We start from the raw sequence: 72,089 nt of genomic DNA, 5'->3' as shown, positions 1-72,089 counted from the left end.
TATGCCAGTAAAACATATCCAAATGCTGTGCAGGCTCTGCAGAGCCAGCGAGTGACAGAGCCTGTGGATGACTGTCTTCATCTCATTAGATCTGACTGCCTCAGGCAGGTGCACAGAAGCCCCTATGGTTTTTACACTGAGTGTCTGCACAAGGACATATTTTTTGTTTGTTTGTTTGTTTCTGAGGATATTTGCTGAGTAGCTCTTCTCTACAGGAAGTTTCATCTGCTTCATGAGAAGGAAGAAATAAGCTTTCCTGAGTGCTAGACCTCGAACACAGGGACATCACTATTTTTTGACACTGCTGTACATACTGGGTGCCCTCATGTTTACAGCAAGTGAAAACCTCCATTCAGGACATCTCAGCTATATAATGCCAAAGGAAATCTTAACTGGAATGAGAATGATAGCAACTGTCTCCTGCAGTAGACCGGAAATGCATGACTTTTCATTGTAAATTAGACCAGTGATTTATTTGCCTCTTTATCACAGCCTGGAGGACACTATTTCTATTATGTGCTCATAACTGTATCTTCATTACTCTTAGCATAGCCAATGTGCAGGGAGCTGAGGCTCTTCATCCCCCACTCTTCAGCATTTTTTTTGCGTTCATCCTTCTCTTTCCCCTATAAACACTGAGCAACAACTTTGGTTTCCTTTTTTTCATGTTATCAAGGCTTTTTTGGCTCTATCCCATGTCTAATATTCTGGATTCAGCAGTCTTCTGCACATCTCTTTTTAAATATCTTATTGCACTTTTATAATAATTTGCTCCCCCTGTTTCACTCTTGTGCCCTGTCTTTTCTTATTGTGAGGCTTGTAATTATTAAGATATTATTAAGGCTGTTGTCAAAACCTTAAAGAAGGAATGCAAGAACTGCCCCTGACATATATGAATAACTCCGGGATGTTTTAGAAGGTGTACATGGATTTTCTGATACATAAGACAGTTTTCTAAAAAAAGCAAAAAATGTAGTTGCAGCTCGAAACCATGACAATTTCTCTTAACTTTGAAATACTCACGGCAAGATATTACTTTCAATATACAGATGTTGTTATTCAGTAGAGGGCACTCTTGTGTGCACAGAGTTTATATGGTACAGTACAGTCAGTCAAGATCTTAAAAGCATCAGCTGGATTTAATATCTTACAGGTTTATAACGGTGTTATGTGGATCTGTTTCCTTCGAATTTCTTTCTTGATGTACAACTCTATTGTGTCACTGAAAAGCTAACTCCTCATTTTTGGGTCTTGTGAAGGCAGGGGATAGAATAACCCCTCAGTCACTTCAAGTGGTGAATGCTTTCACCATAAGAACATATGCCTCGGTGTGCGCGGGAAATACACATCGCCGGCAATTGGGAAAAGGTAAAAGGTGAAGAACAAACACCCCTTTGCCTTTCAAGTTTTGCCCACAGCATTCGAGGAGTGAGTGAAAAGGCTATAAAATTGCCTCTTGGAGACACAGGACGCGGCTGCGGATGCTCCGTCCTCGCCAGCGAATTCCCATTGGGGCGGCGACCGCGGCCGCTCCGGCCCCGCTCCAGCCGCCCTCTGCTGTCACGGGAAGAGCCCTCTTCTTCCTTCAGGGAATGAGTGCTGCCGCCGAGAGCTGTGTACTTTTGGTTCGGCGAGCCTCTAAGGTTTTTCTTCTTCTTTCTAAATAATTGAAGAGTTTTAAGAATCATAGGTTAGGCAAAAAAAAAAAAAAAAAGATTAAGTGCTTATATGGTGTTTCATTAATAGGTGAAGTTCCTTTTGTGGAAGATGCCGGTATAATAGAAGTAAATAGCCGTGAATATTCTATGAATGCGTCGGTCGATAACACGAAGTGACCCCCAATGCTGAAGGCAGGGAGGGCTGGAGCGGCAGCCCGGGCGCGGAGGCGCACAGGGCAGGTCGCCCCCAGCAGCAGGCGGGGAGAGGCGGGTACCGAGGGTGCCGGGAGCCCCGCCGGGATCCCCGCCGGGAGCCCCGCCGCGTCCGGTGCCGCCTGCGGAGCGCTGCCGGCCCGGGGGGAGCGGGGCACGGGCCGCACCTGGCTGGGCCTGTGTGCGGCGTGCGGCCGTCCCCGCTAGGAACGGGAGCAGGTTTAGGGCAGGTTTAGATTCGGGCAGGGCTGTGGCCTCTCCTGCCCTCCGTAACTGCAGGAGCAGGTGGTGAGCTGAAGGAAGATACAGCGAGAATGGTATTGTATGGGAGAGAAGCCAGGGAAAAGAGGAAACGGCCTCAAGTTGTGCCAGGGGAGGTTTAGACTAGAGATTAGGAAAGACTTCTTCACAGAAAGGGTTGGCAGGCATTGCAACAGGCTTTCCAGAGGAGTAGTGGAATCACCATCCCTGGAGGTGTTTAAAAGATGCGTAGATGTGGCTCTTCTGGACTTGGTTTAGTGGTAGACTTGGCCGTGCTGGATTAACAGTTGGACTGAATGATCTTAAAGGTCTTTTCCAACCTAAATGATCCTATATGTGAATGATGGGAGTTACTGCCAATGCCATCGTGCCAGGGTGTGCTCTGAAGTTTAGTGTATAGGCACCTTCCTCTAGGTATGTAAAGCTGAGTTAGGTCTGTGTCCAAGTCCTTGACTCACAAGGACCATAATATGTTTCCTCCTTTTTGCCCATGTACTTCTTACCCAAAAGAAACCTGGAGGTCACTGAAGTGCCTGCTGACCTGTTGATCATCATGCCCTGGCTTACTGGCAATAAAGGGCGTATTTGAACTCCTCCAGTGTGTAGCCAGCTAGACAAGGTGAGGACAGAGTTTAGGATCTTTGTGTCTAAGATGCAAAAGCCAGACTGGGTACATATTGGCCATCGCTCCAGCAAGGAAATCTGAGCAATGCAGGGACAGAAGCAACCTACCATCAAATTTGAGCCCTCTGCTCCTCAGTGTTGTGACATTGCACTATAAATGGAGGCAGTCCACAACGAGGGGTTCCCAAGCTCTTCCTGACAGATTAGTCATGTTTAAATTGCTTTCAAAGTTATAATGGGTCATTGAGTTCCTCTTTTCTCCTATATTCTGGCCATAGTGCTATCCACCACCCTCACAGAGTTATGCCTTCTGTGAACTAACCTGAAAACTTTGACCGGTTTTCATCTGGAGAAAAACCAGAACAGTTGGTTTGCCTTAGTTTAGCTGGTAGCTAACTAGTACCTCTGCACTGGAGATACAAATGTTTCAAATAAAGAAGGGAGTGCAAAAATGATTAAAGTGTCCTTAATATCCTTATTATCATCAAATGCATGAAATGAGCACAGCCTCCAGCATTGATTTAACTGGAGTTCCCTGAGCAGCCCACGTCCACTCTGGAAATCAACTCGTTGCTCTTTCTAGTTGTCCCTCACTTTTAAGCCTGCCTTTTTTATCTATACCTATAAGGACCTTAATTTTCAGTTCTACTGGAGCTTGGTTTCCATAAGTGAAACCCAACTTTTCTAGCTAATATTTTACAAGGTACCCAAGCAAGGTACCCAAGCAAATAGTTTGATAATAAAGAGATTACAAAAATCAGAATATGAACCCAAACTTCATGTCTTCATCAGTACTTTTCATAATATTTTCCTTTCTGAAGCTGTGAATAAGAAAGGGGAAGTAATCCTTTTAGCCAAGACCACATTTACTAAAGCTGTTTCGGAAATGGGAACTGCTCACTCCTAACCTCCATAGCATTTCTGAGGATAATATCCTGTAAAGCATAAAAATCTTTCACTCTGTATTGATCTCCATGGGGAGTAAGTGATGTGAGGCAGATTTTACCAGAAGAAGACCATTTACCTAAAACACTAATTTGAACATTTATAGCTAATTCAACAGTCATAGGGAAGACATCTGGTGTTTCAATTGCCTGCTGTACTCAACTTAGAATCTATTGTTTCTAGCTTGCCCAATCAGTACAAATTTATTAGCTGTTAGTACTTGATAGTCTATGAAGTGAAGAAAGAAGGAATAATCCAACATATCAACACCATTGTGATATTTTGGCATTATACATAGTTATAGTATATATGTAATTTTTAAAATGAGTTTAAACTTGGACATAAATTAGCTATATCCTTCCTGTCTGCTTTGTGATGCATATTACATATTCAAATATTTGAACTGAGAGGTTGGAATTCCTTCACCCCACTTTTAAACAATTGAATGGATGTCTCAGAATAGGAAATCCATCCAAAATTCATCATCTGCTGGTAGAAATAAATTGCTGCTATCAGAAACCAATCAGGCAATCAGGCAATGAAATGAGTAGCTTGTGTCTGTCTGCCACCTCACCTCCAGATAACCAAAATTAAATGAGATGGATTACTTACTTACTGCTGCAGGATCATTCAGGTGAGCAAATACAATTTGGCTTAAAAAAGCAAGTGATGCATGGTTAGATCTGCAGTTCAAAGTGTGCCACAATTCTGTATAATGTACTTTGAATTTAAATGAGCATCATCAGGAATATTCCTTCTGCTATTTAAACTCTGGAGAGCACTTCTATGATAGTTGGTAATGAAAAAGAAGGTGTTCATGTGCAAGCAAAGCAAACAGCATCATGTTATTAAGAAGTGAAATTTAGGAAAGACTACAATAGGTTGGCTAACATTGTTTATTCTGTGGGGTTTTTTTGAGGAAATGTGGGACATCTAGAAATAAATGCTGTAGAAACATTTAAACTTTTATTCATTAAACCTGTTTCACCTTGTTTGGTTAAAAAAAAAGAAACCAAAACAAAACCAAAAAACCCCAACCAACTCCCTCTATATTTTGTCCACTTTTGGTCCAGTCAGAGAATTTTACTGACAGGGAAGACAGCTTTGCTGCCTTTTGAAGTATTGTGAAGCAATATTTTTCAGAGGAATCACCCTTGTTTCCAAACACAAGCAACTATTTTACCTGTCCTATTTGTGCTAAGAATGGTGGCAACCAACTTCAGACAGACTTTTCCTTTTTCTAAGTCACCTACTCCTTCCTTAGTTTCTTTTTCTCAGGATGGGAAAAGTAGACTGTGGACCAGCAGTAAACTAGGTATTTATCAGACTAGTAGGAACTCTTTTTGCTTAAATGGAAATATAACTAATGAATTAGCTATTTTTTACAGAATATTTCTGTCAAGCATTACACTGTTTGGAGATACAGTGTTATCCAACACCCTTCTGATATGTTTCTCAAAATGACTGCAAACTCCTGATTTTTTCCTGCCCATATTTATGTGGAAGCAAGAGCTCACTGGTATCACAGATGTGGTCTCCATCACATTCCAGAGTACATTGGGAGCTGCTGAATTAAACAGGACTTTCCAGATGGTTGTCACTGGCCAAGGCTTATCTAATTCAAAAGTGACTGGGACAAATTAATGACTATTTGAATGTAATTTGAATAATGCTAAAATAGTTTACTTGCTTAATTGTTTGTTTTATGGCAGAATACATTTTTAAAACCAAGGGAAATGCTAGGAGTCTTTTGGTTTTTTGGACTAGAGTCTCTTGTGGGGAGATTGTCACTGTGGTGCACCTAAGACCCAGACATTCTGTGAAGAATAAGCCATGAAGTGGACATCACCTTTTCCTGATCTGTAGGAGATATCCAGGTGTGAGGAGCAGTGTTACCTCTCATGTACCTGGTAGCCCCACCTCCAGTGAGTAGGGAAAGGTGGGAGGCAGCCCTCTGTTGTTTGATGTGACATACATGAGAGGTATCTTTTCTAACACCTGGGGAATTCTGTGCAATTGCACAGGCTAGGTAAACACGGGAAATGTGACTGTGTGCTGGCATTTGTGAATGGTGACAAAATACCATTGGTGTGGGGCAGGAGGAGTTACCTGGTCAGGCTTGAGCTCTCCATTAGCCTCCACTGTGGTCTGGGTCTCAGCATACTTCAGGAGGGGCCTGAATCCTCTGATCCTATGCTGAGAGATTTTTCAGGAGAGGATAGAGGCATAAACAGTTCTGTGTCTTTTTGTGGATTTCCATGTCACTCCTTCCTTTAGATACCTGTCTGTAAAACAGAACTAGTAATTTATTCTGCCAACATCTACTCAGGATAAGTCCTCGTTCTGCCAAATTGTTGGCTCTTTCTACCAAAACTCTGACTTGTGTCAGTAATTCTTTACTGTCCTTTGCTTAAAGGCATATTTCAGGGAAAAAAATAAAAATGTTCTCCCATACCTGAGAGTTTGCATATTGATTTGGCACAGGTGCTAAAAATGTTTTTCCATTTAGTTTTCTATTTTGTTGCTTTTCATTGCTCTTGTTGTGACTTACAGTTTTAGGAAAACTAGTTAGTTCTTTCTGACTCTGACAGTCTGACATAAATATATCTGGAGACAATTATTCCTTATAAGAAAGAGTCTTTGAAGTATTTGTCTCCTGTAAATGGGCTTCATTTAATAGCCAGGAGAGTTTGAAAAGGGGTTTTCTCGTTTTTGTAATCAGTAGAGTATAATTTGATTGTTAGATTTTAGTAACATTTAGGTGCCAGCCAGCAAAGCTGGTGAGAAAGTGCAGTAGAAGAGCCAAGTGGAGGCAGAGTGTGCTGGATCTTTGTGCTGTAGCTGTGGTTAATACCACAAGCAGAGCTTTACCCTTGTAGGGTCACCCAGGCAGAAGGCAGCAGCAAGGCTGAGAATCTGTGAGAACCTAACACTGTCCTTGTTCCTATAGTCACCTGAACAAGGTTTCACCCCTGAAACCACAGTATTACCAGACACTGCTGCTGATACACATTTGATTAAACATAAAGGACAAAACCAGAAGTTCCCTGTTCTTTATTCTTTCTTGGTACCTTTGGAAACTCTGAGTCTCAGCCAGACAAAGGAAAAACCTTCAGTTTTTACAGCTAATTTTGATCTTTGGCCAAAGCAGCTAATATATTTTATGAGAAAGCTTAAGGTAAAGAAGGTTCCAAGGCATGTCAGGCTATTTATTGCAGACATATTTTAAGTGTTGTTAACAGCTTCCATGTTGAATCAGAAAAAAGTTATAGACATGTTTGTTTAATCCCCTTTTCCAAATGTAAAAAATTAATAAAATATTATTTTGGAAGATTTACTCGTCTAAGGAATAACAATGTGTAAGCAGGAAATCCTGTCTTTCCTCTATGGCCTTCCTGCTTGCTCCTTCTGCCATGTCAGTAGGCAAGCATTCCTTACATCTCATTTTCTTCAAGTAACCTAAGTTCCTCTTTTTACTTTCTCTGTCAGTGAGCTAGAGCACTAGGATGACTTCAACTGTGTTGCAATTTAAAGCAAACTGTTTTTCAATCCCATTTGAAGGTCTGATTTTTCATTTTCAATCCCATTTGAAGGTCTGATTTTTCATTTTAGAGGAAATAAGGATGATACAAAAGCTTCGAAGAAGATTCCCAGCCAATGAACTGTCTCTGAGATAATTTTAAAGTTGTACATGAAAAATACTGAGGATTATTCTCTAAGAAGAAAGCAGACAAACCAGAAGCAAAAAGCTGGGAACATAAAAACACTAGGACAAAAAGAAGGCTTGTGCACTTAAGAGTTAAATAGGTACAACCTCTCTCTTGCACGCAATGCTAGTTAATGCTAAATGCTTCTTTCTCATATTTCCTCAGAAAGAGGACATTTGCTATTAATAGTACAAGAGAAACATAATGCTGCAAGCGTAGTATTATCAAATTCTTTTAATAGCAGTCTTCTGCACTTTCCTTTTAGATATTTTATGAGGTTATATTGATAAGTATCTGAATGCACCTATGTTGCAATAGTATTGAAGGAGTTATTTTAAAGATATTTTGCATTTTGTGGAATACAAACCACTAAAACTAATCACTGTCATTAACATCACTAGACATGATGCCATCTCCAAGATGGAAATACACCTTTGATTTACAAAGTCCATGTGATGAGAATTTATTCCAACAATGCATCAGTTGCCATTATGTGTGGTTGAAGTACTTTAAGTTTTCCATTGTGAGAAGTGTGCCATGACTCCTAAATTGTGGAGGTTGTTCCTTATGTAGGAATTCTGATGGTTGTCTCTGCTGATATATAACACACTTGTTTCTTATATAAAAGAAGTGGTATTTATTTTTCTGAATCTTACTTTAGTTATTGCAGTGGCTTCTGATTTTTGTGTAAAAGTGTGTGCCTTCTTTGGAAAGAAAATTGTAAAAATGCAAATGGAAGGAAAGAGAAGAATATATACACTTGCATCTACATGAAATTTGTACTTCATTTAATTAAAAAGTCACTGTAAAATCTTTGCAAAACATGAAATCAGCTAATATGAAATTATATATATTAAAGAATTATGTATAAACCCCACCATTTTACTGGGTGGTAAACACGTCTGTATACAGCAAGCACAGTCCTATGTAGCATGGCTTAAATATAGAAGGGAAACAATTTTCTTCTAATTTCCATTCCCCCATGAGCCCACAGCATGCATTCTCATCTCCTGTTCTTGAAGGCATGGTTAGAATCATGGGTCTTCTTTTAATTTATGTGAGGACTCTCAGATTTGTCAGTTTAGCAGTCAAGGCACTGCTATTCCTTCAGATTCCAGGGAAATATAAGCTCTAGATAATGAAGGCCTTTAGATAACAAACTAGACATCAGGTCTAGCCTGATTTCCTACTTTTAATTTATTTGCTGTCAGACTCTAAGTAGCTTTCAAAGACCTTTTCAGAACTATCACACTCTGGCTTCTTTTCCTGTTCTGGAGGAGTATCTAATTCCTTGTTTCCTGTTGCGTCCTAGCATATCATCCCAGACAGACAGGCAACACGACGGACTCTTGAGTCAGCTCTACTCAGCCCATTCTATTGCAGAAAAAAAAAAAGTATCTTTATGTGTGTAAATGTAAGAGAAGAATATATAAATTTGCATCTGCATGAAATTTGTATTTCATTTAACTATAGGAAACAGAAAAAAAAAGGTGAGAAAAGAAGCATTAACCCATGTTTTTAAAAAGATGATTTTAGTATAGTTCTTAAAGGTTAGTATGACTATGCTAGAGAAATTGTATGACTCAGCTAGAGAAATTTCAAGGAACTTAAATCTTTTGTGTAAGCTATTTTTGGATGCACATAAACTAGCAGCTACAACCATATAATTCATATTTATGCCTCTCTTTCATAGATATGTACTTTGCTTTATATATATATATGTGTGTGTATATATATATATGTTCTTCAACATTAAAGTAAAATCCATTGTATCATTCTTCATAAGATACTTGATTCTTGTTTAAAAACTCAGGAGTGTATTATAATTGAGCTGAAAATTATATTAGGTCTTTTCTGCTAAAGTGAAAATCAGAGGGGTTTAGAACCAGACCTAGAACATGAATTTTAAATATACTTATCTGGTGATAAAGTGTCCTGAAAACTGAGCCTTAGCAAGGCACATCCGACTTGGCTGAGTATATAGTCAAAAGGAAGAGTAAAATTTAAAAAGAACCCTAACTAATATAGGGAGATGCCTGGAACTATAGGTAACACTGACAGCATCTGAAGAACTACAGAGCTCTTAGTGTCTTAGAACATGAAAGGGTTTCACAAGACCTGCATAGTTATTAATTACCATTTAAAATGGATTAGATAATGAAAAATATTGAAATTTTACTTCTGGATGTTTTGTCTGTGTGTCAACATCTCTGCTGTTTGTTCTGGTGTCGTCATTGCTGCTACTTTGTAAATACTTTTTCTTAAGTAAAGAGTAAATAATTGAAGCATAAGATAATTATTGAGCAATTTCTTTATATGGAACAGATGATTTGCCTGTACTTCAAAAAATTTATTTGCAGAACCATAAATGCATAATTAAAAATGCAACAATAACAGTGAAAAGATAACCTTCAGTGAAGACCTTTAAAGATTTGTGGGTCTTTTGACTAAACAGTTGAGAAATGGAAGAATAAAACAATAATTTCTGTCCTCACATCATCTTTTTGTCTCTCGTGAGTGAAAAACAGAGACAATACATGTACATATATCTTATGCCACTTACACTCTTTTTGTGCTTCCTAGATTACAAATGCAGATATCGAAACAGCAAATGTGTTGTGTAGGAAAATTTTATGAAGAATTCCTGTTAATCATAGCCCATGGCTTGGTGGGGTGGCAAGCAATGCTGCAAGTGAAGAACTGCTACAATGGTGCAGTGTAAAAAATACCATCCAAGATTTCTGAGTTTTGTCTCCACTGGATAGGAGATCTGCCCTGCTACCTGGGGAATTCAGTTGACCCAAAATATTTATCTACATCATATAAACCCATAGCTATGAGCTACCTAGGCTCCCTTTAATGACAATGGAACAGAGAAAGCACTCCTAGGTATGACTCATCTAACCAGACAGCAGTAAGAAATCAGATGAATGGTGACTTAAATGGCACCAAAAATGCATATTGGAAATATTAATGTTTCATTTGTTAACCACATTTTGGAGAAAGAAGCAATGGAGAAAGCAGTAGAGCAACTGTTAAAATGCCACTTCCACCAACACAATGCATTTGATCAATGAACACCTGGGAAGCACGGAGTTTATGAAAATGTTGAGCAATGCCTTGTGACTCTTTAAATCATTGCTGCCTCAGGCAGTGCTGCCATCTGAGATTAGTTAATGAATTGGATGGCTACCTGATCATTTATTTGGCTTCAGCAACCTTTCTGTGCAATGGTAAAAGGCAATTAGGTCTGTATTAATTATTTTTTAAATTAAACTGTCATTCTTTATTAGCAGTCTGTAGCATCGTGAAGAATCTGAAGCACTGAACAGAGACATTGTATTGACTGAAGAAAGAAACTAGAAAAATCCATAATAGTAATCAGTGTAGAATTTTGATCTGTTAATGATTGGGGTCTTTGGATTGATTCAGGCCTTTCTTCCTCATGAAATTATATGAAATATTGGAAATCATCAGACAATACAGAAAGTAATAACATTTCTCTGGGTGTAAAAGTAAAGAGATGAAAATCTATTTCTAGTTAATATGAAAAAGTGTATAAGCATGACGCCTGCTTTTCTCAGGACTTGTAACAATGAAAAACAGGGACAGTACATTATACACACTTTATGCAACTTTCACTATTTTTTGTGTTTTCCAGGGTACAAATAGGGTCAAAGACAAAAGTAGTGACAGAGAAACAGGGAATTTCCTGGCTTCCAGCACCAAGTCTATCCCTCCACAGTTTTTCCATTACTTGTGGGAACTGTGGAATAAATGTCTTTCTAGAGAGAGGCTAAGAAGATAAAAGTTACTAATGAAAAAGACTTCAAATATTGCAGGATTTGGAAATGTTTTTTACTCTTAGTATATAAAACCAGTCTCAAATTAGCTTGAGTGTTATTAGACTGTCTATTTATTAAAGCCATCCTTCTAAAATAATTTCCTTTATTTCTCCCACTCTAGACAATTTTGCAGTAGATTCTCTAATTTCAGAATTACTGTTGGATAAAATATGAGAATAAGGAGACACTGGGAACTCCTAAGATCTAGTAAGCAAAATGCCTCTAGCTTATGTTTCAACACTATGTAAAATTAATAGAAATCCTCTCTCCACACCAAATAGCATATTCAAACACTTACATGTGCTGCTCTGTGGTTGTTGTGCAAATGCTTCTGTAACCTTCGTGCAGGCTGGAATGGAACGTGCAGCTGATGGAAAAGAATTGTCCTTATCTAGTATTCTAAGACCTTTAACTGGATTTCCTGCTAGCACCAGTGTCTTGATGGCATGGAAAGGAAACCTTGCACACAAAGGTCTTTGGACTGACCCCTGTGTTATGCTGTCCTTCCTTTGGTCTTCTCTTTGACTGTGCTAGACATTTACTTTCTCAGATTGGTTTCACTCTTAAAAATTGGGACCCAGAGAAATTAATTAGATAACTTAAAATAATGTGTTCTGTAGGCTGACATTTACAGAGGGTGATCAGGCCTTCAGAAAGACTGAGGTTGTTCTGAGAATGTTTTAAAATTAAATGGGATAATGCCAATTCAGGTGATTAAACAGAACAAGCTATCAGAATTTCTGGGTATGTCCAGTTGTTTCTGTGATATGCTGCAAGTTGTATCTCAGTGTTGTTACATGCTTAAGTATAGCAGCAAAGAATTTGAGCATATATGAGAAACTGCAGTGATGACTTATGGGGCCATGTACCGAATTTGATTGGCTGGAAACATTTATCTCTCAAGTAAAAGAGGAACTAAAAAATGTAGGAGAACATATGTAATATATCTCCATCTCCATACAATGGCTATTTTCTGTAGAGCCATGTATTTCAGATGGTTATCCCGATTTGGCTATGATAGCACATACACCCAGAAATAACTGCAGATATTTTGGGTCTGATCCTGGAAGGCTGCTGCATAATGATCACAGGGTTGGAAGAGACCCACAAGAATCATCAAAGTCCAGCTCCTGGCCTTGCACAGGACAGCCCCAAGAATCACGATGCTCGTGGTGTATTGTACATTTTTATAATATATATGACATTCTCTGCTTTTTGCAGATGCTTTAAAAATGGTCTTCCTCCAGAAGGAGCTTTGATGCAAGACAGGAACTAAGTTGCACTGAGCCATCCAGCCACTGGGCTTAATGGGACAAGGTGCTACTGTAATCCTCTCCCTCTCTTATCCATGCTCTGGGCATTAAGGAGTCACATGGTGCCATGTCCCAACAAAACCACCTGAGTACTCACTTAGTTGCTCAGGGACAGTCACAGAGTGGCACTAAAATATCCAAATGATTACAGAAATTGATGAGAAATCAAAGTTGCATATGGTTGCTCTAAGGTTTATTTAAGATTTTTGTTAGATTACAAGGTGACCCAACATAATTCAAATGTTTCTTTCTCAAAATGCTTATAATTTGATGGTGAATAATGTTCTTCATAAGAAATCCAGAACTACAAGTTCCTCTATAAGAAAAAAATTCTCTGAAGAGATGTGCTGTACCAATGGGCATAAAACAAGAGCAAGACACTGTATTTTATCTGACATCACAGATTATTTCACTGTTGATGCAGCAACACAGGTCTCTTCATCAGTTTCTCAGAGAATGAGGAGTACTCCCAAAGGAGAAAAAAAATGAAGATAAACTGCCTTCCAGTCTCATTTGCAGCTTCAGTAGTAACAGAATTTCTCCTGTTAAAACGATTTTGCATAAAGGAATTACAAATAAAATGAAAGCCTCAAAGAAGGAGAGGGCATGTTTCTCAGGAGTTGTTGATAACTGAGATACTTCTTTCAAAATATGAAAGATAATTTTATATTAGAAAAACAGGAACAGCATCCGATTGCATCTTCTGAGCTTTAATAGGAAGGTCCTGGCTTAGAGTTTTAGAATTATATTACAGGACCTATCACACTTCTGTTCTGTACAAAAAAGAGAAACAAAAAACCCCCAACCAACCCCAAAACTCAAAATTATTTTCCATGTATTTTCACAGAGAAGAACGAGTTACTGATTTCTAGGTCTCATAAGAAGATCTAACAGATCACTGTGAGACTTAGAAAGTATAAGCTTTACAAATTCCTTCTTGAGAAAAGCAGATTAGCCTGAAAAAAATAGAACCAAAGAGTGCCCTTGGCTGAGGTTGCAGCAATACAGAGTAAGTTTTTGCAGTATGGCTGTGTAGCATAGGTGAAATATAGCTTGCAAAATAGAACATTATTTCCTTTACATTATTCTTAATCTATTCATGTCCTGTCTATATAATTGGTAAACTTACAACTGCAGATGTAGGTAGTAAGGTTCATATACTTTAGTTCAAGAAACTGAAAATAAGAAAAAGATCCTGAAAAGAGAGTCCTTACAATGTGCTCTTTGGTTGCAGACATTTAATCCTGAAACCTCAGATAATAACGTCACTAACAGGTGTGAGTTTCATTTTACAAATAATTTAAAAAATATATTTTTCACCTCCTGAGCCCTGTTCTTAAGCTCTGCAACACCAGTAATGACATTACATATGAAGATATTCAGGCCCACAATACATTCACAAATATAATGTCACGCCAGTTTGCATTGTCTCCTGTAATCATACTTAAAAATGATCATAGATCTAGAGCCAAATTGCAACATTCATGTGGAATAAGGGAATCCCAATACCCAACATATTTGCTTGCAATTGAGAAAAAGACCATTTTTCACAATTTAGAGCAATTTAGACTTTGTTCCTGTCTCATTAGTAGGAAGAAAATAATTTTTCAATTACTCATCACCTAGAGAGTTTTTAAAAATATAAATCAATAAACCTTGCTTTTCAAAGAGGCAAACTCAAGATAGCTTTCTCATTCTCTCAGCTAAAATTCTCCCTGTAGTATCTACAGGTACATGAAAGAATTTACTGAATGCTCGCATACTTTGGAAACACTGGTGTTAAAAAAATAGTTTTTCATTGGAGTGTGCATTCTTATGAGCGTTTATAGCTGGAAGGGAGCTTGTAAGTATGGGTTTACTTAAGTACAATTGAAATATTGTGGCAAATATGGGCAATAGATGACTACAAAGCCTAGTTTCTAAAAATCCACTCTAATTTCTTAGAGTGGATTTTTAGAAACTAGGCTTTGTAGATTCACTACTACCGCATTTTATTTGTTTATTTTTTAAGTTAAGCAAATTACGAACATTTTATGCTAGCATTTCCTGAAAATTTACATGAGGATTGATTTTTATCAATTAAGTACTTTTGTGCAACTAATCCCTGAATTTCTGCTCTTGAGGAGGTTTATTGTTCTTTATTATCTCTAGGTTGTAGTTTCATTTGAAGACAGTTGAAGGACTTGTCTCCAAACATAAGAAGAGATTTTGCTCAAGAGCCAGCCCATAATTATACAAGAATACATGAGGTATTCCTCTTGTCTGTATTCCTTTTCCCATGATTTACACCAGAATTATGTTCCACACTGACAAACAGGCTACCTCATTGAAGTTTCAGTCTGAAAGCAATACAGTCCATGCCAAGTTGTTACTTAGTCACTTAACATAATACCTATGTAATTTTAAATTTCAGTGATTTTTCAAAGGTTACTCGGAAAATTACCAAACATAAAGACATAAAAGACAGTTATGAAGAGTTAAATTGCATGTTGACCAATGTCAAATATTATACAAGAAATAAATTGTCTGTCAAAGAATAAACATGAATTAAACTTATTTTTTACTGAAAATATTCAATTCCATGGCACTTGCAGTCTTCAGAATATTTTTGTTTCAATCCTTTTCCTTCTGACCAAAGGCTTTATCCATGCTCTCAGGGAACTTGATGCATGATTCGAAGCATAGTATTGTTTTTCTAGGAACGAAACTGATGAGACAAACACGGAGTTAGGTTTGGTTTTTTTAGAAAAATGTACTCTATAAATAAAGAAATCGTAAATTCATTGTATTTGCTCAGTAATTCTAATGTCTGGCAATAACACATTTGGTGTTTCCCCCATGTTACAAGTGGGGGAAATGAATGACAGGCCAAGCCATTTTGCAAAAGCCCAGCCAGCAGTGGAGGCAGTGACTGGAAGCAGACAGTTCTAGCCCAGGCATTACTCCCAGTGTACCATATCGTGAAAATTCTTGAAATTTCTATACTCAACTGTAGCTTAAGACATATATTAGAGACAGAAGGGACCAGAGGAATGCTATTTACCTACACTATTCAAAAATTAAAACCACCGTTTCTTCAAAGTTGGGTACCTATAACTGGATTGACTGCAGGAATATTAACTAAAGGGCTGCTTTTACTAAACATTTCTGCTGATTTTACAGGCATATGGCAAAGGAAAGAAGGCAATGCTAGAAGACAAGTCACATGCTTACGTTTTAAGACCCAATAAGCGTAAAGTTGGAGGCATGATTAGATAAAACTTTTCCTTTTTAATTGCATTCAAGATCTTGCTGGCTACATACTCTGGATCGTAAACAGGAAGCAAAAGAGGTTTTCTGTGAAACAAGAAAAAATTGTTATGGAATTATAAAACTTTGCTTTTGAGATGTATTCTAACACATATGTAATTAACTAACTAACTAACTTTCCCCTCAAATACCCTTGAAAAGGAATATCCAAATCTCTTTGTTCTTGCTATCATCAGAATAAATTGAAAACATTTTGATGATGTTTTGAATCTTAATGGCTTTAGAGCAAGCAGAGTATAATGAAGTTAATGCCCACAATGATTGCAGCATTTGAAAACTTCCAAGCTTAGCCATACTATATTCTCTTCTATGCATAAAGTTCTGCCTTCTGCACACCTCCTCTTTCTCCACTGTGGATGCTGAGGTGACAGCTAAGTGGATCAGAACCAAGTCTGTCTCCAGCCAGGAGAACGGCTGTGCTCTGCATAACATATGCTCCTGCAGGATGATGAATGGTGGAAGCAGGAGCAGAGCACTGAAAAACCAACGTCACTGCTACCGTGCTACTACACCGGTTAATTCAGTGCTTGCAGCCTCTCCAATTACTGCACCCATAGTCTCCCACCAGATACTATCACCACAGCTATTCCCTCGCAGAGAAGTGCAGTACCTGCTAATACAGATCATGGGGCACAGTTAATAATGACAGGTCATGGGTATCCTGACAGCCATAACTGTAATCACACTGCCAAAATTACTTGGGGCAGAGAACATCAGCAGTGTCCATTCTACTGATGAATAAGGCTACCTTTAACCCTTAAATACTGCTGTGCATCCCAAACCATTCCTTGACTGTGAGGTTATTACAGTCCCTGTTGCCCGTCAGTTATTAACTGTATGCAAGACTTGCATTTCTTTAGATCAAAAGACAGTTTTATGTGCCAATAGGGCAAAAACACTGAATTGAAAATCAAATCAACCAGCTAGAGACTGAAAATGGTATATCTTGTGAGTAGTGATTATTTTTTACATACGAAATAGTACGCAATCTGTTTCACTTACGCGCTTTGGAAACCTTTACTTAATTTAGTGTTAATAAAATAAGGGCAAATGATTGTGGTTTTAATGCCATGTTTTCCTGCATGATACAGTTCTGAATTAATGCCTTCCATCATTCCAATGATTGCATACTTGGTTGCAGCATAATCTGAAAAATGAATAAAGAAGAAATATTCAAAATCTCAAAAGCACCACAGTAAATGCTATATACAAAATTTAACTCTTTGTAATAATATTTAATCCATTATATTATTTAGTTCTATAATTAGCAGCCTTCTAATTAGTATTTTAAGCATATTGGTGATGCTAACTCTGAAGGTTAATGACTCTTCCTGTTGTTGATGCACAGTTGTCTAAGGATAAGATTAATCCTTTCCAGAGCAGTTTTTTTCAGTGCACTATAGAGTGATATAGGAAGATGAACTTATTCAACCTTTTATGTGCATTTCCAGATACTCATATAGGAAACAGACATTCTTTCAGTTAGAATGTCTTCACCTTTCAATATCACAGGTTACATTTCAGAAGGAACTGTTTCTAGTGGTAAAATATACCCTACTTATAAATACTGCTTTAGCCTATTACTTGTGATTTACCCTGCAACTTTTTTTTTTTTTTCCCCAGGAAGATGGAATCTGGTAGAATTTTATTTTTGATGAATGTACGGAACTCCATCCTTGGCAATAATCAAAACTTGCCCTCACACAACCCTGTGAAACCTGATCTAAGTTGGGCCTGCTTTTATTTGGATATGTGGACCAAATGACCTTCAGAGATTGCTTCCAACAAAATTATTCTACAATTTTAAAACTGTAAGAAACTAATATAGTGATTTACATGTGGTTTCCTAAAGTTTTTTCAAATCGTTGTGTAAATAGTTGTTAGATACAGTGAAATCCAATTTTGCTAAAAGAGTGACTTCAAAGACTGGCATCAGAGATAGTTTGCTATTCTTCAGGAATTCACCCCCAGTGAATGATGGAAACACACAGCCTAAAAATAAATAGCTAAGGTGTAAAAGGTTAAAACATGGATGCTCAGATCCACTCCCATAAGTCTTACAGTTATATGATGAAACCTGAACGTAACCTATATTGTCAATACCAAATATGACCCAATGATAACAAGTGGCAAATGAACACTACAGTAACACCATCAATCAGAAGAAGAAACAAGAGACACTTATTACACTGAAGTTCAGATTCTTAAAGAGTGTCCTCAGCGATACAATCAACATGTAAGACAGGATTGAGGAAAGACTGAGCAGCAGACCCAGGCTGATGGAATAGGCAGGACTATAACAGACTGCTCTCCTGAGGGAAACAGATGAGGATATTGAGCTTTTAAATAGCTTAAAGCTTTATTTCAATTAATTTTATTGAAAATTCTGCCAAAATGCCTTCTGGACCTGAAAATAATTTTCCAGCTAAATATATAGTTCCAGATATAATCCATGTCTCGGGACTCCAAAGACAACCTGGCATGAGAAAGAGTTAGACAACCTGTATGCAGAGCTTCTTCCCACTGCACACATACGAGCTGTATTGTCCTTATTCTGCCAAGATAAGACAGCCTGTAATCAGACAGTAAAATCTGCAGTGAGCTCCTGGTGCCGCTTGGGCAACGTGACTCTGTCACACTTGTTGGTACAGCATCACCTTTGGCATCCACAGGTTCTCGTCAGCATAGGCTGCTTAAGCCAAACATTTATTAGGTCTCAGAGAAAAATCATTTTTATGTAGATCTAATTTGTAATGGCAGTTGACAATACTAACCTGTCAGTCTGTAGAGTCCCAGTAATCCGCTTGCACTGGCTGTGCTAACCAGGTGCCCACGGTTACAGGCCATCATGGCTGGAAGAAAAGCCTTGCAAGTCTAAAAGAATACACATATATTAAAAAAAAAACCTTTATAAATAGACATGCCAAAAAAGTTGCATTTCAAAATTAGGCTTTCTGAGGCTTCATTATACAAGAAGTCCAATTGACCTTTTATCTCTGTAACAATTTTTAAATGATAGACAACATTTCCTTGAATGACTGCCCTCTATTTGATGATCTAACAGCATTAAAATTGTCTTATTAAAAGCAGCAAACTTTCTATTTTCTCTGCCTCCTGGTTACTCACGATTTGAGTCTATTTGAGACTATTGCCAAAGGTTTGGTACACAAGAGGGAGCTAGAAGTCAACACATCAAGGGAAGTTCAGCTGCCTGTGGACCCTTTTTTTTTTTACAAACTGAACTTCCAGACAACTCCAGCATCCCAGACACCACTGTGGGTGACACTAACTAAGGAGAACACTAGTGTTTTATGAAGGGTTAGATAAAAAAAAGAGACAAACAATAACAATTTTTTTTTCAATAGCTGAGATGTCCTATTTGACTCCAAATGTGAGTACCTAGTATATCACTATCCTCCTGCCCAGTGTTTCTTCAGACCTGTCAGGGGGAACATCTCTCTCAGTTCATTTGCCTGAAATATTTGGAAGAATGATGCAGTGTGGCTGAGGAATGCTTAGAGGACATAGAGGCGACCTCATCACTCTCTTCAACTACCTGAAGGGAGGTTATATTCAGGTGGGGGTTGGTCTCTTCTCCCAGGCAACCAACAATAGGACAAGGGGACATGGGCTCAAGCTCTGCCAGGGGAGGTTTAGGTTAGATGTTAGGAAGAAATTCTTTACAGAGAGGGTTATCAGGCATTGGAACAGCCTACCCAGAGAGGTGGTGGATTCATCATCCCTGGAGGTTTTTAAAAAGAGATTGGACGTGGCCCTTAGTGCCATGATATAATAATTGGAGTTGGATCAGGGGTTGGACTTGATGATCTTGGAAGTCTTTTCCAACCCAATCTATTCTATGATTCTATGACTCTTACTTGCAAGGATTTTCCATGGAGAACCGCCTTTTAACAAGGGAGTTGCAATGCTATATTGTTCCCTGATGCAAGCTGTTCACTCAGGCATATCAATAAAAAATGCAAGAGGGGGCAAGAGTAACACTCCCTCACAACAAAAGCTCCTAAAGGTCAAATGAGAGCCCAAATAACAACAAATTCCTTCAGAGGTAAGAAAATAAAGATGATACTTACTATCCACACTACTTTTCTATATACTTTAATCAGGTCGTGACTAGGAATGAAAGCACAGCCTGAAGACTGACACCAACATGTGCAGCAAAAAATGATTGGAAGAGAATGATTTAGGTTGGAAAAGAACTGAGTCCAGCTGTAAAGCTAACACTGCAAGTCCACCACTAAGTCATGGTTGTGTCTCCCTGAATGCTCCAAGTCCCTTAGACAAAGACTTCTAATGCCAGCAAACAGAGAAGACACATGCCATCATGTCAGCGCTAACTTCAACCACAGCTGTTACAGGTAGAGCACATTTCATGGTACAGTTGCACAAACTTTTGATTTACCAGAGTGCTCAGGCAGGTTTGTGTTAATACTACTGAAACATAATGGGGAGACTGTCAATTTGGTGTGTTTCCAATTACAGGATGATTATGAAAACATATTCTCCCCCAGTCGAGGCCCTTCACATCCCTATTCCAAATTGGGGTTTTGAGGTAGACACCACCATGGTGATTTTCACACCAAAACACTTGACTCTACCTTTTGGTCACCCAGAAAAAAAAAAAACCAAAACAAACCACAAAACTTTACCCAAACTTGAGAGAAGAAGTTGGTTCTGAAGGTCTTTTCAAAATCTGCATCTGAAAGGTCACAGAACTTCTTCCCAATCAGTATGCCAGCATTATTGATTAGAATAGTAACATCCCCAACTTCTTTTTTAACCTGAATAAAAAAACCATAAAGTTTTAGAAGGTATCCTTGCCTCTTGTGCTTTATTTATGAAAATGTTTAATTGATATACCTACTGAAAACATAAGTAGTTAAGAACTGTTATATTGCTTCAGATCAAAGGTCCATCTGAGCCTCCTAGCCCTTGTCTCATGGTGAAAAGCAATAAAAAAAGGACGAGGGCTCTAAGGTCTCCAGTGTACTTAACTTTTCACATGCTGCAACTTCAGAGCTTCCTGAGAGACATGAGGTATCAGTATCTTTGTATTTAATATATCCCAGTGATTCTCCACCCCATCTCACTCCCTGATTTGTTCTAATAGCTCCCTGAACTCCAGAATACTTTTGGCTTCCACAGGAATATAAGGCAATAAGTTACAAAGCTTTAGTGTGCACCGTGAGTGTGCTTTAGCTGCAATCGGAACATTTCTTGTCCCATGTTTTTGGTATTGTGAGAGACTGCATTCCTCAGACAAGCCTGTTTAACCCCTTTTCTATATAATTTCTCCTAAACTGGAAAGAATTCAGCGCAGATTCCTGGGGATACCAATCCTCTGAGTAAAAAGGACATACCATGATATAGATAGATAACCTCACTTGGAAAGGTGGCCAAAATCACTGTTAGCTCAATTTATTATAAAAAGATTTTGGTTTATTATAAAAAGATTTTGTCCCAAGATTTGGATTTATATCAAAGCAGATGGCCAAGATTTATTCATAGTATTAAGAATCAGTCTCACTGCAGAGATTCCTGTGCTAGAGGTGAGTGGTTATCCAGTGTCTCAAAAATTATAGTATGAATACAAAAGCATAAAAATCCCATACATGCTGCTGTCTGGCAATTTGGAAACAGGTACTTCAATCTGATACCCCAACATCTGACCTTCCTGTGGCTCTCTCAGGGAACCTTAGCATTCAGTGAAGACTTGCTTGATAGTCCTTCAGCTGTGTCAGGTTTAATGCTTGTCATAGAAAAACAGGGTTCAGATGTTACCACCATTCCACCTGCACAAACGAATGCAAATCTAGACACTACTGAGTATGGCAGGAATACTCAATTCTTCCTTCATGGGATGTATCTGGGCTTTCTTCCCACTCATATCTTTTAACTGCTATGCCAGTCCATATCATGATCCTCTTTTTCTTCACTTGACAACATAGTTTCACCAGTGTCAGTATTTTATTTAATCTGGTTTCATTTGACCTGTTTACTCACTGCTACAGAACACCTGTGAAGCTTGGCTTCCATTTGCAAAAAGTCAAGCTAACTATTCTACATTACATATTTTGTCAGGTGTCTATTAATTCCTCTCTTTATTATGATTTCTACCAATTTTCTCTAAGACAAGATCATAGTTTGTGGCCTCTCAAGTGCACTTTAAAACTGGAATATTTGCTACTCTTTGTTTCTGATAACCTGTTATAGCAAAACACACCCCCCACATTTCCAGCCCATCAGATCCATATCTGATTTCCTTCAAAATTCCCGGGTGGACACTGCCTGATCCTGAAAATTAGTTGCTGTTCACTTCACCAGTTTATTTCAAAGACCTCTTCTTTAGGGACTTTGGTCGTTTGATTTGCTTCCCAGAAAGAAAGCTTTCATTATTGGAAAATATCTAGTTTTTTCTGCAGTGAGTATATCAAATAAAAACAATCTTTAATTTAACTTTTTTGCTATTGCTTTATCTTCTGGGTCCAAGCTCAAGACTTCTCATATTACCAATCAAAAAAGTTGCAGGTATTTCCAAGAGTAGAGGAGGCCTCTAGATGAAAGACTCTTGAACTAAGAAAATTTCTGGCTTCATCATGACAGTTCAATACATGCAAATATCTATGAAGATGTTGATATTGTTAACAATAATTTAACACCTTAACAGCAATTTCTGAATTTTAAACAGCTCTTCAAACTTTTATTGGTAGGCCAGTCTGCTCCCTGCAGTATAGTGTTTGCTGATATGGGCACAGCAAATTCTGCAGGCTGGAGCCCTGTGGCTCATTTGGTTAACGTGTTTGGAGATTGAAAATTACTAGAGGGCACAGAACAAACCTTTTGAGACTGTGTTAAACTAAGAGCAAACAAATAATTAAAAAATGTTCAGCGTGGACATTTAAGTCCAACAAAGAAATTAACTGCATAAGCCTAAATTAGACCTTTTGATGCATGTCTTTGCAAGAAGAAGATAGCCTTTATGGGAACTGGGGTTTAATGCCAATTTAAAATGTTATCTTTTAAAGAGATTTGATCTTGGCAAATTCTAAGGTAAGTTTTTATTTTTACTTGCAAAAAATAAGATTTGAGAAGAACTGGGTTTTTTATAGTATCATTTCAAATAAAGATCAAATGTCATATATGAAGTACTGACCACAGATTGCTCAGACAAAGTTTTCATCTTGCTTGGAAGGGATAACAGATACGAAGATTGCTGAAATTACTGTAATTGCTACTCCAAAATTGTTGCAGTCATTATCAATGTCTCACACAGGTGTCAGGATCACATCATCTGTACTAAGTCATTGGCAAAGATAATCCTCCTTGAACACTGCATATTGTGTCAGCACAGGACAGACCACTCAACAACTTGCTCATCTGTGTTTACATGCTATTACGGTACAATAAATACACCACTGCCCAAGTAATACTATGGTACCACCTGTGGTTCTTCACATTTAGGACGAATGGCCCTAAGCAGAATTTTTTCTGTGCACAGTCAGCACAGTGTCTGTGTCCCTAATGGTGCTAACAAGGGTGGGTAAAACAATACCTTATTGACTGCAAATGTGAGAATTGCAGTTTCAGATACTTACAGATCCTGAATCCAACTTACCTTTTAGAAGCACTTTGCATTGGGAACATTTCTTGAGGGAAAAAAATGTTTCAAACGTTCATAGCCATGCTCAGAAGGAATTAATTTGTTTTGGTTAAAATTAAAAGCAACAACCACAAAACAAAGCCCCCCCCCCCCAGTTTTCATAGAAAATTAATGTTACATTTCAAGGCTATTCTGAAACAATCTATCAACATTCACATGTCATGAAATATTTTAGCTAATTTCTCTGATATATGCCTTCAGACACTGAACAGTGTATGTTCTCATATAACAGAAGAAGAATTTATCCTTGGATAAAAGGGCAGAATGACTAACTGGATTATAAGTGAGGCTATACTGGGAAATATTTTCAGGCAGTTTAAGGACAAGTAAAAAGTAACAATGTGAATGTCCAATTTCTAGACTCTGACAATAATAAAAATAAAAAAAAGTTTAAAGAATGTAGGTCAGCCCAGCAAAAGAGTTTAAGTTAAAATGGAGCTCTTTTCTACCTTACTTCCCAGCTATATTGACCAAAAAATAAAGTGAAGCTAAATCATCATTTTGAGTGGAGACCCTGAGGACATTTCTGAAAACATCATACCCTCAAAGAACTACAGTTTTCTATACAAATGGGCAAAGGAAAGAACTCCCCTCTTACAACATATACTGTTTTTTTTCTTTTTTTTCTTTTTTTTTTTAATTCTTTCTTGATATCTTGAAGAAATTTCAAAGCCTAAACAAATATATGGAGATAACCTCTGCTGCATGTTTTACCATATTCTTAATATAAAAGAAGTTACTGTCTCACAATGAAGACTAAAAATGGATAAATCTAAACAGAACCTCTTAAATCCAGTTACTTTATTAAGAACATAGTTTAAGGTCCATCCAGAAGTGACTTGTTGAAAAGACAAAGTCATTGCCCTACATGATTTCTTATCTTTAGTGAATAGTAACAGTTTCTAAAAAGAAAAAAAAAAAGAAAAAGAAAAAGAAAAATAATCCGTAGCATATACTATTAAAAAGAAGCAAGAAAAATCAGAAGTAAGAAGCCAAATCTTACCTTGTCTGCCTTTTCATAGACATCCTCTCTACTGCTGCAGTCACAATGATAGACAAACACCCGGTTAGCTCCATTTTCTTGGGCTAATCTGCATGTTTCTTTGTTACCTTTGTCATCGATGTCCCAAAGAACCAAAGTCACTCCTAAAGGAGCAAATTTTAAGGCAATCTGCCTTCCAATCCCATTTGCAGAACCAGTAATAAGAACTATTTCACCAGCAAAAGATTTTTTGCGTAGAGGACATATACAGATGAGATTCTCAATAAATAAATAAATGAAAAATTTCAGGTACTGTAGTAACTTCTGGATGCATCTCAAGTTGAACATGATTTCTCAGGTACAAGCACCACTCTTCTGTAATTCAAATCCAGAAATAAAATACATTACGACACTGAGATATCGACTAAAAAAAGAGGTTGACCTTCAAACAGCCATTTCTTTTGCATTGTTCTTTTGTGCAAGTACAAAATACATTATTAAAGATTTGCTTTGTGAAATATACCGGATCCTTACTACAAGAATTAAAGCAAATATCTTCTGCTAGATCTTATGGACCTTCTGTTTCGTCCTGGGGTCCTCAGCTTCCATTTCCTTTTTTGAGAAGATTTACTCACATACATTTTAAACAGGTATGTTGAGTCAATAGCTACAGAGCACTTTGTTTTCACAACAAGGTGATGTCAGCTGAACAAAAAAGTACTGAACACACTAGTGTTGTATCAACCTTAGAGAAGGAAGGTGTCCTCCTTAGCAGGAAACGTTACCTGTTTCGGGAGGCAGGCAATCGGAACGTTCCCACACTGTGTGTATTTTCCAGTGCCGTACAGCCAAAATCACACCACGTATTCCCATTTGTGAGCAAATTGCCAGTCACAGGCAAAAGCCTAGCAGTTAGGAGCCTTGATTTTCACCCTACATTAGACCTCACCACTTCCTTTAAGGTGTTTGGGGCGGGAAGAGCGAGGCTCAGGAGAAGGAGCGCCCGTCACCGACCCGCCGGGCCCGTCCCGCCGCCGGGCTGTGTCCCGGGGGAGAGGCTCCAATCTCCCCGCGGCTGCGGCCCCCTCTCCCCTTCCCCACTAGCCCCGGCCCTGCCCCAGCGGGGCTGAGCGTCCCTCACTCCGCCCGCTCCACACTCCCGCCGGGCCCCCGCGCTCACCGCCGGCTCCTGCCTGTCCCGCACTGTCCGCCCGCCGCGGACCACGGCTGGTAGTACCCTGCCCGGCCCGGCCCGGCCCGCCCCCAAGGTTGGGCTCCGTGCGGGGGCGGAGGCGGCCCGAGGAGGTGCGGGGTGCGGGGTGCGAGGCCGGGGCTGGGGCAGGCGGCGCTTCCCGGCTGGGCGGGTGCGGGATGCCGGATGCCGGCGGGGCCGCCCGGCTCTGCGGCAGAGGGTACCAAGCCTTGTCGAGGGCATCTATCGGGAGGCAGCTGCCGCTACCAGGTCGACACATCCCGCTGCTGCCGCCACATCGGCGGCCCTCCCACGCCTGGCCGGCCCGACCATCGGAAAGGCACCGCAGGCTCCATCCCGCTTGGAGAACCACCTGGCCAAGGGCTTGGATAGCAAAGGATCTCTCCTCCCCCTGCTGCTACTTCGTAGCAGTTACAAAGTTAAAAACTTCTTACTTTACATCATAAATTACTGTTCACCGACTTGCTGGGATGGGAGCAAAAAGGGAGAAGCTGATCATAAACGTGTCTCCCTAAAACAGTGAAAGCCCACTATCATCATTGTTTCTTGTGGGTCCTCGGTTTTCCATACATGCCTTATCCAACTTTAAAACCACAGTTCTGCACCACTGAAGCATCACTGGTTTTTCCCGAAGTTTGAATAGAAAGCCACACTCCTACCTAGGTCCTCAAGAATGTTCTTTTCCTGTGGTGTTATCTGCTTGTCTCGATCACCTTGACATCTTCCACCCTCTTTACATAAAAAGGCAATAAAGAGAGCACTACTTTATTTGCAGTACTTTGAATTTTGCATAAGTGATACTGAAAGTCTTTTTTATCAGCAAGTCATAGAGGGAAATTATTTGAAAAAAGTCACAGTGTGCTCTGATCCACATAATTCAGATTAGACTTCATGGGGATTCACGGGGTATTTTTCAGTTAAGCTGAAATGAAATTATAGTTCACATAATTTGATGTAATTTACACCAAGAAATATGATGGAAAATTCCAGGTTGTCAGTGTGAATAGTTGTATGGAAGGGATGTGCTTTCATACACAATTAACTGTTGAATATTCTATTTAGGTGCCAGAAAAAGGGGAAGCTGAAATACACTCACTGAGGCTGAAGGCAGATCTAAAAGCCTCAGTGACCTGTGGTTCCAAACAAGGCACCAAGAAATGCAAAATAGGTGGGTAAGGTAACTCCAAGTGTCTCACTGTAATCGGTAATTACATGGCAAAATCAGCAGACTGTGGTGAGAGGAAGCTGAAATGATTCAGCAATGAATTCCTGGTTATGAAACAAACCAGAGGAGATGCTTGTTTATTATTATGACACTTCAAGGTGAACAGCATTGGTGAGGAACAGTGTTGCAACCAGAACTTTGCAAGCTGTAAGTTAACAGGAGGAGCCTGTTTCCAAAGCACGTGGTTATGCAAGTATGAGAACACGTCACTTCCCTGCTCTTATGCTGAACTGACCTAAGAAGCACCTAGCTATCATTCTATATGTAGTGAAAATGACAATGATGATTAAAAATTTGTATACCTAGATTAGAGGCTTTGGTGTAGTAGCGGAGTATTACAGTTTATTGCTAGCTTTAGGTAAAGAGTGGATGTGGTAAGTGACAAGGGACTTGGGGGACACACAGTGATTTCGGATAAGTTACATTCTGCTCACTAATAGCTAGATTTGATGACGCCTTTAGAGACTTGTTTAGCATTTGGAGATTAAATATCTGTGTGGATTTTTGTCTTAGTTTTGTCTCAGTGTTTCATAACACTGAATTTTGTTGTCAAACAGAAACTTATTTTCCTGGCTGATGTATGCACCACAACTTGTCTCTAGCCCCAAACTTATCTTTCTCCACAATTAACTTCAAATTTGTACCAGAAGCTCCATTTCCAAATGATATTAAAAGCACAGAAATGAAATTTTCCACAATGTTTGACTGCACTGGAAAAAAAAGAAGCCATGAGTGGTATTTTTATTATTGACCTTCCAGTAACAAACCTTCATGTCTGGCATTTGTTTTAATCATAACAAAGCTATTAAACATACGACACAGAGCAAATGCACAAATAAATAAATTTAGGTACACCCCTAACAAGGTCAAGAACACAACCACACAACCGAGAATACCTAAAGATGACAGTAAACCAGCATCTTTATGCACCACTGAACATTTTGTATATACTCCATGTTACGAGAACTTAAGAGAAGTCATAGGAGGCTGTCATGGTTTAAGCCCAGAGAGCAACCAAGCCCCACGCAGCCACCCTCTCACTCCCCCACCAGTGGGATCAGGGAGAGAATTGAGAGTGTGAAAACTAGAAAACTCATGGATTGAAATAAAGACAGTTTAATAGGTAAAGCAAAAGCTGTGCACACAAGCAAAGCAAAACAAGGAATTAATTCATTGCTTCCCATGGGCAGGCAGGTGTTCAGCCATCTCCAGGAGAGCAGAGCCCTATCACACATAACAGTTACTTGGGAAGACAAATGCCATAATTCCAAACATACCCTCTTCTTCCTTCCCCCCCCACTTTATATACTGAGCATGATGTCATATGGTATGGAATACCCCTTTGGTCGGGTGGGGGCAGCTGTCCTGGCTGTGTCTTCTCCCAGTTTCCCATGCACCCCCAGCCTCCTCACCAGTGTGGCAGTATGAAAAGCAGAAAAGGCCTTGGCTCTGTGTAAGCACTACTCAGCAATAATAAAAACAATAAAAACATCTCTATATGTAATCACTGTGTTCAGCACAAATCCAGAACAGAACTCCGTACTAGCCACTGTGATGAAAATTAACTCTACCTCAGGCAGAACCAGCACAGAGGCATATCAAATTAAGCCTATCAAGTCTATTACAATAAATCACCATCCTTTATTTCTGCGCATAAGAATCGGTTAAACACATATGCTAAAATCTATCCATGTAGAGAGGGATTTGGCTGAGGTTTTCTCATGGTATAAATCCTCTGGCACACTTACAATTTTCAAGGTGACAGAGTATTTCCATAAGTATATGCTTGTTGTGATACATGGAATTATCAAAACTGCTACAGGCCTTGCATAGTAAATGTAAGTATAACTAATTTTATTGGCCTTTTGATTGGTAGTAAAGATTAGAGTTAGATAATTACCTCCTATTCTCAAGCCATCTGGACCTTTTGAATATTTCTGGTGGATTACACATTGACCAATATCTTTTGGTTGCTGAGAATGTGAAGATATTTACTTGCAAGGTGCTGAGGTGAATGATATTGAAAATCATCTTCACTGCTGAGCCGCAATAGGTGATTTAAATGTATGTTATTAATTACTAGTAATTGCTATATCCCACAGCTTTTTATAAATAGTTATTAAGTATTTATCAATATATTAATAAGACATTTGTGTACTCATCATCATCATCAACATCATGGCTGGGCTTCACGAATGAAGATTTGGGAAGGGTTCTACCCACGTTTGTTACAAGCGCGTTGGTGGCTAAAAAGGCCAATACGAGACAGGCATGTCCGGTTGCAAAAGGCACAGCAGAAAGACTCCTTAGGTGGTATATTCTGCAAGGCACGATTCTTTCTGCGTTGCCTTTTCTCCTCGAGGGTGATCCTGCGTGCTTTCTCAAAAGCATCAGCAGCGTTATAGATGGTGTGTCTCCAGACCTCCCGATTGGAGGCCAGAGTAGACCAGTTATGTTGATCAATATGGCCAGTTATGTTGATCAATATGAGATGTTGTTTCAGGGAGTCCTTGTATCTTCTCTTCGGGGCTCCTCTCATGTGGCAGCCGGTGGCAAGTTCACCATACAGCAAGATCTTAGGGAGGCGGTGGTCTTTCATCCTTGAGACGTGCCCTGCCCAGCGCAGCTGAGTTCTCAGCAACATGGGCTCAATACTTGTCATTGCTGCTTGTTCTAGAACAGATGTATTGGTCACATAATCTGACCAGTGAATGTTTAAGATTGTATGGAGACAGTGTTGATGGAAACGTTCTAGGAGTCGCAGGAGGTGGCGGTAGATGACCCATGATTCGGATCCATATAAAAGAGTAGACAGCACAGTGGCTCTGTAAACACCAATCTTTGTACTTTTCTTCAAGTGTTTATTTCACCAAACTCTTTTATGAAGCTTTCCGAAGGCACTGTATGCCTTTGCTAACCTGTTGTCTATCTCTCCGTCAGTCTTAGCATCCGAGGAGATGGTAATTACCTAGGTAGGTAATTAAACTGCTGGACTGATTTGAGCTCTGATTCACCAATGGTGATATGGGGATGATGGAAGACTTCCTGAGGTACCGGTTGATAGAGAACTTCTGTCTTCTTTAAGCTGACTTCCAGCCCAAAGAGCTCAGCAGCATCTGCAAAGCAGGATGTTAAACGCTGCAGAGCTGCTTCTGTGTGGGCAACAAGGGCGGCGTCATCAGCATAAAGCAGCTCCCGGACAAGATGGTCTTAGTGTGGGCCTTCAGTCACCTTAGGTTGAAAAGGCTTCCATCAGTACGGTATCGAATGTAGATACCGTCCTGATCATCGAGGTCTGCTGTGGCCCTTTGGAGCGTCATGCTAAAAAAGACTGTGAATAGAGTTGGTGCAAGAACACAGCCTTGTTTCACACCATTAGTTATTAGAAAGGGCTCAGAAAGAGCATTGCCATATTTGACTTGGCCGTGCTGATCCTCACGGAGTGAGATGATGATTTTAAGGAACTTGGGGGGACAACCTAAGTGTTCCAAAATCTACCATAAACCTTTTCTGCTCATAGCATCAAAAGCCTTGGTGAGGTCAACAAAGGTTACATAGAGACCTTTGTTCTGTTCCCTACACTTCTCTTGCAGTTGTCTGAGAACAAATACCATGTCTGTGGTGCTCCTGTTGGCTCTGAAACCACACTGACTTTCAGGTAGAATTTCTTCAGCTATAGTGGGTATTAGTCTGTTCAAGAGTATTCTTGCCAGGATTTTGCCAGCAATGGAGAGCAGAGTAATACCACAGTAATGTGAGCAATCTGATTTAATTCCTTTCTTCTTATACAAAGTGATGATGACCCGGAAGCCTCCGTGCATCCGCGGCTGGCCCCCGGGCACGTCCGCGGTGGGAGAAAGGAGACGAGGAGCCTCGCCGGCGGGTACTGAGCCCTCGTGGGATAAGAGAGGGGAGCTTTGGAGCACAGAGGTTTTGTACTATCAGCATGTAAAACTACCATCAAAAAGAAAAATATGGACTTAGTAGAATGAGATTACTTTATGAAATGCTTGATGAATAAATATTTTACTGGGCAACTGAATGACTTTTGTTTGTATTTTAAAACTTAATATAAGCCATTCACAGGCTGCAAACAGATGTGACAAAAAATGCTTTGATAAATACAGACAAATTAAGTGATATTTTAACATTTTCTGACAAAACTAATTTCTGCAGACTCTAACAGTTATTTAGATCTCTGTTGAATTTGTGGAAGAATTTTATTTGTCATTCAAAATGGTTTGATATCGTATCATTTCTGACAATTAACGTAGTTGTGCAGATCATGAGGCAATTTGCATTTATATATTTGGAGAAACAAAACATAAAAAACCCCACAAGTATACCTAATTCCTCAAAAAGTGAACTGTTTAGCACTGATAAGGACTGGTGAGGAAAAGCAGCTCTCTGCAGGTCACTAGGTCTGTTAAGTTAGTGAATTGATATTATTAAAATAAAATGTCCAGGTTTATAAAGACCCAAACAAGAAGCATATAGCCTGTCTGTGATAGTGAATTTAGTCATGTGATTTAATTTTAAGAGTAATCCAATATAGTACACAAGATTAAAAGTGGGAATCCCTTATTACACAGCATATGCGACATCCTTAACTCTCTAGACTTAATAATTTTAACTGTCAGAAGGTCAGGAAAAGCTCCTATTGTTTTCTAAATGTGTCAAAACACACTTCTGACCTGTAGAAGTCAAAGGCATCAGGCTGAAATCTCACCAGACAGCTATGATTTATGTTAAATGAAATCAAAGTAGTATTTTTATTAATTCACCAGAAGGAAATAAAATCCTCAGTGCAAACTTAATGTATCCCTTGGATCTGTGCATATTCTTTCTAAAAGCTTTGGCCAAAACTCAGAACTACAACAGAGCACCCAAAGGCAATGCACTCTGCAGTGAACCCGTCATCCTACCTCAAGATGAAGTTCATCAGTGATACAAGGGAAGTGCTTGTATGCATTATAAATGAAGAAAAAAAGGAGTTTCAGCTCACAAAACTTGGATCTTGTGTCCTGAATCAAAGCATGAGTTTCTTGCTTTCCAAGGAATAGCAGGGAGCAGGGAGGACCTCTTTTCCTGTTTTTGTTTTTGTTTTTTTCCTTCTAATTGGTTCAATATACTTCATCACACAGTCAGCCAAACTAATTTAATCTCCATTGAACTGAAAATTAGGAGTTGCTGTATCAGATAGCTGTTGTAATACTGCTGGGGCATAATCCTGGAAATAACTATAGGCCATTTTGGCTATAGGAGGGTTTGTACTTCTCACAGGCATTTGAGAAAGAATTCTAGTACTGTAAAGAAAATCCTTAGCTATTGAACTTAAGCCATTCTATAGAAACATCCTGCAGAGACATTTCAGCTCAGATCCCTACAGCTGTGTAGATGTGTAGGGATCCCTCTGCAGGCCTGTGCGTGCCACATCTATCTTCAAAGGTGTTGCTTATCTGCATCCACATCTAACCCTGCAGGTGCTTAGTGTTCTGCCACTTTGTAATTACAATGTCAGTCAAAGGGCAACTCTACCCCGTGACTGAGAAGGCACTTGGACTATGTGCCTCGCCAGCACCACCTTTGTATCCCTTGCTAGCTGGTGGTATCCAGGTGTGGTGTCTGTGAGAGTCATACCTGGTGTAGGGGCACCAATGCTTGTTTGCTACTTCATTCCAATTAAAACACACAGCCGATGGTACCATTCCTTAGGAAGAGGGCACAAAACACGGAGCCTGTCATTTTTGTGCCTAAAGACACTTAAGAATTTAAGCTGCAGAACCTCACATCCCTGGAAATGGGTGTCATTTGGGAAAAGCTGCTGCTGACTGTGTTCTTCGAGGAAAAAAAATGATACCTTGGAGACGATTTTAGGTAAATGAGTAGAGGACAAAACTATAAAGTTTTCTCTTGCATGTAGAAAACTGGCTTTGCTTCCCAGGTTGAAATATCACATTCCCCAAAAGAAGCCAGGAAAGAGAATGATGTCTTCTGTAAGTTAGTCAGACATACAAAGTCTTTTCGTATGTAGTCTGACCAGTTCTTCCTGTCAAATGGTATTCCCTGCCTCCCAATTAATTGAAAGGCTGAAATTATTTATGACTCAGGAAGTATATTTTCTTTTATCTCTTTAACCCTTTTCAGCCTGAATGACAAGCAATTGGGCTAATTTACTAGGAGGGATTCTTTATTTGCAGGTAGGCATAATGGCACTTGAATGCACTCATAAATAATTTACATTTTTTCTTGTATATTGAAAAAATGAGCACTTATTTAAGTGGTGGTACTGCTGAGGACTACAGAAATGGATTACCCAATCTTTTTTAGCCTGACTAAGCAGTGTCACTGTGCTGCTGAAGAGCCTAATAGTGATGGGGCTGTAATAGCAGTGGTGGGGAGCCTAATAGTAAGTGGAAGAAAAGATGGTATTCCTGCTCAGGAAGGATCTCTTTTCTGAGAACACTTTCTGAGATCACAGACTGGGTTGGATTAGGGACTCTGAAATGCAACAGTACAGAGCAGAAGGGAAAGGGGATAGGGTGATGGAAGTCCGGGCACATAGGCTGACAACCTGCTGTTTTATAGTAGCTGGAGCTTTCTCAAGGTGTGACTCAGTGCTTCTACTGAATAATCAAATAGTCTGAAAATCACCAAACAGAGAATAATTATGCCAGGAAAAACTGCCATCAGGACTCCAGAACAGCTGGAGTATACCAGCAGTGCCAGCAAAACACAGAAGACCTCAAAGCTGTACAAGAATTGGAGGGGAAGGTGTCTTCAGTAGTGAGTGATGTTATTCAGAAAAGGATCTCCTCTAAGAATTTACCTTTACCTAATGCTATGCCTATTTATTTTGTCTCATGTTAAGGTCAGTTAGTGATTTAATTACTCTTTTCATTAAGATACTGAGAAACTGAATGACAATGGTATTCATATTTACATAAAGAAGGTAGAGCAGATGCTGCCATGTTTTTGGTCAGACTTCACCAGTGACCTTAGCCTTTCAAGGGTCCGCAAGGACTGGTGCTGGGACAGTGAAGTTAGGAAATTTAAAAGGCTTTTGCGGGCACCACATGTTCTGAATGGTCATGATGTTGTGAGCAGATTCATTTATGCAGTTATGGTGAAACTCCTTGAGTCCAAGGGATCTCAAGAATTCAAAGGGAGAAGCTATTACTTCTGATCCTCTTAATCCGGTCTGAGAACCTCGTTTCAGAATTTTTGTCTCAGTTACTGCAGAGAAACTCAGTATGATGGATACTCAGGAGTAAAGCACCTCTCCTATCTTGGGTCTGCTGATCCACAGCTTGGTAAGCAAAGTTTAAGCATGCACAGGCTTCCATAGAAGTTCTTTGCTTTAACTGGTTTCCACTGGTTCTGCTCAGATGGAAGCTGACAGCTTTTTATTTTCTGGCTGATGGGCAAAGAATGACTTTGCCACATTAACCGTTTCATTTGCTGTCCTAGCATGACAGCTATGCTGTATTAACAAAAAAATAAAATAAAAAAGGTATTTTTCTGCGTAATACTTTTCTAGATGGAGAAATGTGATGCAGTTGAAATTTCAGCCCTATTTCCTGCCCTCGTCAGATAGTTGTTGAGGAGATGAAGATGGAAGTGTAGAAAAATGTGAAAGTCCTACTGTAAAACCCTTTCATACTGCAGGTCATGATTGAAAAATGCCAGTGTATATGTTCCAAGAGAGGCTTATGTGGCTTGTCTGCCTCAACTGCTTTTATGAGAGAAAATCACCTATTATTTGTGCTGCTGCTGCCATTGTCTCCTCTCATGAGAGGGGAAAAAAAGCGTTACCTGAATAAGTGTTTTAGAATATTTTCCAGGGCATTAAGTCCAAGAATTAAGATGCAGATTCCCATAGGAGCTGTTTTCATTACTCAGAGTCTTGTAATTTTATATGGATTGGAATCGAGATGAGCTCGTATCAGACGTATGCACACAGATCTCAGTGCACTTGGAGTGCAAGTCAGTACATACATTTAAACTTAGTAGGAAAGTACAGGATTGGTAGGATCTTTTGCAAGTGGTCACATGGGCTGGAGAAGACTGTGTTGATAAAGAGTAGTGCCAGAATTTCAAAAGACAAAAGTCTTGTATGCCCCTACAGACTTGGATAGCTATGAAGAGGTTTAGCATTCGTAATCTGTGTGTAAGGATATGCCAGCCTTCTCCTTGAGGAAGGAGTGCAGTGCAGCGCAGTGCTTTTAACAAAGCTTTTAGCAGAGTGTAAAAGCACATCTTTTAGATGTGTTTTTGTGATGACTATTCAACTTTGAAAGATTTCATTCCATGGTTTCAGCAAGGATTACAGTAAATGCTCAATTTAGGTAGTCACAATCTAATTAAGCAAATTCAGTCTAAATCCCTGCTGGGCCAGTAAAGATTTGTCTGTCAAATACCTCTAAGCATTTTCATTTTCTATAGCAACAGTTAATTGGATATGCAACTGTCAGTTTAAATGCTTTAAATGAGGCTGATGGGATTAGTAATTGAATGCTTAGATTAATGATTTACAGCTGACTTTTCTGCCCTGTTCCTTGCTCACAGGTATGTTCATGATAGCTCCCTATCCTTATCAGGTGGGTGACAGATTGGTCTATGACTGCCATATAGTTATGATGGTATGAAATACAGTTATGATACAGGTTTGATGTAACCAGTGCATTCTGACACGTAGAACTACTTTTAATACTATAGGGAGCAAGAGATTATGATCAAAGTGTTAAAAGCAAAAAGTCTAAAAATAGCCACCTAATCTCCACAGTTAGGACTTGGAACTGGAAGTCTCTGTCATTCTCCAAGTAAATGCATAAATGTCTTTTATGGTTTGAGTTGGAAAGCAAACCTCAGTGTGGTGGGTGGTGAAATTATACCCAAAGCTGTGAGTTGAGGCTGATGAAGGGATTTCTATGAGAGGTGGCAGGCAGGACTGCAAAGGGCGCGGAAGAGATGAAGTCTGTGCACTGTCAAAGTGTCTGCTATTGGAGAAAGAGACCAGACTGCAAAGTTTAGTCAGGTAGAGGGATCTCATTGGTGATGCTTGCATCACTCATCTTGTTGGGAACTGAAGAGAGGAATGAAAGTTTTAAGTCTCTGGTAGGGACGTGGTTATTCTGTTCTCTGTGTAACATTTTAGATCCCACTTCAATGCTTTAAAAGACCAAAAATACAGTATGCTCCTTGGGGTGTCATGAGTTTCAGGGCCAGCTAACCTGTACCAGGAATTTTTTCGTTCTCAGAGCAACCTAGGGTCAGATGACTTTAATGTTCATTTGCCTTTTAAGTTGCAAATTCTAGGATGCTCCTGTTGGTATAAAAAGGAATTTTGCTGTTTCTGGCCAGCTGAGCTCTGTAGTGCTTGAAGAAGAAAGCTGTAAGGAAAACTTTCTGAGGCACTGAGATATAAACATAAATTACAGAGCTGTGTTACGAATTTGTCATTTTTTGCCTTATAGGCCTCCAAAACTACCTTTAATGACAGAGAGGCCCTTATATACCACAAACCGAAAATTTAGGTTCTTGTTAATTAAGTTCCCTCCAGAATTAAAATGAACCAGTGCATATTTAGAGTCTGTGTTGAGCACACTATAATAATACTTATTTCAGTATATTAAATTAGAACATGTTTCTGTTCTTCTAAAGGTTCTATCTTGGGAAACATTATCTGAAATAGCTAACAACATTAGATGTTATAATTACTTATATTTATGATATAGTTATAAACAATTATAAAGTAAATTATTGTAATTATTTAAAAATAATTACAAAATAATGATTGTAATAATAATTTTGTAGTCATTTATATTTATTAGATATCATACTATGTATTAATTTACCAGAAAAAAAAACCAAACAGGAAATTCAAAGTTATACTCTGCATATTTTAGCTCCTAGAATATGCCAAGTTAATCTGAAATGTGGGAATGGATTTATGACCTTTCCTCATTATCTCAAGATTTAAGGTCAGGTTTCCAGGCAGAGCTTCAGCTGCAAGCAGTTTGGTATTCAAAAATCATTGCTTTCATCAGCTTCTCTCTCCCTCATGATCTGCTCTTGTATGTGAACTCCATTTAGTGCAAGAACTTCTTTTTTATTTTTTTTTGTTCCCTCCTGTAATTAGTTCCTATTAAAAAGTCCAACTCATCCTTGTCTAACCTCCATTAGACTATCTTTTTCTTTCTTTCATTCCTAATGCAGAGGCCCTAATCTCTTTGACCAGTCAAAATCCTTCCAGCATTTATTGTTCATATTAATTTTTTTTAATACCTACTCAGTATTCAGACCAATGATGCTATATTTGATCATATTCTGGAACAATGAGAAAAGCCAGGGAAAGGAAATGTAGAATCTTTTTTTGGTCTCAGGATGATATTTCTTCCTTCAGAATACTCTTGCAATTAGTTTTCTTTCTAGACATCAGGCTTTCCTCCTTTCTGCTCTTATTTATACAAAGCAATACAGCTATTTCAATAATCGTCTGATAAAGTGATAGTTCTAGGAATGAATAGTAAGAGGAAAATTAGGGGAGCCTTTCAGAACTAAGACCAAGAGGGGAGATGCCCTTTTTCATCTCCCAGCCCAGCAGACCTTATCTTCAACCTTAGTTTTGATTAGTGATTCAGAAAATCTTGGTTGATTCACTGGCATGTATTTAGTTGATTTAATTTGAATTGTTAATTACTGAAAATGTGAGAACACTTTAGTGTTAAAGAGTGTCTGAATGATAGCATAACTGAAAGTCATAAAATAAGAAGTTCCACATCAACAGAAGAAATTAGATCTTATTCTAATTTCACATCTTTTAAATTATAATTATTAAAGCAAGAAAGTGTCTGACTGGAGATATTTTCAATTATAATGGAAGGAATGAGGAGTATTCGGCTTTGCTATTTCATTCAGAGAACCAAAGTCACATCCCCCTTTGCCACCTACCTGTTCAACCCTGGAACAGACTTAACTCCTTCACTTTGGTTGCCCTTACTCCTGTTTTGGGTTGCGTGCATATATCCCAGTTAGATGTTTATAACAAGTACTTTCCTTTTTGCTATATAAAGTCACAGAATCACAGAATCAATTAGGTTGGAGAAGATCTCTAAGATTCAGTTCAGCCTATGACTGGACACCACCACGTCAACTAGACCATGACACTAAGTGCCACGTACAGTTTTTCCTCAAACACCTCCAGAGATGGTGACTCCACCACCATCCTGGGCAGTCCATTCCAATGTCTAATCACCCTGTCTGTGAAGAAATCCTTCCTAATGTCCAACCTGAACTTCCCCTGGTGCAGCTTAACACTTTGTCCTCTTGTCCTGTCACTAGTTGCCTAGGGGAAGAGGCCAACTCCCACCTGGTTACAAACTCCTTTCAGGTAGTTCTAGAGAGCAAAAAGGTCACCCTGAGCCTCCTCCCCTCCAGGCCAAATAACCCCAGCTCCCTCAGCCGCTTATCACAAGACTTGTGCTCCAGACCCTTCACCAGCTTTGTTGCCCTTCTCCAGACTTGCTCAAGTATCTCAACGTCCTTCCTGAATTGAGGGGCCCAGAACTGGACACAGCACTTGAGGTGTGGCCTCACCAGTGCTGAGTTCAGGGCGATAATCACTTCCCCAGTCCTGCTGGACATGCTATTTCTGAGTCAAGCCATGGTGCCATTGGCTTTCTTAGCCACCTGGGCACACTGCTGGCTCATGTTCAGCCGCTGTCAACCAGTACCTCCAGGTCCTTTTCTGCTGGGTAGTCTTCCAGCCACTCTTCCCCCCAACCTGTAGCGCTGCATGGGGTTATTGTGGCCAAAGTGCAGGACTCAGCACTTGGCCCTGTTGACCGTCATACTGTTGGTCTCGTCCCTTCTATCCAGCCTGTCTAGATCCTCCAGAGCTTTCCTACCCTCCAGCAGATCGACACTCCCACTCAACGTGGTGTCCATGAATTAGCTAACAGTAGACTCAATGCCCTCATCAATAAAGATATTAATCAGGACTGGTGGACAGTACTTGTGAGTGGACACCACCTGGATGCAGCACTATTCACCACCACTCTCTGGGCCCAGCTATCCAGTCAGTTTTTAATCCAGCAAGGAGTGCACCTCTCCAAGCCATAGGCTTCCAGCTTCTCTAAGAGTATGCCATGGAAGACGGTGTCAAAGGTGTCAAGTTGAAATAAATTCAAAGGTTTAATAGATCAAAACACTTCATTCTTCAATACACATACTAGGTCTCTAGAACTTTGAAAGTTTTATTCCTTGTTATATTATCAAGATTTTGTTAACTAATAACTGGCTAACCCTTTGCATCATCATGTACATAAATGCTTGGTTTAGTTTGAAGGCTGGCAAGGGCATCTCTTTGGCTAAATTAGAGGTAAGCAAGTTTTTAGGGAAAAGAAGTGAATAAATTTGGAAGTGAAAGATTAAGGATGTAATTTTAGTTCTATAGTGTATGTTTGAAGCAAATGTGTTGGTGATGCCTACATCCCATGCATGGGTTTGTGCTCCAGGGCAGGCTCAGTGTGCACAGCCTAAGGTTCTTGTGGATGAAACCACTCAGGTGATGTGTTTCAGAAGCCTGACTGATGTTCTCCAGCCACTATAGGCAGGTGCAGTGGAGAAAAGAATGGGAAGAAGACTTTTCCTGTGGCTGGTGGCATCTTGAAGAACTCTATAGGAAGGTGATAGGAAGGTGATAGGGAACACAGCTGATTCCTGAAAACACCATGGATCTTCTATAGGCACCTGTAGAAGGTGCCCTCTTTTTTATCACAGGAAAAAGAATGCCTTACAGCTTACTAAGTCTTCACTGCGATTTTGGCCACTTCAGACCATCTATATTACTCTCTAAGGGCTGGGCCTAAAATCATCACAACTAATTGTATGTGATGAACCTTTTAAGTGCATATTGAAAGACATTTTAATTTTTAAAAGTCCTGAGTACCTAGATGATCCTGCTGACCTGAAATTAAAGAAGAGTCAGATCATTAATTTGCCTTTTATGTAAATAGGTAGTACTGTGTAAACTGAAATACAGATACTGAATGCAGAGTCATAGATGGTTTTAGGCAGAGACGGTGGTCAAGGTAATTTTTATGATGTTAATTTAGGTGAGAAGTAACCAGTAACTAGTAGTAGTAGGTGAGGGAAAAGTGCTCACAAACTAGGTTCTAGAGGGGACAATCAGAATTCTGGAACGAAGTGTACACCAGATGGGATCTGGCCTTTGATATAAGTGCCATCTGTGTAAATGCCAAAGGATCTACAGTATTAGTGTTGGGGTTTTCTGTTTGTTCTCAGATTTACTTATACTTCCTTTGTTTGAAACAGAAAAGACTGACCAGCAGTTTCTTATATTTCGGTAGTGCTGAAGTGACTTATAGCAGCTGACAAATCAAATACAAAGCTGTGCCATGGCAAACCATTCATCAGGTGCCCTGCAAAATTAGGATTTTGAAGGGTTTTTTATGCAGTTTTGGGTCATGTTTATTTTGCACAAACCATCTTACCACTTTTAAATTAGTGTTTATTAATTTAAGGCCAAGTGTACAATCCTATATTGGATGTATAAAAAAGGTGTAACTAATCAAACATATTGTGTTGGGCACTGGAGAAATGTTTTTAGTGCTTAAAGTCAAACACACTTGTGATTTGCTTTTTTTTTCATGTGAACTGGCTGAACGCTATGAACTATAAATTTAGGCTTTAAATATTTATTCTATTAACTGATTAAAATATAAGCAGCTAGAGCAAATACAGTTATATTTGCTTTAGAGTTGTTTATTTTTCTAGCATCTTAAGAAATTAAGAAAACTAAAGACAAAAATGTGTTTCAGCTGTTGTGTGTGCAGTACAAATTCTGTAGCTACAGAAAAAAGGTTGGCATTGCTCTGATTGCTTAAAGAAAAATTGAGATGATATTTGATTAAACGACTGAGAGAAGAATAAATAACATTTCAGAACTTTTGCAGTTAGGATGAAGAATTTATTGTATATACAGTTAAGCAGCTCTACTGTAGATGTACTTCCTCTTTAAAGAAAATGAATACAGTATTCAAAATAGTTCTAGCATGGAAACTACAATACAGACTGAAACTTGACTAATCCAGAAATTAGTTATTTGTCTTGAAAGAACACAGAACCTGAAACAACAAATTGCAGGTTGCATCATTAACCTAGGACAGTAAAAAACTGTACAGTACAAGCAACACGTTACAATAAGTTATGACCAATAAGGCAGTCTTTCTCATTTAGGACAAAAGGGATGAAGGGAAAGGTATTAAAATCTCATAAATCCACCATATCTCTTTTCCATCTCTGGGACTTCTTTGGAATAAGTTTCCCTATCTTCTTCTGAAGGGAGAATGGAGTCGGCGAAGCGCTTAAGAAACCCACCATATCGTTTCTGGTAATCCAGCCACCATTCTGGCCTGCCCACTCTTCTCATGAAACCACCATATCTCTTTTGCAGCTCTTTGGCTTCGTCTTCCAATTCAGGGCTGCGCTTAATGCTTCTCATGAAGCCTCCATACCTTTTGCTGACATCCCCGTCGTTTTCATTTATGTCTCGATAATGTGCTGCTTCAGGGTTATCCTCTGTTCCTAGAAGCTCCTTCAGCAGATCAGAGGAGTTAGCAAGGGCATCATCATCTGAGTCTTTCTTCATAAACCCTCCATACCTCTTAGCCAGGATTTCTCCTCCGTTAGCTTCATCCTCTGGTTCTGCCCGATAGAGCTCATCCATTTTCTTCATGAACCCCCCATATCTTTTCATGAAGCCTCCGTACTTCTTCGCAAGCAAATGGTTTTCATCCAGCTCTTTCTTGTCTCCTGGAGCAATGTTGCCATCCTCAGAAAGATCCAGTTTTGCCAGTTGCAGGAGCTCCTTGCAGGTCTCCCAGGCTTTGGCAGAAGGCAGTTTTCCTTCACATTCTAGTGTACATGCCTGAAAAATTGATGCAGTTTACTGAGAATGATCTGATAGTAACAATCACCTCACTGCCACCTTATCTTAGGTTTACTTGACTATAAAAGCCATGAGCGAGCCTCTCTTTGTGAGTGGCTTGGAAGGACTGTTCTTTGTGAACAGCTGATTTGGTACCTGTCTGTTCTGAAGTTCTTCATATCCCTCCCTGAAGGATGTGGTAATCTCTACTCTAAGAGACAGAATACTAGACAAGGTGGACTGTGGGTCCTGTATGTCAAGGCTGCCCCTAAGTTTCTGTTTCAAAGGAAGCCACATGTAAAGTTCCTGTATTTCCCTTACACTCATGTGAGTTATGAATTTTTCTTTTAAATTTACTATTGGGAAGCTATAAACCAATTGTGATTTGCTTTATAATGCAAGTTAGAAGTGTATTCAATCTTCATAATTAAAAATAACATTCAGAAATTTTAGAAAAGAAGTTGCACAGCATGGTCATTGCAAAGAAGCCAGCTAAACTGTACTGTTCAGTATCTTCAATACACTGCATAGCTTTAAAGGTTGTATTTCTGTGTGTTGTCATTAGTTTCTCTTCACGGAACAGACCTTTCAAACATGTACTAATAGAAATGTAGAAATACAGGCTCTTTTGGGCAGGATCAAAGCTCTTGTTTTGCTAGTTGGAAAGTAGTGACCATTGAAAAGAAGGAAAAAATCCTAAGCTGTGTTGTTTCTGACTGTACTGAAAAATGTTCAGACTACAATATAAAAAAAATTTTCAGTACCTGCATGCATATCTCATAACCTGTCATGTGAAGATAATAACATACATATTGTATATTGTATCAGGGGAATTTACTTCTTGTGGAGTAATATTCTTCAGTTGCAAGAAAAGGTGAAACTAGTGGTTTTTTGCTCTTGTCCATGGTTTTCATACCATGACAAGTAAAGAAAAAAATCATTAATATTTTCAATAAGAGAAGCACTTATTCCGACTATAGATGATGTTTTCTAAGGATCTTAACATGCTTTAAAATGTGGAATTAAACCCCAGCACAGTTCTTTCTAATAGCCCATTGTCCATATCTCGTCTTACCTGTCTCTTGAGTCTCACTTAAATATGATTTTTTTGTATGATCCCAAGAAAATCAAAGGGATGTATTTTGCAACACAATAATTTAACTGGCACTACATGCTTATTGCTATATATTATAGTCATGCTGTAAAGAAAATAAAATCTCAGCTTCAGTCTGATTTTGGAATTGCTCTAAATCAAAGCAAGAATAAGTCTTTCACCTTCTCAACTAGTTTTAATAACCTCCTGTTACCAGATGAACATACTCTATCTCATAGGTGTGAATGACCAGGCACAGAGTGAAAAAATCTTGTATCTTAAACAGATACAATGTGATAAAACCGCTTATCACATTACTACATGCTAGCATCTAGAAACATTAGTTTCTAAAAATTGTTCACACATGTTTAACAAATACAAGATATGCTACATTGATTCTTTACCTATTTAGCTAATAATTGTTGTTACTGAATGGCACTTTGATTCTTTCTTGAATTATTACTGAAGGTGTGTGAGAGAGATTTTCATTACAGACATCCAGAACATATACTCCAAAAAGCACATATTCTTCCCTCCCAAAGGGCTAACTACCACTTCCCCCCCCCAGCTGACATTAAAGGTAAAATTTGACTGAAGTCTAATGTAAGCAAAAAAAAAGCATAGGAACTATTTTGCCAGCCACTCAAAGAATAATACCCTTATGAACCTGCTGCAGTTAAGTGTTCTTGAGGATTTCGAGTAAGCTGAAGTACAGTGGTTCCCAGTTCTGTTTAGACTAGAATCCTTCCTTTTGCATGCTCCTAAATAACCAGTGACATGACAGGAACAAAACTTTTCAGATCATTTAGATGTGCCCAGAGCGTGATGCCTCAATGTGCATGTATTTGAGACCAGAACCGCAGATGCCACTGGCAAAGTACTCCATAGCCAGAGTGCCTACCTGCTTCAGGGAGGGTGAAGGACCCCAGAATTTCACCTACCCCAATCCTTAAATTACAAGTTGAGTTGCCTCTGTGACTATACTTTGAAATAATTTTAACATCATAAAAATAAACTCCCCTTGCATTCTGGAGTTAGCAAGATTCGTCTTAGAAGCCACTGTCAAAGGGATCTTTCACAGGCATGTTCCTAAGGCTGTGCAGCACCGTGCAGAGAAGAGGAACAGCGGGAGCTACTGCTACTCAAATTAGGCTTTAACCGCACTTTTTGTTTGTTTTTTTTTCTTCTGAGATTTTAGGCAGGTCTGCTGGACGGCCATCCTGCCGGGAGAGCTCTCATCTTATCGTGGAGCTCTCATCCGAGGGTCGGAGGGTCGGGACCCCCACTCCCTTCCCTCATGGCTTCCCCTCTCCCTCTCCTGCAGAAATGCCCTCCATTCGGATTTTCTTTCCTCCTAACGTTTTCACTCGGCTTTTTCCTTGCTCCCCGTGGGGCTGCTCGGCGCCCGGCGTCTTTCGTTCCCATCCCCGAACGCCGCCGCTCGCTGTCGGGCAGCAGGAGGGACGGGCGGGCCGGGGAGGGTCTCCTCGGGGCGCGCTGTGTTAGTGTCGGCGCCCTCCCGCCCCCGCCTCGGCCTCTCCCCAGCGCCCCGAAGCTCGTTCCTGTCTCCCTCCTCCCCGTCAGAAAAAGGTCTTCCAAGCGACCCAGGCCACTTCCCTCACTATTTATTTTTGTTATCTCGCTGCTTTGTCACCCCTCCCCTTTTCCTCCCTCGCAAAGTCAAGGGCGAAGCGGGGACCAGTCCCTGCCGAGGGGTGGCCGGGGCGCTGCAGCGGCCGGGCGGCCCCGCTCCCGCTTACCAGGGGGTGGATGCCAGAGCGCGGTCCCAGGCGGTAGGCGCAGGCGGCGCAGTCGCGGCCGCAGTCGGCCCTCGCCCTCGGAAGCAGGCAGGTGCTGAGGGCCAGCAGCGAGCAGCCGAGTCTCAGGAGCAACGCCATGGGGCTGCAAGAAGGAAAGATCAGCCGGCAGCCGCCTCCCCCCCTCCCCCGCCCCCACCCCCGGCACTGCCTCCCGCAGCCTCCGAGTAGAAACAGGCGGCACGAAAGAGTTCAAACCAACTCCGGTAACTCTCACGCTTTGTGGAGCCGGGATGGTTGCGCTTGCGAGGTAAGCGGGAGCTTAAGGAAAGCAGACGCTTGACAACTGCAAGGCAACGGACCTGCGTTCGGAGCAGGAGAGGACCGGAAAGATGAAGCGCCCAGAAGCTCCCGTCCGGTAAAAGTGTTCGTCCCCAAACATTTTGTCCCTTCCTACCCGCAAAGCCGGCGTCACAGGGGGAGAAGAGACGCACCGCGGAGCGGCACGGACGGGACCCCAGCCCCTCCTGGGAAAGGCTTCCCACCAGGGACGCCCCGACGACGGGCACCAGCCCTGGCAGAGCCGCCCGGCCCTCCCTCGGCCCCCACCGCGAGCCGAGCAGTTCGCTCACACACAGGCTTCCCTCGGGGCTCCCGGGAGTTGCTGGAGGAAGAAGCTGAGCCTTGCTGAAGCGTCCGCGTCGGAGCCGCTATTATTTGTAGCGAGGCCGAGCAGCCTCTGGAGGAACCCCGGGGGAGGCAGGCACAGCCGGGGGGCGCCGAGCCGAGCGCCCGCTGCCGGGGCCGGGCGCGCCGCTGTCGAGCGGAGCAGAGCAGGTACGGGCGGAGGCGGCGGCACTTTATAATTCGTGACCGCGGGCAGAGAGCGACCTCCCCCAATCGCCGTCGGGCTCCCGCTGACGCAGCGACTACGACATCCCCCCCGGCACTGCCGCCCCGCCAGCAGTGACTCCAGCGGGGCTCGGGGGGTCTGTGTGTGTGTGCGTGTGTGGCCGTGTGTGGCCCTCCCGTCGGGGGGGAAGCGGGGGACCGGCATCGGGAAAGTTATCGGGGGAAGTTTTCACCGGGGGCGGGCGGGGAATGAGACATCGCGTGAGTCATGCGGGGGGTGGGAGTGAGGGACGGGGAAAGGCACCCCGGCGCTCATGGTAGCCCTTCTCTCCGAGGCGGCGGACGCAGGTTCCCGGCAGAGCCTCGCACAGCACCGTGGAGCGGGATTGGTTTTTTTATTTGTTTGTTTGTTTTGGGGTTTTTTTTGTTGTTGTTTTTCTCTCCTTTCTTCTTTCTTTTTCCTCTCTACCACCCTGCCAAACCCCAAAGCCGCTGATGCTGGAGGTCCGTGCTACATCCCTTTCTGGCTCCCTCCCAGGGCCTCGGGTGTAAAACAGTGTTTGGGGGAAGCAGATTTTACTAGAGTGAGCAAGAAGACAAGGGGTTTGATTTGAAACTTTGGATTTCACAAGTATGGGTGGATTTGCATTGTTTTCACAATTTTAGTGGGCAGGAAAACACAAATAAGAAAGAAGCAGATAGAGGCAAACCCCCAAGCTACTTCTGCAAAGTTCTCAAGCCCAGCAGCTAGGGCTTCTCACTGCTCTGCTCCATTTGACATCTTGGGGAACAGACGTAGAGAGATAACACTGATTCCTGATGCCTCTGTTTTGTAGAGGGCTCTGCCCCAACCATGCTAAACTGTTTTTCTTTGACCGTCAGACTCCACCTTTTATTTCCAGCCCCAATTTTTTTCTAGCTGGTCTATGTTTACTTGATCTTGTTTCAGGATTGACCTTCACTTTAAAGAGCATTTTCCCCCTTGCTGATGTGTTTATATTCTCCCTAGTTCTCATTTTGCTGAAGTGAACAAACTGTGCACTTCAGCAATCTGTCCCAAGACAGGCCATTTTCATGTGAATGTTCTGCTCTCCATTTGCTATACTTGGAGTTCATAATTTCTGGGCATGAGTGATGGGAACAGAATACAATATGTCAGTTGAAATTTCATTAGGACAGTAATGTGTAATTATGTTCCCTGGAGGAAGAAGACACCTCAATTTATACCTCCTCGGATCTTATTCGCCTTTCCTAATGCTGCAGTACATCGATGTCACACACTCACTGAGATACAGCCAGTTCTTTATCCTTCAGAGCTAACAGAAAATTCAGTACTATTATTGTATGGAAATTGTGCTTTTTGCCACCAGTCTTTACACCAGTTGTTCAGACTCAGGTTAAGGATGCTCAAATGCATGCCTGAATTTTCAAAAATGCATTCATTCAAGCCAAAGACATCACTCTTGCCTATAATCACTGTATGTGAGAAGAGAATTGGGGTCTCTATTTATGCAGTAATGTCAGCCGACTTTGTGAGTGAACCCTCAAGAGAAGAGGTAGACATTTAAAAAATCATCCCAGTGGATGTATTTCTGTTAGCATGGGAGGGATCTGCATTTGGAACAATTAGCAAATTCCTATACCACTGACTCAGCAGGGTTGCTCTCAGGTTTGTTCTTAAGTTGGTTAGGGAAGCACTGACTAACTCTAGAGGTGACACATTTGGTGTCTTTTTGCTGTAAAGTTGCTCACTACAAACAGAGCTTTTTGTGATGGACACCATCATATTAGTCCTGTGGGTCACTTACTGATTTTCAGTTCTGCCATCATTTTATTGGCTTGCACTCTAATAGTCAGCATGGCCTGATGAGACAGATAGCCCAGCAGTGTCCTGATTTTCCTCCAGCAGTGTACATCCCATGTCTCTGGGCTGAATGGCTGTTGCTTTCATCATTCTGCACCTGAGTGTCTGTGCTCAGCCTGCTCACTCAGCTTCTCAGCCTGCCAAGTCCTTCAGTACTCTGTTTAATGTCACTTATTGTGCTTAATTTGCTCGTGATGAAAACCAGCCAGTGTTAGAATCTCACTGTGTACAGAGGTGTAGATAATCCCTGTAGATAAAATACAGAGTATAACAGGAAAAGATGAAGGATGAAGTAAGAGTAAAGCATATAAAAGGATCAAATAAAAGGCATGTAAATTCTCTGTAGAAGCAGAGTAATGGAGAGGGTTGTTTTTCAGTGGGTAAGTCTTATAGCTGCTAGTGGCAAACAGGGAAGAGGAAATGATGGGAAGAGATCAAGTGTGAAATGCACGGCTACAAGGACTCTTGCAGCAAGTAAGAGAGAGAGGAGAGGTATTTGTGGACAGCCAGCACTGGGCAGAAGAAATCTAGTTGTGGCTGTTGCAAGTACTACAGTTATCCCTGACTCTTTGGTTCATCTGCTTCTCCATGTCTATATGTCGTTTGCATCTTTAGCTCATTCCTCTCTGTCACTGGTCCTCATCCTGCATCCTTATGGAGGTTGTGTAAGGGTCCCCAGGGCCTGGAAGGGTAGAGAGTGAGAAGAAGGTCCCAACTGAACTCTCTTTTTACTCCTTTCACGCAGTGCCTGCTGCACGGAGTCCTTTCTTTCCTCCTGAAAGATGCTAATATTCACAGAGGATGTGATACAAGAAAAGAGTAATGAAGGAAGTCTTTCTTGAAGAGCTCGCTTTTCCCAGTGTCAGCAGATGAAAGCTCTGTAATTCCTAGACTGAGCTCAGTTTTGTACAGGGAAAGTATTCTTTGCAGAGAGAGGATGAAAACAGTAGAGAATTTAGAAAATTTTACCAAAATACTACAAAACAGAAAGTACATAAGGGAAATTACTCACTGTAGGCGGGGAAGGTAATATTTCCTCAGCAATGGTGAACTGAGAAACAAAGAAGGGAGGCAAAAAAGAAAGGGAACATTTTCACAGCAGTAAAGACAATGGCTTATTGCTTGCTACTAACTTTATAATAAAAATGTCCCAGTGCTGATAAAAACTTTTGCATTTGTGTAATACAGAATTCCTGCAGACACCATCAGCTTTTTATCTGTCATCAAAATATACCAACCAAAAGAAACCTATTTATATGACAGTAGTGCTTGCAGCCCCAAGGGTCCCGTTGTCCTATGGATTGTCTAACTCCCAGGCTAAGGTAGAAAGAGGTGAACCAAGATGAAATCATCTTAATTTTACTGATCGAGAAAACAACTTGAATGACTTTGCAAAGTGTTGCCAAAAATGAGCAGCCAAGTTAGAAACTAAATCTCTGTTGTAATTCACATCAGTATGTTTTCTGCAGGACCAGCTTTCCTTTCCAAACTATACTCATCATGCTAACCAAGCTGCTACAGAATCATTAAGTGAAGATGGATTTACACAAATATGAAATAAACATGCTGTTAGCACCCCAAGCAATCCTCCTCACAACACAGAGCCTTTTTGATAGAATTGCGGAATAGGGAATTTAAAGCTGCATGTTGATTATTTTCTTCAGCTCAGTATAAAAGGTCACAGCATTTCTTAAGATCAGACAGTCAGGTTCCATTTAGCTCAGTCTAAATGGGCTTAAATTTTAGTGGGAACATATATAACTGGTATCAGAGCTGGGAAAGGCGTTGTAGGTCAGCTGTCCTGTACCAAACATAATCAAAGGCATTAAGAGACATGAGTTATTAAACTGGAATGCTAAACTTTCCATCTCAGATAAAGCTTGTTCTTATTAATAATATTTTTGCCTTTGAACAAATCACCTTTTTTTAGAAGGCAAAACCATGATCTGATCTAGTGGTGATAAAATGATATTTTTACTGAAAGAGCAGTGACAGCTACTGTCCCTTTCTGATGGTTGATGCCATGCAGCTTTCCAATGGGAGGGAAGGTTTCATACTACTTTCTCTGAGTGAAATAAAGAGTGTGATGTGCATTCAGTATGAGCATGCAACATTTGTTTACCTGTCATTGTATCAGACAAGGTAGGAATGAAACAAAGAGTTTTATACCATTCTGTGGAGATGCATGGAGATTCACTTTATTACATGCTGCTTTGTTTCTCAGAGACACACGAATATGTGCACGCAGATTTCTGAGATCAGGATGAACTGCAGTAAGTAGAATGTGCTGCAGAATAAATATAACAAACTGTAAAAAAGAAAATCTGTATTTGTTATAAAAGCATTATATTGCTCATTTTCACAGAGGCCATGAGAGGGGTATTTCCAATAAAATAATAAGAAGACAGAGTGCTCAGTAGCAGAATAAATTCTGATGGAATCCAGACGCAGTGATTATTATTTAAGACAATAACTACTCCACATGAGTAGAGTGATTTATCCTCATTTTTTTAATTAAGAAAACTCATCCATGAATTACAAAGGAAGTATTAAACTCCATCTATGAGAAGTGTTGCAGTGTCTGATGCATATGTGGAAAGATTAGCTAAAAATCGTAAATGATTTTGATCACTTCATTCATATTAAGAAAAACAAACAAACAGAGTCTAAATAATGTATCTGGAGCACACCTTTCAATTATTTTCACATTATTCACAATAAAGCAGCAGAATTTTGGAGCTTCTTCCCCAGTTCCAGCCTCACATTTTCATTGCTAGTATTTTATTGCCCAGCTGGGGAGTGCTGTGTTCACATTTTAGCACAATATCCAAACCGAGTTGTTTTTACAGACTGGGGCTGTAAGCAGAGCCTGACGCATTACATGCAGGAAGGGTAACAACCGGCTGGATTCATCCTTGTGGGGCGCAGCTCGGTGCAGCAGGGCAGGTAGAGGTGACTTGAAAATCCCGTGTGTTGGATGCTTCAGAAATGTATCTTTAAATGGTTGTTCTTGTGATTTCCAGCAGTGCAACAGGGAGTGTTTTTCAGCTGAGCACTGAGCTTTGTCCTTTCCACTCACACCATGGCCTGAGCATAACCCCTCTCATGCCTTCTCTGGGCCATGAAGGGAGCAGCAAAGGGCTGTGTGTGCTCTACCTCTCCTGCTGGAAGGATTCCCCAGGGGTGATTTGGATAGCAGTGAGGGTTGTACTTCATTTTTTTATACCTCTGCTGGAAATTCCCTCATCCACGCTGGGAATCTGTCTGCCTTTTAGCCTGTTGTGGCTGTACAAGCAGCATGGAGCCTTTTGTGCTCTTACCCCACTCAGACTAACAGTGGGATAAATTCCTCAGCTCCAGAACAACTTTATGCTCATTTATGGTAGAGTTCCCTCTAGATTAGCTACAGCCACAGTTGTAATCCCTGTGGGATTGAAAATACTAAACAGATGATGTTCACACAAAAAATAGAGTGGGAAAGGTACATAAAACACAGGGTTCTCAAAAGCACCTTTTCAAAGGTCCATAATTTTTCTTTTAATGTCAATGATTTTTATTTGCTTTATGTCAATTGAGACCTCAGTTGTGTTCCAGAAGGGGTTTTCCATATGGAAGGAAAGGTTTAATCAAGTCATCTAGCTAGGACAGGGAAGAAGATGCTGACATTAAAAAAATCCTAAGAGCATTTGATAATGAAATAAGAAACATTATAATATCATTCCTTCCTTTTACATGTATTTGATGTGTTCCACTGGCCATTGTTTCTACCTCTTTGGACTTTGTATTTCTGTTAGAAAACCTGAAAACTGAACTCTGACCTTTCCCTTCTCAGTTTACATTCCTTTTCTTCAAAGCTGCTTGCTTTGTAGTTGAAAGTAATTTCATTTCTCCTGCTGCATAATTGAACACTTCAAAAACTAAAAAGCGACCTCAGCCAGCTGAGCCCTTATTGCTTTTGCTGTAGAGAACTGGTGAAAATATTTCATGAAGATTGAAGCTCTGAATTTGGCTGTGGTCCAGGTTTAGTCTGAAGGTTGAATTTATGGAGAAGCTGAGGAGTTCCTGAATGATTTTGGCAGCAGAAGAGTTACCACCTTGAGTGAAAATGTAGATGCAGTGACAGTGCACAGGAAAGGAAAACAACAGATGTGATACGATGTTTTGATTATTTTCATATGACATAAATGTACTAGAGGACATTGCCTTGTGGTTGACTCCTTTCCCAACTTGCAAAGGTGCATCTTGCGTTTTGGTTGTTATATGGCCTTGTTATCACAATACCTAGATTTTCCTTTGTCAGTTTGAAAGCTTGTAAAATCAGGATAGCAACAACTCCTAAAGTGGAGGTATAATACAAGGATTTATTTTAATATAAAAGTGGTCGGAATAACATTGTCACACAGCTGACCAGCACTGTCTATCCTGGCAAAAGCTTTCTGTGCCACCTCGAAGTACTGAATTCACCATTTTCCTCTACTGCAATGTAACTGCTATGAGTGATGATCTGATGATGAGTGGCTTTGACAGCATTTTGCTAGAGAAAGCAATTGAGGCCATTTCATAGCCTCTGACTGAGTTAATTCAAATTATGAGGTATGGTATTTTACCTCTAAGACAGGACTAAAAAAATTAGGTATTTCAGACTTTCAGCTTAGTGCTTTGAACTTTCTCGGAACTCTCCCTTGTCTACAGTGGTACACTAGGATTTAATCAACTGATGTGTTCAGACACATCTAAAGTAAAGAGACTGATGTGTGCTAAGATTTCAGAAAAAAATCCACATAGAATATAAAATAACACAACTTTCACAATACTAGAATACTAATATATTTTAAGCAGTAAGAAGTTGCATTTCAGCGTGTTCAAGTGCATCAGCACTTTGAGTAAAGACAGAGAGTACCATAAGCAGAAATTCAGAGAAAAATATTGGAGTCCAGGATGAGGTAGAATGGGAAGGGTCACAGTTGTGAAGTTTTTATGGGGTTAAGATAGTTGATGTCATGAAAGGTTCCTCAAGCTGGTTTTCTTCCTCTCTTTTGTTGCTGCTTGGTGTGCATTCCCCACTTCTCTACAGGCAGCAGTGCTGATCAGTGGCTGAGGCAGACACTCCACCTGGTCCTGGGAACATCCTGGTTCTGAGAACCTTTTCACCTCACTCATATCTTCAAGATGAGGTGGTGTTTTATCATGTGACAAGATGGCTAGAAATAAAGCATGTACTAAAATGAGGACTACTCTCCAAAAATGCAGCAGCAAAGTTTCTGTGCTATGAAGGTCTCTAACGTGCTCTGCTATTTTCTTGAGCCAATAAATAAAATGACTCATTTTTCTAATCATCTTGATTTTTTTAATGATTAAGCTAGGCTGCAATTTCCAAAATATTCAGGATTGGTTTGCTGTATACTTCATGCTAAAAGTGGATATAAGGTGTGTGCCTATAGTGTGATGCCAGAATTTGGAGTAGTTTGCTTTGTTGGTGCTTTCCTGCTGTTCTCATAATGTCAGTTTAATTTTGAAAATCAGTGAGCTTGTTATTTGGGAGACTATTAATGAGTGTATTTAAAATGATAGCAAATTGTGGCAAAAATAGTTGGCATCTGCGTTGCTGGCCAACTGATCAAAAATACCACTGCAAACCAATAGGAGAAGGTGGGAGGTTTTCAAAGAGGTCAAGGAGCTTCTAGGCAAGGCTGACCACTGTCACTAATCTCTGTTTTAGGATCCTGACTTCAGCACTCGAGGATGGAGCTGTGTGTTGTCACACAGCTGCTTTGCTTCCCTTTGGAGATGGGATGTATATAGTAAATCCCGTATGTAAGAGCTGACTGTTGTTGAGTCTTAGTCCATTGATTTTATCCCTGTTTAGGCAGCACAGAAACATACAGGATTACCTGCAGGTGGAGGGCTCTTGAGCGTGGGGGGGGGAAACAGATTTTATCACTGACAGAATATGCAGACCAGTTGCCCTCTAACTATATCTGAGTTTTTTTCCATGGTACATTTCTGTTTTTGTTAAAAGAATGATGGAACCTCTGACAGCACTCAGCAGTTGAGCTTCTGGTTCTTCTCTTAAGACCAGAAGAAGACCATGAAGACAGAAGAGAGTTGCAGATGGGATGCCCAACATGACTTGCATACATGTAAGCCTAATGAAAGGATTTGTGAAGTAAACGAAGCATAAATCAGCAAACCATAATTATGAATCAGTAAAGTGTAACAATAAATGTAAAGCTCAAAGTTAGAGCTCATAAGGAAAAATATCATATAAAAGGCTTCATTAATGTAATTTCCAAGTTTTTCAAAATGTAGTGCCTGTGGAGATCTTCTGGACAGATACAGTTCCAGTGATTTCTGCTTTATCTTGTCTGCAGGCTGGTTTGGTCTTCCAGATGTTTAATGGCCTCCAGGACCTCTGTATCCAAGGTGGAGCTCCCTGTCTCTAGGGAGTGTGGTGTGATGTGCCATGGCCAAATGAAAATCTCCTCTGATTAGTTCTTATGAAGAACATAGCTGCAGCAACAGAAAACAGAGATAGGAGAAAGTGTAAGGCACATCATGTTTTTCAATCTTGCCAGTTATATTATGGTGAAAAATTTTCAATCCATCATGAGTTTTAGTCTGATATCCATGTTTGTATTATCCTTTTCATGGACTGTTGAAAGGTGCTTTGGAAAGGAGAAGTAATTGCTTTCTTTTTTGCATAGTCTGAATGTACACTTGAGTCCAAGAAAATAATTACCAATTGGTTTTAAGAAAACTGTGCTCTGTGTGGAAATAACCAATGTTTGAAATGGGTGTGCTTTGAGTCTGGTTTGACTCTTTAACTGTGATGGACTGCACTTGCTTCTGGGTCTCAGTGTTTTGAGTTCAAATCACACTTTCCTTTCTCCCAGAAGCTACCTGCCTTCTCTGATAGCGTTCGCAGGAGCATGTACTTTCTATTTTACACTTCCAAAGTTTTCCATCAAAAAGTTAGGCAACAGAATGCTCATGGAAAACTGATGACTGGGAAACCCTTTCTAGATTATCATGGTCTGTAAGCTAATAAGCAGAAAAATTAAAATAAGAGGCAGGGCAATTCAGTGTTAATTTATTTGACATCTATGGCTTAGGTATGATTTATGAGAATATTTTGTACTACAGTACAGTAATTGTATTATTGCATATCCACTCAATAAAGGGAACTGTAATGTGAGACATTCCAAATACTTTACAAAATGGGTTGAGAATAATGAAGAGAAATGTAAATTTTCATTCTTTAAAGGATGATTTTAATTGTACTTTAAAGTACATTTTTAATTTATCAGATATGGATTAATTAGTTTTATTTTATCAAATATGGCAATAAAATGCTAAGTGAAATGTAAGTAGCATGGAGGGATATGAAGTTAGAGAAAGATGACTTTACCTCTCAATAATGTTTTCCATTAACAGTTTAATTAAACTATAACTTGGAGCACCCTCACAAAGTTACTACTATGAATGTGCAGGATCCAGTAATGTCCACAATGCACACACAGAAATGAGTACTGCATATATTTTTACAGGATGAAAACTTTCTTGTAAACTTTTTCCTCTGAAAGAAAATTATAATCAAACTGAATCTGGTATTTTCAAGTATATTTTGCAATGACAGAATTAACATGATTCTGTAAAATTCTTCATTTTTGCAGTGGTTTATGACTAATTTATATGTGGCTGTATGATATTCAGCTCCTGAAAGCTGATTTAAAATGGAGGTTTGGTTTTAATCATGTACTTCCTCCTTGATCCTGTGAGAAGAAACTCTTCACTTTGTTTGAGTTGTGATTAATATCTATTGTGCAGTTACCTGAGTTACAAATTAGAACATACGGAAATTGTGGGGGAATAGTATCTGAAGTGCAGTGATCTAAGTATTAAATAACTACTACTTTTATGGATCATTGCTTCTTGAACATCGTATTAAAATAGATGGCAATTATGATATGTTACAGAAAAGAAACTCATGGCATTAGTATCCCGGCTAGTGTTTACTCTCCAGGTTACTCCTTTTTGTTCTACTTTTTTTGAGTGTGAGGAAAAGGTAATTTGCTGGGTTTCTTGAGTGGCCCCCAAATACCAGCATTAACTCACTCTTTAAGAAAATAACTCATGAGAATAACAACGAGAAATTTTCAGTATTCCACCTTTCCTTGCCTGTTCAGAGCAACCTCCTTGCCTAATCTTACTTAAACTCCACCTAAGAATTAAGATCCCATGTCTCAGTCCCATGAGGAATCTCTCGTGACTGAGGAGTAAAAAGTGTCACCCTTTAGAAATTAGTGCCAATATCTTGTCTGGTCCAAATTCATGTAGCTACAGTGATGCCACATTTTGTATTCTAGATGACGTTCAAAACTACTTTTCCTTGTCTTTGTGTCATGTATTCATGTTAATATTTTTCCAGTCTGCCAGTTTTTATGGCACTGATCTTTTTACTTGCTATGCATCATTTGATTTAATTCCATTTCAGACAATGATTTATAACTGCCTTATTACAAAGAAAAACAGCCAGAAAGGAAGAAGATAGATGCAAAATAGTGAGCAATGACATTTAACTGAGCTAACATCTGATGTACTTTTCAGGAAAATATTTTAACATAGTGAAGTGCTTAGATGGTTCCCCAAAATTAAACTGCATATGAGGTAAGTTGTGGCACCCCTATTGCTTGGTTTAGTTTCAGCCAATTGATTTAATTATACAGTGGGGAACACTATATCAGTGCAGTGAGGATGTTTGGGAAAGGTCACTCCACTTCTTATTTTTATGTTTTGATGCACAGAATGTTTCAATAAGAATGTACCTATAAACCCATAAATCTATATATTGAAGATAATTCTTGAAGAACTTTTTAGTTCTGTTACTATTGTCAAAGCCAAACTTATCTTAAAAGAATCAAGAAATATTTGATTTCTTTTAAAATTCAGTACAATTTTGATCATTTTTTTCTATCCATGCACTTCCCATCTAAGCATCTCAAAGCACTTGCAGTGAACAATATAGTCAGTCTCATTCCTGCAAGGGCAGTATTCTGTATGTGGTTTGGGAATGAATGTGCTCACCTATGTAATTTCCTACTGATACCATGTTACCTGAATTGCCTCCTTCTTAATCAACCTATTTATAATTTTCTTCATATGCCATTAATTTGCTCCTTGTGTGTTCCTATATGCTTTGAACATTTCTGATTTTACTTTGTCACTTTTCTCTAATCTCCTCTAAAAATATGGGGGAGGTGATCCTCACCTGAAGACTGACTTTAGATTGCTAAACCTTTCAAGGATGACATTTGCAAAAATTTGACATTTCTTTGTTATCTCAGATTTATACCAGAACCTGTTCTGCATGAGCAGTGAGAAGATCAGAACTTTGTGATTCCTATTTCTGTGTCCTCTTGAATGACATTTCCCATTTAACATTTACATTGCTGCATCTCAGACAGCATTATAGAATAGACAACGATTTCCTTTGCTGACAAAACACAGTTTATGTGACCACATTTCTAAGTGTTGACGTGTATAGATTCCAAGGACTTCTGTTGTCTTGTATACAAAATACATGTGCTATAGATTCTGCTGAATTTTAATTCAGCTAAGTTGCAGTTGTGTATTTTTCATAATATATATAAACAAGCAAAGCAATTCTTCATATTTATATAAGTATTTAAATTTATTTTAAAGCCATCAATAGCCTTCTTTTGCTTAAGTTTTACTGTCACGCTGCAGCTTTACTGCTTCTCTTACAGATGACTCCTCAGGTGTTGTATTGATAGGGAAAAATCTTAGTTCAAATTCTTGAAATTTCCGAAGCAATTCTGTAAACAAGTTTTCAAAATGTAGGTAATGGCAGATAACGATCAGAAAATGTTAACTGTCTGTCACAGGACTTGTTTATGAATACCAGAGAGCTATGTTTAAAAAAATGTTGGTGGATATGAAATTTTATTTCCATTGATTAGACAATGATGTCTTTTGCTATTCAAGTACAGGAGACAGAAAATATCAATTTTTCATAACACAATTTTCAAAGTTTTTCATTTTAGCAGAAGCAGCAGAGAGGCAGCAGGATGCAAAACAGATGAAGTAAAAAATAAATATATATGATTACAGATTTCAGTTAAAGCAATCAGAGCTTTGCCTAAAATGTATATATTTGTCAAATCCAAGAGAAACTCTGTAAACTCTGATAAATAATTTGGAGCTGCAGCTAGTAAGGCTCACTCAGGCTAAGATTATTTGGCAATAAATTATTTCTCATCCGTCACTCCATCCATCTTGGTTTATTGCAAGATAGAATTTGATCAGAAAGGTTTCCTTGCACAACGGATAGCCTTCCTCCATTTCACGTTGCACATCACAGCCTGTTATATGCGCTCCTTAAACTGAAAAGCAATTTTCTCTGTAGTAAATCGGTCCATATGAAACCAACCTTTGGAAAGTAACCTTGACTTCAAACTGAGACAATAGCAAGTTCGGCAGCACATTATCTTGCTAAGTCTTGCCTCGTAATAAAAATCTCGGTCACAGCAATATGTTGATTTTTCTTATTTTAAAGGTGACTTTCACGGGATAAGAGTCTATGTTTATTCATCATGTGTAGGTCTTTAAACAAAATGCAATCCTGGAAGTCTGCAACATTGCACTGCCTGTCTCATCTAAAGCCATAGGAAAGATAGAAGCTCTTCGGTCCTCCTAGCACATAAAAGAGCTGGAGTAAATGGGCCATGGACAAAGTTACGAAAACCCCAGCCCTCTCAGGCTGCTGCGTGAAACAACCCAATAATGAGACAGCAACAAGGAACCTTCTTGCTAAGTTGGAGTGCTGAAATGGCAGAAGATACTTAGTAGGAATCTCAGAAGAAAATGGTGTCCAAGCAATGTTGATCTATGCGCAGCAGCTTGCAGGCACAAAGGAAGTGCAGGAACACTCACAGATTAATGCATTTTGAATGATCATTATTGTTCTTTTGAGGAGTTCTATGGCTCAGGAGCATCTCTGACATCTCTAATTCATGAAGATTTTAGGTTTCATCCAACTTATGTTCAATTTTCACAGATTTTAGAAGTTTATGTCAAATATACCAGAAATTCCAATCCAGTTCTGTGTTGTGTAATGTTACAGACACTACAATTACTTCCTCCCTCACATGGGTGAGGTGGTGCTCTTGTGTTGCTGTCTGTCCTATATTACAACCTGAAGAAACAATGTATACCTCCCCATGTTCACCTAAACCTTTTAACCATCAATATCTTTATTCAATATACATAAAGATATTTAACATTATTTTTATAATGACGGAGGAAATAAACAGTGGAATTAGTACTTATGTTTTTATTTGACTCTCATGTACCCAAGAATGAGTTCATAGTAGCTGGCTTTTAAAGAGGCTTAGCCTTTGCAGCTGATAAATAAATGGAGATAAAGCTGTGCTCAATTAGTCCTTTTTGTTACAAAATACCAAACAGAATTGTTAGCTTCTCTTTTAAGTCCATCCCTCTCTCTTCTACTCTGAAAAGCAAAGGCATCCTATTTTTTGTTGTCAGATGACTGATTTTTTTTTTGATTGAGGCATAATAGAATAAAAGAAGAAAAACACCCAATGTCCTCTTACCACAGATATCAGGAAGGATTAATTCATTTTAAGAATAATAAAAAGGTCACATTTATGACATTTCAAACTACCAAGCACATAGAAAGTATTATTTTCAGATAATCATCATATAATTCCATGCCAAGGTCTAATAAGTATCTTCTTGAGCCACTTCACTTTAGTACATTCCATGAAAATAGTGCATATGTGCTGTGTTGTTAAAATGAAATTTGACACAACTTCATTAAAAACCTCAAATATTGAATCTGGGGTTTGTGAAATGACTTTCCATGGTACATCTTGTCATATGTGGACGATCTCTTTAAATTTCCTCTTTCAATTCTTTGGGTTTCAGAAAGACTTAGATTCTATTTGAAGTACTTTACAATTCTGTGTACATCTGTTCAATCAGATGCATCAATCCATTGAAAGAACTAAGATGCAAGTTATTTAATTTTTAAATTTGTGATTCTGAAGGTGAGCACTTCAAAATACTTGGGAACTTGTTTACATTTTCTTCAAGCATCAAGATTACCAAAACATTTTAGTTTGCTTTTTTTCCTAAGTTGCATTACTACAGCAGATTGCCCTTCAGGCAATGACTTTGCTCCTAAGTGCTGTGGTACTCCAATAACAGCACTTGCGCTGGGTGAGCAGGGATTCCGTCAAGTCTGCAGAGTAATTATTTAGCACCTTTTTCAGCTTTCTAAATATTTATTCATGCCATTTTCTGCTGATTTAAAGTCCAGAATTTACTATTAAGGCTAGTCTTATCTTCTTGTTATTGTAGGTCATTAAACTTCATTCAGTTACCCTGTTATAAGGCCAACATCTTGGCTTTAGAAGGAGCATGTTATTCTAAAGGAATCCAGAGATGAAGAATGCTCAGATTCTTTTCATAGCTTTTTTCCAATAATTAACCTCTTTCCCCAAAATTAAGTAGTGATGCCTAATTTTTAATTTAGATTAGTTTTGCTTAGGATTCAGCTCTTGATCTTTATAATCTTTCTTCTGCAGATTACCCAGCCTTTCCTATCTGATATTTTCTTTCCAAGGTAGTATTTATGCATTATAATCAGATATTTTCTAAATGTCCTTTTTCAGAAGTTCTAGTACGATCTGTCTTGCCTAGTCTGCCACAGTATATTAGTTCTGGCTGAGATAAAGTTCATTTCCCCCACAGCAGCCCTCACAGTGCTGTGGTTTGCCTTGTTAACTAGAAAGGTATTAATAACATACCAGTGTTTTGGCTACTGCTGGGCAGTGCTGGCACAGCATCAACACTGTCTCTCAACATTCCTTCCCCCTACCCTCCCATCAAGGGCAAAATCCTGGGAGGGGACACAACCAGGCCAGCTGGACAGGGGAGATAGAATAAAATGGAAAATGACTCTTAAATTGAGGTAAGGCAGTTTACTAAAGCAATTGAAAGTTTGTGCACACATAAGCAAAGAGGAAAATAATAAGGTTTATTCTCTACTTCCCATTAGTGAGCGATGTCTGGTCATTTCCTGGGAAGCAGGGCTCCAGCACATGGAGCAGTCACTCAGAAGGCAAACATTATAAACAACATATGCCCCCTGGACTCCTCCTTCTTTCCTTAACTTTTACATCTGAGCTGATGTGTATGGTATGGAATATCCCTTTGGTTAGTTTGGGTCAGCTGCTCTGGTTGTGTCCCCTCCCAGGGGAACTCCATCTCAGCCAGACCCAGCATACACAGTAAATGATTTTCTCCAACTCTCAATCAGTTCTTGTAGTGTCTCTATTTTCCTAATGCCTTTAGAGAACATGGAAGTAAACACATCATTCCAGCACTTATCTCTATCAGTGGTGTTATCTTAAAGAAGGAAATCAGACCTTTTTGACATAACTCTTTTGTCACATTGACAAGTATTAACTACTTTCTTCTACTGGTAAACGCAATGGGATTTTCTATTGAATCTGCAATTACTTTAGCTCATACCTGAAGAAATAGTCCCCCTGTCTCTAGCATAAACAGGAACTCCAACAAATATTTATGATAAATTACATAACCAGTATTTTTTTTCCCCTCCAATATTCTTGGGATTGCCAAAACAATCTAAAGATTTCAAGTTTCCCTTAAAAAGTGGTTAGCTTTCCCCTTCAATACTTCACTTCTTAAAATCATGTTGTCAAAGTCTCCTTCTGGGAGCAGAAGGAGGGATTGCTCTGTGTGACAGATGATCTAAATCATGTGAAAACTTGGGAGATAATCTGCAAGTTTAGAAAGCAAGGGCAGAGACAGGAACAGGATATCAATCCCCTCCGATCCTTGCACTGGAAGGAAAAAAGACTTCTATCCATATCATGATGTATTTCTTCATCCCAAACTGGTTTCAAAATCACTCTCAAACTCTACAAGCCAGTTGCAGGTATTCTGATTAACACTGAATAATATTTGATGAGAATTGCACAGATGCTGCAGAACCACACATGCAGCACGATACCGCTCAACGTGACTACAAGTAAGAAGAATTTGGCCCCAAAGAAAATGACTCATGCTTGTTTCCTTTTGCAGTTATTTTAATACTGAAGTAATTATAACTGAGCCTGACTATTTCTCTTGTTTCTTTCTCCCCAGCCCATCGACATCTCTATGTTGTACTAACTGATACCATGCCCAGGTAGCTGATGGCTATTTTGTAAACAAGAGGATTTATGATTTTTTTCAAGTAGTTAGTACTCCACACAATCATTTTATACAATTGTCAAATTGAAAGATCTTAAGCACAGTTTTTGTTATTTAAAGGTTACACAAAATAGTCTTTATAGAATTTATTGAGAGATGAAAAATGCAGAAAACTTATAAATGCCTCTTTATATTGAACAAAACCCTTGCAGGATATGAATTCCATTGATCTGAGTACTGTATCTCTCTTATAGCCTTGGACACGCAGAGTCCTCTGTGCTCCCTAGACACCCCTTTGACAGAAAGGAATCAGTCTTGGAGAATGGTTTCGAGAAAGGCTCTCAATGTGCAGGATCACAACATGTTCTTTAAAGGAGGGTAGCCAAAAAAACCCTGAGGTTTGTAGAGATTCATGATGAAAAAACTTCTCTTTTGTGACAATCTTTATCTCGGAAAAATAATTATTATTTTTCTGGTACCTTTGTAGAAAGTAACTTGATTGCCTCCCTACCTCATCAATCTTGTAGTCAGAATTTCTAGATGACTGAGCCCTTGAAATCAGTGGGAGCTGAAGATAAGATGTGGTTGTGAAATGTTGGTTTTCTGAACTAGAAGTGTCTTTAACTTGAATACCAATGTCGTTTTGATGGGGAAAAAAAAGTGCAGAATGATGCATTTTGTCTTTGTTAAAGTGAAGTGCAAGAATTCATGATCATAAATCAAGCTAATTTTGTGATATTTTTTATTGAAAAAATCCATCTTCCTTCTCTCATCCTAATAAAATGAGCCACCTTGCCTTAGACCTGCAATCCATTTAGTTCCACATCCAGTATCCCACTGTGTCCATAAGTACCCAGTTACATCACTGCCTAGGAAAGTGCAAGAGCAGTCTAAGCATTTGTAATACTTCCTTCTTATATTTTCTTAGCATTTAGTTATTTCAACACTGGCATCTCCTGAGGTGGATTGCTTTCTGTGTGTCCCATAGCAAAGGACTTCTCTCACAAGAGCAGCTTCCCTGGTAACTGTTACATTTTTAGTATTCACAGAGTCATATCTCAAGGAGATCTGCACATCCACTACTCCATATGCGTGGGACCACCAGCTTCCCCTAATCCTAATCCTTTTTTTAAGATGACTCCTAGTGGCTTTGTTTGTAGTTCTGATATGAGAAGAGGCAGTGAGTGGTTGAATCCTATCCACCCTTTCCACATCACTAATGATTTTGCAGCTTTCTTTTGTGTTCTCCATCAGTCTTTCCTTTCCCAAACTTAAACACATTGGCTTATGAATAAGTTCTTCACACAGAGACTAGTCTGGAACCTGATTCCCCTTCCTGTCCTGTTCTGAAAGTTTACCAGTTCCATGTATTTCTTAAAGATGAGGAAATCAGAACTGTGTGTTGTGTTCATAATGTGGATGGACCATGAATTTATATAGTGAAGCTTTCCTCTTATAACATTTTTAAGAACAGTTTCATTAGTTTTGGCTTTCCTATTTGCCTATGGAAAGCATGGGTGTGAATGCTGGGAGGAAATACAGTAGCTGTTTTAGGAGTTCAGGGGAAAAGTTGTGCATGTGTCTATCAGCACATAATCATGCAACAATTTATCCACTTTCTGAAATATTTACTGTAGTATATGCTTCGAAGCTGAAGACATCCTGTCCTTCTTTTGGGATGAGATATTTTTAAAGACTACAGCACACATTTTATGTGTATAAGAAAGCATCCTTGATGCTCAGTTACCTTCTCTCTGCTCTATGCTACTCTTACCATCACCCCCATTGCTTCCAGCCACGTTGAGGTGTGTATGAACAGTGCTCCTGCTCCACGCATCGGCTCTGCTCTTTGGAACATAGTTATCAAACACAAATTAATGCAAACTGGTTTTTCATATCAGCTCAAGTGCATGCTTGTTTTACAAAGACATTCTAGGTAAAAGTAAAATGCATACCAAAATGTGCAGATTAGCATTTTTGCTACGTAAATTAACTATAGAGAGTAGATTGGTTGGTTTTCCTTGTGTTACTGTAGCTGTACTAGTTAGATGATTTAGCACCATAGCAGAAATAATAGTCTAGTTACATGATTTAGTTTTATGCTAGATACTAGTTCTGCACAAGCTTTATACTAATAAGCTTTTACCTTATTATATTCTAGTAGGCAAAGTGAATAATTGGAAATGTAATTCCAAGCTTCACTGGCAACAAGAACAGTGCTTGTTTTGTAAGCAGCATAGTGCAGAGACATGTCAAAGCATTACTGATTCTTCAATATCTCTGGCAGTATGATGCTCTGAACATATTTCTCAAGAGGATAATGAACAGCAGGCTGGCTGTTCACATCAGCTTTCTGTTGTGTTTTTTTTTTTTTTTTTTTTTACTCTTCACAACAGAACTTCTTTACTCCTGTTTGTCAGCAGCAGCTCTTCTCCTTTATGTTGGTGCTCCATCCCTAGGTCCTGAAAGACATGGTGGTAGTATGTTCTCCTCACTACAGAAAGATATAAGTTCAAATCCAGATTCAATTCTATTCTATGGTTCCACTTTGATTGCCCTGATTTCCAAAGAATTTGGTGTAAATGGAGAAAGTCCCCCAAAGAAAACAACTACTACACTTTCCAGAAGGCAAATGAAATTTTATTTATTTATTTTTAGCCTGTTTTCTGTTTTCCATGAGCTAACATTGTGGAGGTGTTCCAATGAAATAAATGCTAGAGGACTTTCTTATAACTGTTACTCCCAAGAGATGTTGGGTTGAAGCAATTAGCGACTATAAAGGATCTATAATATATTCTTACCTGCAGAGCTGTGATTGTGTTGAAATTAATTTAGTACATAAATTTACGGCATTTAACTCATGGCAAGCTACATGGATTTCCCTGATTTGCAACAGTGTTCCCTAAAGGCCTCATCTCCTACTTTTATCCATGTTCTTCTGTGTTGCAACAGGGTCTATTTGCCATGTAGAATTTAGCTGAATTTGAGTTACACAGTTAAAAAAAAATCAAATAACATTTAGCAAAATATCTTGGCTGAATGTGTAAAAAGCAGCAGCCCCCCCCCCCCAAAAAAAAAACCACACTAAAATGTATTGAGTTTTTAGGTTAATTTCAATAAAACTCTGCTGACATTCTTTACAACCTGATTGGCTGAATATCTTTAAGGGATATTAGTAGTGTGAATTTTCCATTGTTTTCCATGGCACTGGTCAATTATTATTTAGTTTATCGATGTCTATCTAACATTTTCTACTAGCTAATATTTCATCTGAAAAGTCATAAGATGTTTCTTGGGAACCTCAGCTAAATATAATGAAAAATGAGTTCACAACTTTTCTTTGATGTTTTGCCAAAACCAATGAAGAAATCTTAGTTAGAATGCTGATATCATTCCATACTGAATTATTCTTTTGATGAAAAGTATCAGCACTAAAGTTCTGCTTATTATTTCACTTTGTATGCCCTATGCACATAAAATCAGAGATACTATTGCAGAAGCTCTTTGCCTTAATTTAGAATAAAAGCAGGATTTTTTAATACTGTTCGTCTAGCAGGGATTAAAAAATATTTGAAACAAGTTAATGACACTTTTTGGTTAAAGAATGACATGTTCATGTACAAACCTGTAGAACCATATAACTTTGCTACTTTCTGAGGGTAAAATGACATTATTTTCAGGCATTATTTTAAAGGCTGCTATCCACAGTAGCATTAGCAGCTGTAAAACTGCCAAGTGAATGAAGCCATCCATAGGAAAATTGCTGATACTTTATTCAAAGAGCATGTAAGCTACTCATCCCTGAATAGCCGAACATTATCGAATTAGGTGAGGATAGAGGAAAAGATGAGAGAATGAGGATTTCTTTTTGATTAAGGTGGTAAAATTTAGATCAAAGGGTGCTCTCTAATTTGGGATGGCAGATGTTTTGTGGGGCTCCAAATAAAAAGGATTGGGAACTGAGTGCATTTTCGTGAAGGTTTGGTGTCAGCTGTATTGGGAGCGGAGTATGACAGAGGTACAAAGCTGCAGGTCAGCAGTTTTAAAATAGATAGGTTCTACAGGAGAGGCATTGCTGCTTATTCCATGAATTCTGGTGCACAATCAGTCCTCCCCCTCTGTTTCCCTGGGTGCCACAGAAACTAGCAAGACCATTCAGAAGAGCCTTTAGCCCTTCCCATGCACATGGGTAAAAGAGGACATCACTCATCAGACCTATGAAGCTAAGACTATCTCAGTTAATCAAATTTCCTGTTTGTTCTGGGGGAAATGAACAACAAAATGAACTGATATGTCTCACAATTTAGTTTCATTTTATTAATTAACAGAAGATAAATCAAGCTGAGACTATTTATCTTTACGTTTGTGTTCTCAAACAAAAGTTTCTGAAGTGATGCCTGCCTTGTTGGGGTAACAAGCCACATATCATCTCTGTCCATGCTCCAGGGCAGCAGATAACAGAACCAGCACATGTCTGTACAGTAGTCAGGCAGGGCAGGACTTACCAACTGCTCTAAACTGTTCTTGTATCAGCTGGTACTGGCTTCTGTCTGAAGAGCAAGAACTGAGAATGGAGGTAATAATCTGCATGAAAGCCCCTGCGTGTGACCCTAGAGATCTGTGGCAAAATACTAAGTTTCTTGGTGAGTTGTTTAATTTTTCCTTTAGATGATGACAAATTCTGTACTTTTAATACACATTTTTTTCCCCAGAGATTGAATGTGAACAAAAGGGAAAAGAAAAATAATAGGAGTGAGTGTAAAATAAATGCTAAATTTGAAATTAAATGCAGTTCAGATAATCATCTGTCACTCAGTTTCCCAGTATTATCCCTTAATAACCTTATTGTCTCTTTGCCTATTTGCTTCTTATCTATTTAAAACAGTTGTTTATCATTCACAGCCTGATTGGTTCATCATCTATTTCCAAAAGAAAGGGAAGATAATATCCCTAGGACCCAGATAGTTTTTCCTTCTTTTTGTTCCATTAGTTGATGAGAAAGCGGGGAATTAGCATAAAAAACCCCAAGCCTTTACTAACTCTAGATTAAAGATGGTCTTGAATTATGGGGCTTGGAGCCAGATCCATCCTTCCCAAAGTTTGGATGAGATCAGATTTGGGCTTTAGGGGCTGGCAAAAAGCTAATACCAGGCTAGCAAAGCATAAAGTACAGGAAAAGCACAGCCTTTTGTTCCAAATGAATAACTGAGAGACAATGAGGGCACTGGCTGTCAATTGCTTAACATATTTAGTGTGTGGACTGTTCTGGGCTCCCATGAGCCCAGAATTAAGCAGTAAAAAGTACTTAAACACATGCTGGGAGCCTGGCACAACAGACCTCAAGAATCTACTACTCTGAACATCTACAGACATATTCATCTTCATAGTTAAGTAAGGACGTTATTTTATTTTGTGTCAGAGTATTCCCACATCAGCCTGTTTTTAGACATATTGGTACTGTGGGGACTGGCAGCAGAGCCACTTCTGTGTTAATCAACATGTATGAACTGAAGCCCTATCCCAGATGATTGTGTAAGGATGGGTCTTACCAGAACCAGCACTAAATTGGTGTTGGTCTGTTAGAACTTATGATGAATGCCAGCCATACTACTCTGTGGTGTGCTGTTAGTCACAGAAATACATTTGCTGTACTAAATAGATTGAGATGGGCAGAGGGCTCCAGGGTGGTAACCCATGTGTGTCAACATCATGTACCAACTCCACAAACACCTAAATCTTGCCTTTGCTATGCGGCTCTTGTCTGTGTTTCTTTGGTACAATGTACAGGAAATATCCTTAAGATATTTGGCAAATGTTGAAATGGTAAATGTCACTGAGTTCAATATGAGTAAAACCTGACAACAGATCCACTGCCATACCCTATCCTCCCTTCAGGTACTCCTGTGTGAAATTCAATATGGATTGGTTAAGCTGTTCTTGCATCTGCAGATTTCAGCCTGAACAGTAATGGCAATACTGTGTGCAGTGCCTGGTGGGTGCTGGCTAAGGACATTTTGATGGGTTCAAGTATCTGTGAGACAGTTTGGGATTGTATTATAGGTTTCAGAATCTCAGTCAGATTTTGATGTGGTAGCTGAAGAAGTTATCCTGGTGGATCATCTTCTGGGGACTGGGGATGCAACGACCCAAGCTATTTTAAAACAAACCAGAACTGATGGCACTTTCACTTGCATGCTGGGCTGTGAGTGATGTCATTGGAGAGCATGTTCAGCTGTGGTGCTAGTGGGATCGGGAGCCTTGGACAGGTGGGATGAGAGGATGGAGGGGATAGAAACCACTGCCACTGCAGCCCCACCATGGGCTGTCAGACATAATGAGGGGTAGGGACTTGGTGGTGTCACCTTGTGTGTGGGGTCAGAGTGAACTGGGACAACTAAAATGCCTCACTAATTTCTCATCTCCAGGAGTGTAATCTGTAGCAATTGCTGAACTACATCAGTTTACTAGAGTGAAGTAAACAAAATTGATGTTTCCTACCCCAGGCTGTAAACCGTGGACATGGGAGGGTTATCACAAGACTGCTCAGTCGTGGTCTGAACTGGTTCTTCAGGTGCAGGACCAGATGAACAGCTGAGGGGAAGGCAGCTGATCCAGACTAACCAAGGGAAATCAGCCCTTTCTTCCCTAAAGTGGTAGATATTTCTGTTGAAGCAATCAGTAGTGAACCAGTTAATGGTGTGACACTTGAACGTGGGCCCTGAGTTTCTGGAGGAGCAGTTCACAGCCCTTGCTGCAGCCTCCGGCAGGGACCTGGGGTGTGCAAAGCTGCCACCGAGAAAGACACGTGCCTCCAATGTTCCTTCCTGCACATTCACAGTTGTGTAACATCCCTCTTGCAGCTGAAGCAATTGTTTACATGGAAAAATAATGTTATTCACTTTTTCTTCTTCTGTGCTTTTTTAACCCATCTTTTAATGTGATTTAACAGCTGGAAATGAGGAGAATGCAGCACCAGAAGAGCAGCCAACTCTCTGTAGACAGGCAGAGAGTGCTCTGGGGACTGCCTCTGGTCCATGGGTGCCAGATGGTAACTTATGGTCTATAACTTAGCAGATGGATCACCAATTTGTTTTTTACTTGCATAGAGAGAATCAAATGGTTATGAGGCAGCTAAATAAAAGCAGCTAATCAGAAAGGTCTGTGATTCAGTGTAGTGATTTGGGGGAATGTTATTTGCAGGGATGAAGACCTTGTGGCAGTGACTAATGTGTAAAAGCAATGGCAAGAAAGATGAATTATTGCCCTGATTCACATTTCTTAAAACTATATTTCATCAGATAAGCATTTTTTTTGTCTGCTGCTCACAAGCAGTTTTTTATTTAAGACATTTTTTCTTCACAAAGTGCAATAGAAATGTATTGTTACATTTTGATGTGCCATGCTAGATATACAACTATATATATGTAATTATTACCCCACCTCAAACTATTTTCTGTATTTGCTTTACCACCTACCACTAAATTGATAAAGGCAACAAGAACTTTTTTGACTTCTGTTGATCCCTGACCCTTTGCATCATAGTGGGACATGGGACATTTGTCTATCTGGCATTCTGATAGAGTGCTGCCTTTTTTTTTTGCATTTCGTGAATGCCTGTCATGGTAAGAGATGCTTTTTGCTATCATTATCGTTATTACTAAGGAATATACTCAATAGCACATACAGCATACAATAAATACTTGCATTTCTTAATAACCTTTGAGAACTTTCATTATTTCAAAACTTAGCAAAAGTTTTGAAAGCAAAACTTAGCAAAGTCCTTCCAGGTAATGGAAACCCCAAAGGGCACTGTAAATTCCCCATTCCCTTCTCCCCAGTTTGCTTAAAGTAAAGTGTAGTTTAAGGCACATTAGCCTTCAATGGATGTAGTAATCTCTCTTTTACCAGACTGTCACAGCAGGGTCAAAGTTACTTTGGAGAGAAGAATGGTTGCTTCTGGTTTGTTTTTGGTTTTTCTTGTTGTGGTTTGGTTTTTTGTTTTGGTTTTTGTTTTGTTTGTTTCCTTTGGGTTTGTTTGTTTGTTTGTCTTTGTTTTGGTTTTTTGTTTTTCCATTTTATTTAATGTTTTCTTTTCCCAGAACCAAGATATTGTGTTTTTCCTTATAATTTTCCCACTCCTTCTCCAAAGGTATGTTTTATTTTCAGATTCCGTTTTTTTATACCTAGATTTTTGAAAGGAATAGGATCTATGTAGTCCTACTCTGCATGCATGTACTTGTATCAGACTCTCTATAACAAGATTTGAACTTGCTCAATTTCAACACCCTTTAACAGAACAGTGGAAATTCCTTCAAGACTTAGGAGAACAGGCTCCCTTGTAGACAGAAGGGCTGAGAAGCTCACCCTTTATCAGACAACATAATCCTCAGAGGAGAGTGAAGACAGAGAAACAAAAATCTTTGTCAATCTCTTGACCTGCACATCCGTGAGAGGAGGGAACAGAGCAATTAATGATGATAGACCTTGCTGGAATCTAAAGCAGCACTCTGTTTAGGAGGCAGGTGGGATGATCCTCTGGTTTAAGTCATGTATCCTGGGTAACTGTGGGGAAAAAGGATTTGGGCTGCAGCTGTGCTTCCTTCAGTTTAACCTGAAAACATTAGGAATGAAAGGATGTTGGTGGTAAACCTTATCTAGGGATTTCATGGAAGACAGGGACTAGCTTTGCAGAGGGGAGGAAATACAGTGGCTACTCCCTAGAGAGAGCTGAAATAAATAGGGAAAACCAGCACACAGAACAAGGCTATGGCTGGTTATAAATTGCCTGTAGGAAGAAGTACCTGCGCTTAAGGAGCAGAGGGCGTGAGTGCATGTTGACATTTATGGAAAAGTTCAGCTATTTGAGCTTCTACAGAGTAGTTTTGGCTGTACTGGTGTGGGCAGAGGGGAAATATGGCAATTTGACTTGGGTGTGAATAAATGGAAGAATGAAGAGAAAGTATGGATAGCCAAGGTTAGCTAACAAAGCTTTCCACTTTGTTCTGTGCTTCTGGGGTACTTTAGTGGATAGGCCTTCTGTTAATATGGAAGTGATATCATGGCTTGCACTCTCAGTGGCATAACATTTCTGTGGCATGACTGCTGTTGTTTACTGACAAATATTATTAGGAATGTCTCTAGCGTATGTTTTTTAATCCATTAATGTAGTTTGGCAGCTGGAGTAAAAGAAGGTCAGCCAGCTCCCCACAGACTGTGGGCAAATGCTCCTTTGACTGCAGTGGAAAGTAAATTGTGTGTTTAATACAAAACTATGTAACTGAAAAGTCTACTGTTTTTGGGGATGTGTACACTGGCAATCATAATCAGTGGTTCCCTGAGGCTTTGTGGTTATATGGCATTATATATCACTTGACTGCACACTTAAGTGCAGAAAAAAAATCTTCAGAGTGAGTGGCCGGTAAAACTCAACATCCAGACCCACTATGACCTGGTATTTTCTTGAAATTCAATATGACTGTTGCCGTTTTCATGTTTTCATTGATGGGTTCATCAAGTTTTCTTTTTAATAACTCTCTTTAAAGGTCATATACAGTTTGTATTTCATACTTACAGTAACATTCTACATCATAAATTTTTGATTTAGAATCACAAACTCATAGAATGGCTTGAGTTGAAAAAAACTTTAAATATCATCTGGTTCCAACCCTCCTGCGAGAAGGGAGGATACCAGTTATTAAATCAGGTTGTTCAGGGCCCAATCTAACCTGGACACTTCCAGGATCTGTATTAAATAATTTTGATCTGTATTAAACACTTTATATGTGTATTAAATAATTTATATCTCTATTAAATCTTTGATAAAATGTATTATTAATTATTCATTGGTCAAGAGAAATGCTGCCATCTTTTCTCAAAATGCATTCAGATTTTGCAGTAGCTCAACAATTTGAGTGCTACCAAAGCTCAATATAAGTCCTTTTTTCTCCTGTTGACTAAATACATTAGATCACGCTTTTCATGCTGAAGAATGAAGTAACCTATCTTATATAAGGTGTTTTAATGCATTGAGAAGCAAATACACAAGCATAGTAAAAATCTGTATTTCAGTTTGTTTCAAACTCTTCTTTATTCCCCTGGTGATTCATACAAGAAAGGCTATCAGGTCTTGGAGGTACTTTCTGCTGTTGGATTTTCCTTCCCAAGCCCACCAGCCTTGCTGGAAGCAGCTGTTGTGCCTCTCTGGACCTGCCTGTTTCTGCTCAATCCATTGCTCGGGTTACTTTGGAAGGAGATAGGGCAGCTAACAATGCTGCATTGCTGACCATGCAACGTGGAAGGGAAAGGCTGGGAAGATTTACCGATTCAGCACTT

The 72,089-nt window shown here is 39.5% G+C and overlaps 2 protein-coding genes across 5 annotated transcripts; both read right to left on the bottom strand.

The window, feature by feature from the left end:
• Window positions 1-13,825: 13,825 nt before the first annotated feature.
• Window positions 13,826-25,755, bottom strand: LOC116782012 (epidermal retinol dehydrogenase 2-like). Of its 2 annotated transcripts, XM_032677993.1 has the most exons (7): window positions 25,716-25,755; window positions 24,557-24,910; window positions 20,543-20,674; window positions 18,650-18,749; window positions 16,878-17,022; window positions 15,780-15,902; window positions 13,826-15,273 (listed from the first exon to the last, which is right to left on the bottom strand). In XM_032677993.1, the coding sequence occupies exons 2-7, from the start codon at window positions 24,881-24,883 to the stop codon at window positions 15,180-15,182; spliced, it is 921 nt and encodes a 306-aa protein (XP_032533884.1). In that variant the 5' UTR covers window positions 24,884-24,910; window positions 25,716-25,755; the 3' UTR covers window positions 13,826-15,179. The 2 variants fall into 2 exon arrangements, with proteins under 2 accessions (XP_032533884.1, XP_032533895.1); XM_032678004.1 differs by lacking the exon at window positions 25,716-25,755 and having other exon boundaries at window positions 24,557-25,269.
• Window positions 25,756-40,944: 15,189 nt separating this feature from the next.
• PENK (proenkephalin) lies at window positions 40,945-45,584 on the bottom strand. Of its 3 annotated transcripts, none has more exons than XM_032712222.1 (3): window positions 45,413-45,584; window positions 44,780-44,921; window positions 40,945-41,926 (listed from the first exon to the last, which is right to left on the bottom strand). In XM_032712222.1, exons 2-3 carry the CDS (start codon window positions 44,915-44,917, stop codon window positions 41,261-41,263), a joined length of 804 nt encoding a protein of 267 aa, XP_032568113.1. In that variant the 5' UTR covers window positions 44,918-44,921; window positions 45,413-45,584; the 3' UTR covers window positions 40,945-41,260. The 3 variants fall into 3 exon arrangements, with proteins under 3 accessions (XP_032568113.1, XP_032568103.1, XP_032568121.1); XM_032712212.1 differs by having other exon boundaries at window positions 45,409-45,583; XM_032712230.1 differs by lacking the exon at window positions 45,413-45,584 and adding an exon at window positions 45,234-45,355.
• Between the last annotated feature and the right edge of the window lie 26,505 nt (window positions 45,585-72,089).

Source organism: Chiroxiphia lanceolata, chromosome 1, assembly GCF_009829145.1.
Source record: "Chiroxiphia lanceolata isolate bChiLan1 chromosome 1, bChiLan1.pri, whole genome shotgun sequence".
Lineage (NCBI taxonomy): Eukaryota > Metazoa > Chordata > Aves > Passeriformes > Pipridae > Chiroxiphia > Chiroxiphia lanceolata.
This window is presented reverse-complemented; position numbering and strand designations above follow the sequence as displayed.

What these genes read in the sequence shown, in the direction of transcription:
- LOC116782012 (XM_032677993.1), bottom strand. Translation starts at nt 24,883, where the DNA reads ATGTTCAACTTGAGATGCATCCAGAAGTTACTACAGTACCTGAAATTT. An exon ending in ACTTCTTCTCTCAAGTTTGG is followed by an intron (nt 18,750 to 20,542) that starts GTAAAGTTTTGT and finishes GTATTCTTTTAG; the next exon opens with ACTTGCAAGGCTTTTCTTCC. An exon ending in CGCTTATTGGGTCTTAAAAC is followed by an intron (nt 15,274 to 15,779) that starts GTAAGCATGTGA and finishes TTGTCTCATCAG; the next exon opens with TTTCGTTCCTAGAAAAACAA.
- PENK (XM_032712222.1), bottom strand. Translation starts at nt 44,917, where the DNA reads ATGGCGTTGCTCCTGAGACTCGGCTGCTCGCTGCTGGCCCTCAGCACC. An exon ending in GCTCTGGCATCCACCCCCTG is followed by an intron (nt 41,927 to 44,779) that starts GTAAGCGGGAGC and finishes TCAATTTTTCAG; the next exon opens with GCATGTACACTAGAATGTGA.